Source organism: Euleptes europaea, chromosome 5, assembly GCF_029931775.1.
Source record: "Euleptes europaea isolate rEulEur1 chromosome 5, rEulEur1.hap1, whole genome shotgun sequence".
Lineage (NCBI taxonomy): Eukaryota > Metazoa > Chordata > Lepidosauria > Squamata > Sphaerodactylidae > Euleptes > Euleptes europaea.
In genome coordinates this window covers 8,795,439-8,866,875 of record NC_079316.1, presented here as the reverse complement: position 1 = coordinate 8,866,875, position 71,437 = coordinate 8,795,439, and the positions used below count along the sequence as shown (strand labels likewise).

Here is a 71,437-nt window from a genome sequence, read left to right as displayed (position 1 = left end):
ACAGTGGACACCCCTGTCTGATGGCGTATTGCCCATTCCAAAAAAGAGCTAAAGGCCTCAAATGCGGCGCATGCTACAGAGCAGCCCATTGGTATGGTCTTATCCATGTAAAAGGAACCCTCAAACTGAAAACCCAGTAAACAAAAATCTTCCGGGTGTACTGGAAGTAACCTAAAGGCTGACTGAATATCACATTTTGCTAACAAAGCTGACCACAGGACCTTACCAAACTCAGCGCATGGTCGAATGATGAATATTTTACTGTTGACAGTTGTTTACAGTTGGAATCCCATCATTGACAGAGAGCCCCTTCGGGTAAGAAAGGTGATGTATCAACTTGAACTCCTCAGGGGCTTTTTTAGGCACCACCCCTAACGGAGATACCCTCAGGTTGGGTATAGGTGGAGACGAAAAGGGGCCTGCAATTCTGCCCAGTTCTAGCTCTTTGTTAATTTTTTGAGCTACTACTTCGGGCATGTCTCTGGCTGATTTTAGGTTGCCAGCAGACATAGGTGGGCGAGCGTTGAAGAAAGGAATACAGAAACCCACCGAGAAGCCATCTAAAAGGTATCGCGCTTCAGCCCTATTTGGATAATGAGCCAAAAGTAATCTTAAGTTGTCCAATTTAATTGGTGTGCAGGACAGACCCTGTAGACGCCCGCGTCTACTTGGTAACGGAGCTGTTGGTATTAGCGGAACCACTGTCTTTCTTGCTACCTGAAGAGCCTGACCTGCCCCCTCGAAAGGGCTGATGACCAGAGGTGCCGCCCCGTGGGCAATTGGAACGAGGATGGGGGCCAAAACAAACTTCACAGCAGTGATCATATTTGCATGCTTTTCGTTGGCATTTTCCCACCCCATAATCCCAGCAGAAACACCTATTGGGGTCCCTACGGGGTTTGCTAGACCATGAAGCCCGGTTAATCTCAGTTCTGGGCTTCATCATATGAGGGCCGACCTTTAACAGCCATAAATTGCCATTAATGAGGTCCCAGCGGGTCCTCTCATTTTTAGAAGCACGCTTTTTGAAGGCTTCGTCATAGTCTATGGCGGCTGAATCGCCGGCCAAGGATCTAGCCCTAAGTACATTACCCTGGTGATTAAGGAGATGCCAGGCCCTCTCTGGGTATGCAGAGGCGACTACGCTGGCGAAGATGGTAAAACCAGCCATCCATTTATCGAATGACCTATCACCCACACCAGCTTTTTCTTTCCGCCTATCTTTGGAGGATGGCCTGGACTTACGGCCATGAAGTGGCGTAGGTTCCCAAGAGCATGCCTATTATTTTGGGTGCGGAGGAACACAGGCAGGATGGTGCTGCTGCAGTTGTCTTGCTTGTGGGCTTCCTGGAGGCACCTGGTTGGCCACTATGTGAACAGACCGATGGACTTGATGGGCCTTGGTCTGATCCAGCAGGGCCATTCTTATGTTCTTATGTTATGTTCTCTCCAGAGCCAGGGCTGCTGGAAGATGTAGTCTCTTTTAAATTTCATTACATAACCCTGTAGGCTTTCTGGGAGACCAATGTTTACATACTGCCCACACTGTAATCTCAATTCTTGAGCAGCAGGTAAATATCACTAAACAATTGGACTCCCTTATGGACTGAGAGAATCATAATAGAATTGGACACTAAACAATTGGACTCTCTTATGGACTCCTTTGGTATCTTTTTTCAGAAGTTTGCAAATAAGCTGGGTAGGCTCCCTGACTCTCAATGTCAGTGTTATCTTCAAGAGAAAGAGAACTCAAGGAGCCAGTTGACAAATTATGAGAAGAACAATGGGTATGATAACCGCAACATAAAAATGGTAACAAACAAACATCCAAATTAATAGGAAGAAATGGAAACTACACAAACTTTACAAGTTAATTAAGTTATGGTGTAAGTTACTCTTGTAAGGATAAATCAAGACTCCCATTGTCCTTGATTTATCCTTACAAGGGTAACTTACACAATAACTGGTTTCTAAGTTCTCAAGCTGCCAAGAGAGTGCCGTTGGCACTTAAACATGCTACAATTCCATCTATGCTGTTCAAAATGAAATATTTTCTCTCTACCTACCAAATTTTACCTGTACGGGTTTTTAAAGATACAGCTGCCCGGCCTCTGATGCTGGTCACTATCAGCTACTCAGAGGATCTCTTGGGCAAGGGCTCCTTCTACAACAACCTTTGCCAATTATGAATGCACAGTATCATCTGCTCAAATGATGGACACTCTGAGTGCAAGTTCTTCTGTGGACACGTTTCCTGATGTACAACAACCTTTGAGCAGTTGTAGGAGATCTTTGCATGTCCCAACAGACAGCCAATTAGATTATTTTTCTTGGGTTCTTCTTGATAAAAGCCGTGCAGATATTACCTCAAGGCTGACTGATCTTAAGAAATCACTGAACTATTGTGATGGAACCATTGATTGACCTATCATCTCCAAAGGAGGACAACCGGGCAGAGTCAGATTGTGGCGATCATATCTCTGGATTTTTAAAGAGACATTTAGCATCTAGTGCTCCGCTTCTCGGAGTTCAAAAATCTAAAAAGACTCTCTACAATTTAAATTTAAAAGATGATATAAATGAAGTGGAAATTGGCCTTCATGCACTTCCTTCCATAGATCAAACCGATATGATAAATCATTTTCACACCCTTCTGGCTTCCTTCGGATCTTCCTCCCAGTCAAGGGAAAATGGTTCTTTGGGTAGTTACGGACCTTTTCTCCAAACAAGTGTATTTCGTTCCTTGCACGGGACTGCCCTCAGCGCAAACGTTGGCAAAGATGTTTGTGTCACATGTCTTTAAATACCACTCGTTTCCACACAAGGTGATTTCCGACAGGGGTGCACAATACGTGGCTAAGTTTTGGAAAGCGTTTCTGAAATTGGTGGGGGTGGAACAAGGGTTGTCTAGTGCATACCACCCCCAGACCGATGGACAAACAGAATGTGTCAATTCAGTGTTAGAGTGTTATTTGCATTGCTATGCGAATTACCACCAAGACGATTGGGTAGATCTTCTACCCTTTGCAGAGTATGCTTACAATAATGCCTCCCATCAATCCACAGGTTACAGCCCGTTCCATGTAGTGTATGGTAAAGACTTCGGGCCATTTGGCAATGTGGATCTGACAGGGGAGGAGGAGGATGCTGAAATAGCTGATTGGGTAAACCTGGCCCTGGTTGCAAAAGAATCTGGAGCGGGCCAAAAAACAAGTACAAAGCACAAGCTGACAAACATCGTTCTCCGGGGTGGGACATCAAGGTGGGGGATCAGGTTTACCTGTCCACAAAAAAACCTGCGCTCCCTCCGCCCCAGCAAAAAACTGAGTGAAAAGTATGTAGGACCTTTTCCAGTCTCACGGATCATTAATGAAGTCACGATGGAACTAAGCCTTCCCAAGTCCCTGAGGGGACTCCACCGTTTGTTTCATGTCAGCCTTCTGAAGAAGTATGTACCCAACCCTGAGTGGCATCCTGAACCCCCGCCAGAGGTTCCAGTATTGGTGTGTGTGTGTGGGGGAAGAACACTTCGAAGTGTCTAAGATTCTAGATTCCCGCATACGCAGGGGGGTCCTCTGCTATCGGGTTCATTGGAAACACTTAGGTGCTGGTCATGATGAGTGGGTTGCCGAACATCACGTAGCAGCCCCCCGCCTGGTTCGTCAATTCCACGACACCTATCCCCACAAGCCTCGCCCAACTGCGGAACGGGAGGGGGGTCCCTAGCGGGGGCAGAATTGCAGGTTCTGACTAAAGTCACCTGAAGAAGAGCTCTTGGCAGGACCAGGCCAGACTCTGGCTTCAGGTCAAGATCTGGTTCACATGCTACAAACTTTGTGTATAGTTTCTCATCCTGTTAACTTGTTATTCACTCAGCCTGCAATCCACAGCTGTTGTGTTGTCTACCTTGCCCTGGGAATTGTTATCTTGGATTTGTTTCACTTTGCTTTCCTTTCTCTAGCTCAGTGGTTCCCAACCTTTTTTTGACCACTAGGACTTTTTTGTTCGGTGCAGGGACCCCAAGGTTCAAAATAAAAATTCTGAGAATTTGAAAGTAAACTTTAATCATAATTGTTAGTTAAACATTAAACTTAGAATAATATTTGAATATATATATATATATTATAATAGAGAACTTTTAATTGAAAATATTAATTTATTATGGGTTTATAACTTTGTTTCGCGGACCTTAATTTAGTTCTAGCGGACCCCTGGGGGTCCACGGACCCCTGGTTGGGAACCAGTGCTCTAGCTGGAGTGCTTTTAACCATGTATTCTACCCCTGTCTTGCCATTAGCAGCCTTCTTCATTCTGTAGACAGTAAGTTCTTTTTATTTACCTTATTGCTCCCAATAAAGTATTATTGCTTCAGAGCTACCTGCCTGGATGAATTTGCTTTTGAGGGATGCTAGGAGTAAATGCCTGATCCTGACATTTTGGAAAGTGTCAGAAGGGGTTTGGTCACTGATGTGGACACTGTCTCAATGATTTCTCCTCTGGCCTCAAATTAACACTCTTCATTTCCAGATCCTCTGATAGACAATCATGAGGAACACAAGGTGCCTGCGTCTATAAACATCTATCCAGATTATTCAACATCTTCAGAATCAGCAGAAGCTTCAAATTGTCTTTTTCTGGGATAAAAGCCCTTTCATGGAACATTACTTGTTGGAATAGTAGACTCAGGGATCCGGAGGTTGAAGAGGAAGGAGGAGGAGGAGAAAAGGACAAGGAGAAGAAGAGTTGGTTTTCATATGCCAACTTTCTTTACCACTTAAGGCAGAATCAAACCGGCTTACAATCACCTTCCCTTCCCCTCCCCACAACAGACACCTTGTGAGGTAGGTGAGGCTGAGAGCGCGTGACTGGCCCAAGGTCACCCAGCTGGCTTTGTGTGTAGGAGTGGGGAAACAAATCCAGTTCACCAGATTAGCCTTCGCTGCTCATGTGGAGGAGTGGGGAATCAAACCCGGTTCTCCAGATCAGACCCCACCGCTCCAAACCACCCCTCTTAAACACCACACCACGCTGGCTCTCTTAACCGTTAGTTATTATTAATAACCATTAGTTATTACTAATAACCGTTAGTTATTATTATATTATGTTTTATAGTGTGTTCTGAGAACATTGTGTATTTTATAATTAATCAATTTTAATCCTATTGTATGGTTCAAAATCTCCGGCCAAAGGAGCTTTGTTAATAAAGTAAATGGACTCAAGATCACAGTTACGAGGGAACAACATTGCGCAAGAGCAGAAACGCAAACGCTGAAATGTATCACTGGGCAAGTATTATCAAAAAGTCAAATTTTGTATGCATAATGATCTCTCTTATCTTGGGTATTATGCATCAGTGAGGCAAGGAAACAGAGCAGTTTATTTAGGAAATGCCATTACTGGATAGAACAAGAGAGAGGGGTAGGTAAGCATCTTAATTAAATGATGAAGTAGGGAGAGAGTTCAGAGAAGAAGCAGGGAACAGCCTGAGAATAGCATTCTGGGGACACATGAGGATATGGCATTTAGTAGAAGGGGGAGACCTACATCCATATTCGAGGAGCTTTCTGTATGTTGCCCCCTGGAGGAGTTTCTTATCTTCTTGTCCACCAGACATTGCTTATTCCAACATTATGTATGATGAATACAAGATTTTTGGAGAGAAGGCGGCATGGTATAGTCTGATCTAATCACGTCTTGGAAGCTAAGAAGGGTCGGGACTTGGAAGGGAGACAGTCAAGAAAGACTCTGCAGAGGAAGGCAATGGCAAGTCACCTCTGCTTCTCACTTGCCTTGAAATCCCTTTTCTGGGGTCGCCATAAGTTGGCTGGGACTTGGCACACACACAACACACAGTAGAAAAGAGCAAGAGTCCAGTATCACCTTAAAGACTAACGAAATTTCTGGCAGGGTATGAGCTTTTGTGAGCTATAGCCCACTTCTTTAGACCCAATGGCCATTTATGCAGGGTCAATTTTGATGCTTGCTCAAAGCTCTTTTTAAAAATGCGACCTTTAAAATGCCTATTCACAGTCCTGATGCAAAAGGAGATACCCCCCACTCGCCTGCTCCTTTGTTCCTTCCATTAGCAACCGCTGTTTGCCTAGCTAATGCTGGGCTATGATTTTGCATGCTTCCTTGAGGGGATTCTTCGATGTGGGGGTGGAGCAAACACAAAAGGGGCTCTTAAGAAATGTAAAGCAGGTATGGGCTGGCTTTCAGTAACTTCCTGAATGACAGTTCAGCGTGAAAAACTAAAAAAAAAAAATATGCAGGGAACTTCAGCTTGGAACGTGCTGCTAATTACCAAGAATAAATGGCCAATACAAAATTTACCAATGCAATGGATGGATTTTTCACTTAGAGCGTACACCGTTTTTACAATTAATATGACAGCTTTCCAGTAATATTTGGGTTTCAAGGCAGACTTTCTTCCCGAAATGTTTTGAGATGGTATCTTGAATACTTGTAAACCTTTTCCTATTTAATGACATGAAATTTCATCCGGCATAACCCCATCAAGAACATCTGGAAACAAGTGAGGTCCCCAAACTGCTCAGCTGCAATTTAAACTTAATGCAGAGATTTAGAAGTCTTCATGACCAGTGGCAGACTGGGTCTAAAAATATTGGTCACCAGGAGACAAAGGGGCCCACCCACAACTATAAGTCACAATAGTAAAGGTCCGAGTCTATACAACGTCTGCATCAGCCTCACGTAACCTGAATCAGAATTATTTCTTCAGAGTTATTTATTATATTCTTAAATATAAAGTATCCTCAAAAATGATTTTATTAAAAAAACATTAAAATAGTAATACAACGTACATTTTAGTTGCATACAGTAATAATATTGGAACTTCTATTTTCAAGCTACTAAAAGGTCATTAACATTTTTAACATATTGTCTAATGTTTGAGGGGGCCCACTTCATTAGGGGCCCACAGGGCCCACTTGCCATCGGGCAAGCCAACACAATGGCCAGTCTGCCACTGTTCATGACACCATCTCAAAACCATCTGAAGAAAAGGGTCTTCCAGATTACCAGACTCCCGTGCTATTAATTGGGAAAACATGAATATTATTTGTGTAGAACCCTTCCGTTGCATTTGTACGTCTTGGATTATTCTTACATAAAAGATGATTCTGCACATACGTTTGATTTAGATTTCAGCATCTGTGCATCTGGTTAAGATTTTAAATGACATACAAGTGAATTCCAAATCTGGTGGGATTTTTTTTTTTTTTTTGCAATCTCTATGTGAGTATTAAGTCCTACCATTAACAACCTTGCTCAGATCTCGCAAACGGAGGGCTGCGACTTCCTTGAGTGAGTCAATCCATCTCATGTTGGGTCTTCCTCTTTTCTTGCTGCCTTCAACTTTTCCTAGCATTATTGACTTTTCCAGTGACTCATGTCTTCTCATAATGTGATGATGTGACCCAAGTCCGACAGCCTCAGTTTAGCCTTTTTAGTTTCTAGGAAAAGTTCAGGCCTGATTTGATCTATAACCTTTCCAGTAGTCTAATCAGTTGTAATAGTAGGAGATCTCCAGCTAGTACCTGGAGGTTGGCAACCCTAGTTGGGCTATACCATGTAGCCTTCCCTCCTTTAAGGTCAATACTGTAATGTATTGCTACTGTTTTTTCAAATTGGCATTTCAGCAGATTAGTCAAAATAGCTCTCCTGGTAGCTAACAACCAGACTATGATTAACAAAAGTTATACCCACATAAGGTTTTGTGAGTCAGACCTCTGTTCTTATTCAGATGCATGTGAGGTCTGATTCCTGATAGCTTATGAGGGAATAAACATTGTTAGTCTTTGGTTGTTTCCGCACCAACTCTTTATAACATTAAATGAAATGTTATAATAATTCTTGTTTGCACCTTCCCCCATCTCGCGAACGTTGTATCGCCGTCTTATCCAAAACCACTTTTATGGTGATGTTTACCTTCCAACCATTTCTGGGGTGCTTTTTCTTGAAGTGCAGACATTTTTACAGGAAATTTGAATGCGTAGCCAAACCATGCAGTTTGAACACGATGATAATTTGTGGTAAGTTAATGGTGCGGTAACGGGCTTTGTTAATCTTCAGTAGTCTTAGAACCCCTTGATTTCTGTTCCACTTTGCTTCAACAGACTCCCATGGCAATTCTGCTCATGATAAAAATCAAGACAATGTGTTTTGTTTGCCTGAAATTTGGCAGAGAATCTATCTGCCAAATTGCACAATGTGGCTAATTGCTTGGGAAATCAATGGTAAACAAACGGTCATACGATTTTGGTAGAAGTTTTGAAGCTCAAATGGGCAAAATCAACAACTTCCCATACATGAACATTCTCTGTTGTGGCCCCCACCATATGGAATGGTCTGCCTGAGGAGGTCCGGAAGGTTTCCACCCTCCCAGTTTTTTGCAAACCATGCAAAACTCCATTATTCAAGAGGGCTTTTCTATGCAGGCAATAGGGTAGCACTGTAACAATATGGTTCAGAAGGAAGGTCTGAGAAAAGGAACTGTACAATATATAGGGTTGCCAGCTCTGGGTTGGGAAATACATGGATATTTGGGGGGAAAACCTGAGAAGGGCAGGGTTTGGAGAGGGGAGGGACTTCAATGCCATAGAGTCCAATTGCCACAGTGGCCATTTTCTCCAGGTGAACTGATCTCTGTGGCCTGGAGATCAATTGTAATAGTGGGAGATCTCCAGCTTTCACCTGGAGGTTGGCAACCCTAAGAGTATATCACTGTATTGTCCGCACTGCCCTAACATGGAGAGCCCAGGAAAACCCAGTCTCATCAGAAGCTAAGCAGGATTGGCCCTGGTTAGTAATTGGTTGGGAGACCACCAAGGAAGTGGCAGGCAATGGCAAGCCACCTCTGAATTTCTTTTGCACTGAAAACCTTACTGGGTCACCATAAGTCAGCTATGACTTGACAGCTGTGACTTGACACTATCTGTTGCTATAAGTGGGGACCTACAATGTGTCATATTAATACTGAGGTTCACCTCTGGTTGGATTCCAAGTCTCAACAAGTCAAACCTTACTGCATTGTCTTTCAGGGCTGCTGAGAGTCATCTTGCCCCCACCCCCCGGACAAAGATCAACAAACAAACAAAGGAGGGGGGGGAAGACCCAAGATCTGGCTGAGATGGTTACAGGTAGGGTTGTGCATATTGATATACCCGAAACAAAAATAAACCCGAAATTGGCCGCTTCTGCAATATTCGGGCTTCGATTTTACCAAACGCCAAAACCTGGGGATCTTCCTGAAGCCGAATAGGCAAATCACAAAAAAGCCGAATAATTATTCAGCTTATTTGGGTTCGGCTATTCACCTTTGCTCAGATAAACAGCTCTGTGCTTTCTCCCATTTTTCTATCTTTTATTTTACTTGTTTTGTTAGGGCCCCATAGTTGGGACCCTTTTGAGGTCAGGGTCACGTAATTGGAGCCAACTTGGTCTGACCAACCAGGCGGTGGGCTGATCTGCACTTTAAAAGATGGGGCTCACCCAGTCCCATCCAAAGGATATACCCTCCAAGTAAACAATGTCAGCTTCTTCAGCTGCTCTTTGGGCTTTTGAAGAAGACTGCTAACTTGAGTGGATGAGCAATCTCCTTCACAAGAGTTGCCTTGGTCATGACTTCAGCTGGCTCCGATATCCCCCCCCCCCCGAAAACCTGCTCTGAAACTGAAGGTCACCCTGAGCAGAGGCTTCATTTCCCCACACTATGACCATCTCTTGAAATCAGATTTTTGATGACAACAATAAAGAACTGTTCACAGGATGTCATTTGCCACAAAAAAATGTTTTCCTTGCCTTATTTTTCTGGGATTTAAGCCTTTTCCCTCAGTTTGGAAGCTAATTTGCATTGGGCCCCAGATATGAAGGGAGCCCCCAGACTTTGAGGCGCCAGCCTGCCAATCAGCCCTTCCCGCCAGCACTCGGCAATGCTGAACTTCTAAACCTGAAAACCGATGGACAGCTCAGCTCACAAATGCCTGGAAGATGGGGACAACCCCTTTGCGGGCCCATAAAATTGCCCCCCTGTCCCAAAGTTCACCAAACTTTGGTGACCGTCTAAGCAGAGTCTCTTGCATCCATGCTGCAAATTTGGGGACTCTACCCCCAAAATGTCCCCACAGGAACTTCAAAAAATCCCCATAGGCAATAATGGGCCCGAATTTTTCAGTAAACCCAGAAATAAGCTGAATACCGATATTTGTCGGTATGGGTATTCAGCTTATTCAAGATTTACCCCTAAAAATCGGGCCCAATAAACTCAAACCCAAAATTTACCGGAAAAATTTTTTTTTTTTGCACAAACCTAGTTGCAAGGAAAGGAAGAGAGAAAGGCTAGATTGTTGGAGAAAACGACCTTGTTAGCAGGCTGCCGGCTGCCAGTTACCATGGCATGCTGGCTTGTCTTGCTCCGACGCTGGCTTGGTTGATGGGCCATAGCAAGACCTGCTAGGCAAGTACGCTTCTGCATCTTACACAAGTGAGTCTAGCCCAGGGGTCGGCAAACTCATTAGTCAAAAGAGCCAAATATCAACAGTACAACGATTGAGATTTCTTTTGAGAGCCAAATTTCTTAAACTTAAACTATATAGGTAGGTACACTGTTTATTAACTTAATAAACTTTAATTAAAGTTTTAAGTCTTAATTAAACTATAGGTACACTGAATAAAACTTGATATCATACTTAATAGTGATCTTATTTATTGATAAAAATTAAATTGTAAGTCCCTGCCATTTCTCCCTCCCCATCCGGAGTCCTCGTCTGGAGGCCTGGTCTACCACCCTAAAAGCCTATTGGTAGACCTGGCCTCCGTCTGAGTCCCATTGGGAGGCCATGTCTACCCATTGGCTTTCTTGGCAGTAGACCTGGCCTCCGGAGGCCCATAGAAGCCAATTGGTAGACCTGGCCTCTGAAGGGAGACTTTCCCCCCTCCTTGGAGTCCAGGTCTACCGCCAAGAAAGCCAGTGGGTAGACATGGCCTCCCAATGGGACTCAGCCGGAGGCCAGGTCTACCAAATGAAGTCCGCCCAGTCCAACAGCTGATAGGCGGGGGGAGGGAACCTCCGAGCCGCCCACCCAGCAATCGTGCGGCTAGAGGGGAGGTTAGCCTCCCAACCATTGAGGGCAAGGGAAAGGGGGACCTGGCCATTCTCCACGGCAGGGGGGGGGGAGAGACAGCGCTCCCGCTCACCTGCTCTCTCTCTCTCTCTCTCTCTCTCTCTCTCTCTCTCTCTCTCTCAGGTGCACTGGCTCCGCAGCCTGGCTGCCGGCGCGAGCGGGCGTGAGAGCAGGGGCTCCGAACCAAGTTCTGAGAGCCGCACTCAACGGGCCAAAGAGCCGCATGCTCTAGCCCACAGTCAGAATGCCGTTTAAGGTGCTCAGACTTCCCTGCGTCCCTTGTGGCTACAACCAGAACTGCATTAAAAAGAAAACAGTCTGAAAGGCTCTTGTAGGTTATCCGGGCTGTGTAACCGTGGTCTTGGAATTTTCTTTCCTGACGTTTCGCCAGCAACTGTGGCAGGCATCTTCAGAGGAGTAACACTGAAGGACAGTGTCCTTCAGTGTTACTACTCTGAAGATGCCTGCCACAGTTGCTGGCGAAACGTCAGGAAAGAAAATTCCAAGACCACGGTTACACAGCCCGGATAACCTACAAGAACCAATGAACTCTGACCGTGAAAGCCTTCGACAATAGTCTGAAAGGCATTCAGTGGGATTTAAAGGCCCCCCGGCTGATGCCCTCCCGAATTTTCTCTCCCCAGTCCCCCCCATCTTGGAGGCCCTATGGTCTTTTGATGGAGCCCCTCTGTTGATTGGACTGATCTATTCAACGTGATCCCTCTTGAGTCCCGGTGGCGGCGAGAAAGGCAGACTACAAATAACGTCAAAGATAAAGTTGCAGAAGTTTTCACTTTTTTTGTCTGTGCAGTCAGGTCAGTTTCTCCTTCTCTCAGTTTAAACACAGTGAAAGAATTGGAAATATTGTAGGAGTCATTCCCCTACTTGGTCTAGTGAAAATCCTACTATGTATTAATAAACCCATTGTAATTCTCGTTGTAATGATAATTACAATTATTCGTTTCAGTAAGGGCAAGTTATGACCCTATGTGTGGTTGTTAAGAAAGCCTTGTCTACTGAAAAAAAAGCATGTGCTTATTAGCAGAATGCCAAGAATACAGCTTCCTTTGCAATAAGAGACCCAGTTACCTGGAGTAGGATCCCAGGAGAAACAGAGTCATAAGAACACAAAAATACCATTTTGGTTCACGTAACCAACTTGTGCACTCTGCTGCAGGGGAAATTCTTTGCCTCGCTGTGAATCTATAATTGCACCTATGAACAGAATGTGCTGTGTAGGTGCCTAGGTCCTAGACCTATGTGTGCATGCAAAGTGCAGTCAAGTCCAAACCGACTTATGGTGACCCCAGCAAGGGGCTTTCAAGGCAAGTGAGAAGCAGAGGTGGTTTGCCATTGCCTTCCTCTGCAGAGTCTTCCTTGGAGGGCAACCTTCCAAGTACTGTCCCTGCTTGTGTGTGTGTGTTAAGTGCCGTCAAGTCGCTTCCAATTCATGGTGACCCTATGAATCAACATCCTCCAAAACATCCTATCTTTAACACCCTTGCCCAGGTCTTGCAAACTGAGAGCCATGGCTTCCTTTACAGAGTCAATCCATCTCTTGTTGGGTCTTCCTCTTTTCCTGCTGCCTTCAAAATTTAGAACATAAGAACAAAGGAATTAAGAACATAAGAACATAAGAAAAGCCATGCTGGATCAGACCAAGACCCATCAAGTCCAGCAGTCAGTTCATACAGTGGCCAACCAGGTGCCTCTAGGAAGCCCACAAACAAGACAACTGCAGCACCACCATCCTGCCTGGGTTCCACAGCTCCTAATATATTCGGCATGCTCCTCTGATCCTCCTCTGATCATTTCCTAGCATAATTGTCTTCTCATCATGTGACCAAAGTATGACAGCCTCAGTTTAGTCAGCTTCTAAGGTCAGTTCAGGCTTGATTTGATCTAGAACCCACTGATTTGTTTTTTTGTTTTTTGGCAGTCCAGGGTATCCGTAACACTCTCCTCCAACACATTTCAAAGGAATCTACTTTCTTCCTAGCAGCTTTCTTCAATGTCCAGCTTTCACACCTCCAGCTTTCACAGCTTTTATTATACAGAGTAATAGGGGAAGCGATGGCATGAAATTAACTTTTTTTTAAAACAGTTTTTTATTTTTAATTGGAATATGGGATACAAAAAGGAAAAAAGGGAGGGGATAAGGGAAATCCATCTAATGTAGACAGGCATATTTTTGGTCTAATAAATTCAAAAGCATTTTACATTTTCAAACTATAATTATCAAACATTTTCATTGGTCTAATATGTTTACATTTATCTGATTATATTTTCTAGTTTCTTATAATATGTTTATCTATTAATTCACTAACATATAAGTATAAAATGGTTGCCATTTCTTGTTAAACTGTTCTATTGACTCATTGCAGGTAGGATTCATCATAAAAGTCTTTCTGGCCATGTTTGCATAGTTGAGCATTTTATCTTTCCATTCTTCTATGTGGTATAGACGTTTGCTTCCAAGTTCTTGCCAGTACAACTCTTGCAGCTGTTGTAGCATATTTGAACACATCTCTAAATCTCATGGGTATATCAGGTGGTGTTATACTTAATAGAAAGTATTTGGGGTCCAGTCTTATTTTTATTTTAGCTATGTTCTGTATTTCACATTGAATCTTCTTCCAATACATTTGTAGCCTCGGACAAGTCCACCGAACATGAAAGTAAGAACCATCTGTCTCTTGGCATTTCCAGCAAGCCCCTTTTTTCCCCTTCGAGGTGGCCATCTGAGAAATCATATTGGGCGTCATATACCACCTGTAGAACGTCTTGTACCAGTTTTCCTTCACGTCTCGACTTACGATGTATTTTAGTTCAAGAGTACAAAGTTTTTCCCATGTTTCCATCGGGACCATCTCACCAAAGTTTTGCATCCATTTAACCATGTTTATCTTAACTTGTTCTTCTTCTGAATCATACTTTAGAAGTAGTTTGTAGATTTTTCCTAACAAGTGGTCGTCACTCTTGGTTACAATTGACTCAAATTCTGTTAATTTTCGGAACGACCCAGATTGTAAACAGTCTCTTTTTAGGTTGGATCTCAGTTGGAGATTTGTCAGCCAGCTTAGCTTTTCGAATTTGTCTTGGAGCACTAGTAAACTTTTGATCTCTCCTGTAGAATCTACCATGTCACGGTATACTAATGGCAATTCGTTTTTCAGTACAATGTCTTCACGGTAGGCTTCAGTCGGAGACGTTATAGATGGCAGAGAGGGACTGATTCCCTTTTTATATCTTTTCCAGACTTTTGGGATCGCCGGCTAGATGTCGCAATCTTCGGAGATTTTAAGTAAAAGGTAAAGGTCCCCTGTGCAAGCACCGGGTCATTCCTGACCCATGGGGCGACGTCACATCCCGATGTTTTCTAGGCAGACTTTGTTTTGCGGGGTGGTTTGCCAGTGCCTTCCACAGCGAGCTGGGTACTCATTTTACCGACCTCAGAAGGATGGAAGGCTGAGTCAACCTTGAGCCGGCTACCTGAAACCAACTTCCGCTGGGATCGAACTCAGGTCGTGAGCAGAGCTTCGACTGCAGTACTGCAGCTTTACCACTCTGCGCCACGGGGATTTTACCTGATTGCAATAGTGTCGTAGGGTTCCATAAGGCTTTATGGAAGCCTTGCAAGAGGTCCGCTCTTTCCAATGTAATATTTCTATTCTTGGAATGTGTGATCCAGTCTGCAATCCAAGTCAAACAGGTTGAATGGTAGTATAGTTTAAAGTTCTGCAGCGCTAGCCCACCTCATCCTATAGTACTTTAAATCTGATTCTTGGCTTCTTGCCATTCCATACAAAATGATTTATTTGCCTCTGCCAATTGTCTATCATTCTGTCAGGTATACTTATTGGTAGAAACTGGAATAAAAAGTTTAATCTTGGAAGTACATTCATCTTTATGGTAGATATTCTTCTTAGCCAGGAAATGTTAATCTTTGACCATCAGCTCAGATCTTTTTCTATTTCTCCCCAAATTTTTACACAGTTCGTTTTAAAAAGTGTCTTGTTTTGTGACGATATATTGAAGCCTAGGTACTTGAGTGAATCTTTCGTTATTTGGCATCCAGTGGTTTCTTTGATATACATTTCATCAGTTTTTGTAGTATTAAATGTCAGTATCTTCGTCTTTGCTTTATTTAGTTTATAACCCGAGTACTTTGCGAATTCCATAATATGATGTTGCACATATGGAAGAGTGCCCTTTGGGTTTTGACAGATTAATACTACATCATCTGCATAGCTTTTAATTTTGTGTTCTTCTTTTCCAAATTTAAGTCCCTTGATGTTAAAATCATTTCTTATATAATTCGCTAAAATCTCCATTGATAAGTAGAATAGGAGCGATGAAAGTGGACAGCCTTGTCTGGTGCCTTTTGCAATACTGAATTCTGCTGATAGACAACCGTTAACTAAAAGTTGTGCCTTTTGGGCTGAATATATTGTATTAAATACTTTAAGGAAAGTGTCTCCACAGCCAATTTGTTCTAATGTCTTTGAGATAAAGTGCCAGGAAACGTTGTCAAACGCTTTTTCTGCATCAAGGAAGATCATAGCTGCCTTCAATGATTTTGACTTAATGTGTTTAATTGCACTGAGAACCAGTCTTACATTGTCTCTCATAAGTCTCTTGGGGATGAACCCAGTTTGGTCGGGATGCACCAACTTGGTGATGCACCTTTGAAGTCTTTTGGTTAGTATGGAGACAAATGATTTATAATCAGCGTTGAGAAAAGAGATTGGTCTATACGCCTAGGGGAGGTATGGATCAGTACCTTCCTTAGGTAATAGAGTTATATGTGCATCCTGCCAGGATGATGGGATTTTTCCATTTTCTATTACGTCATTGTACAATGATAGCAAAACAGGTGTGAGTTGCTGCTCATAGAGCTTATAAAACTTCAGAGTAATCCCATCCGGGCCTGGTGCTTTATCAGGTTTCAAGTTATTTATGGCATCTACGATTTCTTGTGTAGTCATCTTCTGGTTAAGGCTTTCTTGTTCCCCTTCTGATAGCTTAGGAAGTTTATTCCATTGCTTTTTGCTCCTAGAATCTTGATCTTGGTGGCCAGTGACACATCCAGACACTTCAGATTCTTTTCTAGCTCCTTCATGGCTGCCCTTCCCAGTCTCAATCTCCTTCTTGGCTGCCGTCTCCCTTTTGGTCGATGATGGAGCCAAGGAATAGAAAGTCTTCAACAATTTGAATTTCCTCATTGTCAACCTTAAAGTTGTGTAATTCTCCTGTGAGGTAGGTGGGGATGAGAGAGCTGTGACTAGCCCAAGGTCACCCAGCTGGCTTCATGTGTAGGAGTGGGGAAACAAATCCAGTTCACCTGGTTAGCCTCCGCCACTCATGTGGGGGAGTGGGGGAATCAAACCTGGCTCTCCAGATCAGACTCCACCGCTCAAAACCCCCGCTCTTAACCACTACACTGTGCTGGCCTCGGCCTCTATGACCTGTTGTTGGACCTCCAGAAGAACTGGTTGGCCATGGTGTGAGATGGGATGCTGGACTAGATGGGCCACCGGTTTTACCCAGCAGGGCTCTTCTTCCATTCAATAATCAGTGGCCTGATATCACTTCACCATAATCTTACATAACTTGTTTATCATCTAATTTATGCATAGCTGCACCCAGCCTGATCTCATCAGATCTCTGAAGCTAAGCAGGGCCTGCCCTGGTTAGCACTTATATGGGAGAATGCCAAGGAAGTCCAAGGTCACAATGCAGAGGCAGGCGATGGCCAACCACCTCTGGATGTCTCTTGCCTTGAAAACCCTATGGGGTCTCCATAAGTCGGCTGCAACTTGATGGCACTTTCCATCACCACACACAGTTATTCCTAAATTTGCATCTTTATCTATCCTGCTCAGGCCTACATACTGCATCTACTGGATCATCACCATAACATGTTAATTACAGAAACCTTCTGACAGATCTACGACAGAAATATCTTAGCAGTATGTCAACATGTACTGGTTTGTTCTGACATGATTAAAACACCATCTTTCAGGTTTAGGGTTGCCAGCTCTGGGTTGGTGGAGTCTGGGGACGGCAGGGTTTGGGGAGGGGAGGGACTTCAATGCCATAGAGTCCAATTACCAAACCGGCCATTTTCTCCAGGTGAACTGATCTCTGTCAGCTGGAGATCAGGGGTAATAGCAGGAGATCTCCAGCAAGTACCTGGAGGTTGGCAGCCCTATCCATGTTTCTCCACATTGGCGGAATCACACATTTTACATACGGTTGCAAGAACAGTTGCAGGGATCACCGAGACGACGCGAATGTTTTCATCCTGAAAGGAGTTTCCACCTATAACTTTCAAGAATACGAGCCGTTCAGCGTGCTTCAGCCGAGAAACAGCCTGAAGCAACCAACGTGGGATTGGAAGAGACACGGCTGAAAGGGAAGCGCTGATGGAAATCTGCAGATTGTAAAGGGAAACACACCCATAGGAGGGACATAGCAGGATATTTATCTATTTATCTATTTATTTGTTGAATTCTGGGATTCCGCTCCTATGCCACAACGCAGCTGCTATCCAGCGCCCTGAAAAGTCGGGGCAAAATGCTGTCATTAAGTATGGTCTTCAGCCTGTTCCTTCTGTGTTATCTGACGGTACAGTTTGTCAAGCTGCAAAGAGAGAAAAGAAAACTCCCGCCCGGACCAGCTCCGATCCCAATTATTGGATGTTTGTGGAACCTGAAATTCTTTCGGTTAGAGCGCGATATCGTGACAGAGGTATTTCTGTAACTGCCTTTCGGTGGATTGACTTGGTTGGCGAGTGACGTTTACTGGCAAGCGAAGCTTAGTGGCAAGTGAGGTTTCAAGGCTCTTACAGTTTAGAGCCGCGGTTGGTGTTCTTCATCGGGAGCTGCGGTGTGGTGGCCCCGGTGTGGTCAGAGCAAGTGCGGTTGTGGAAAGTCGTATATTAATCAAGGGAATTGTGGTGATGGGAACGCTAGCCTGGTTGGCCTCTCCTGTTTACACACTTGGGGCGATGGGGAAGGAAATGTCTCCTTCTGGCTTTGCTGACGATGCCATTTGATGCCAGTTCCTCCTTGGCCTCTGGGAGAGGATGGGGGGGGTAGGCTTGCCAGATCCAGGATGAGAAACTCCTGGAGGTTTGGGGATGGAAGCTGGGAAGGACAGGAACGTCCGTGGAGTACAGTACCACAGAGCCCACCCTCCAAAGAGGATCCCCCGGTCCCACCTGGATGCTGGCATCCCTACGATGCAGTCTCCTTCTCTTGTGCTATACACCAAATCAAGGGAGTAATATAGACACCTTTCCTTTGGTACTGATGGAACAACCAAAAATGTTTGCGAGCAGAAATACTTAGGGCAGCGGGGCTTCTTCTTTTTTTATATAATATTTTATTTGTTTTATAATATGGCTACAGAAGGAAAAAAGGGATGGGTAAAAATAAAGGGGTCTCCATCTGATAATAAAAAAAGAAAGATAACATAAACATCACGTCTTAAAAGATTAATCGAGCAGACTACATTATTACTCTTATTCTTAACTATCATCCAGGCAAAAATATAAGAGCATTAAAAAAAATAAACATCCTGCATATTTTATAACTAACCAAACAGCCGGGCTTCTGTAGTTCCCGAACCAAAGGTTTTCATGAGAGGATGGTTGGTGAACGACCCCCCCCCCCATGACTAAATCTTTTATTTTAGTGGGAAGCCATGATGGAGCTAGGAAAGATTCTTAAGTGTAAGGATGTGTCAATCAATCAATCAATCAATCAATCAATCAATCAATCAACCTTTATTGCTCATTGACGAAGTCTTAAGCATTTACATTGTACAAGGGAAATAGTTTTACAGAAACATCCTGATCCCTTAAAGTTTAGCACAGAATAGAGCCATTTTGTTGCGACAACTTTACAGCCATTACATGTGTTAGATATTTTGCAATCTGATAAATTTTCTCGGTATCAACATCAAGATCAGATAAGAGGAACGGTGTAATCCAAGGTTCCAAGGGAAGATCATATTTGGCTGGATGTGTCACTGGCAACCAAGATCAAGTTAAGTCATGCCATCGTATTCCCTGTTATTATGTATGGGTGTGAAAGCTGGACAATGAAGAAAGCTGATAGGAAGAAAGTACTAGATTCCTTTGAAATGTGGTGTTGGAGGAGAGTGTTACGGATACCGTGGACTGCCAAAAAAACAATTCAGTGGGTTATAGATCACATCAAGCCTGAACTGACCCTAGAAGCTGAAATGACTAAACTGAGGCTGTCGTACTTTGGTCACATTATGAGAAGATAAGAGTCACTGGAAAAGACAATCATGCTAGGAAAAGTTGAAGGCAGCAGGAAAAGAGGAAGACCGAACATGAGATGGATTGACTCGATAAAGGAAGCCATGGCCCTCAGTTTGCAAGACCTGAGCAATGTTTGCAGCTCTGTTGCAATTGCAGCCGCTCTGTGCATGTCCGTTCATGTAGAAATATATAAGCAGGCTAGAAGCAGAAGCTTTAAAGATGGAATCCTTCCGTTAAAACCCGGGGTTGAATGAAATATTTTGGTCTAGCACTGGAAGGACAGTAATGTAACTGCCAGCTGAACCTCAAGGGGAGTCGGTGTTTCAATGGTAAGATACCACCACTGAAAAGATCCTGTCTTGGCTTGATGCTTGCCTGACTTCTGTAGGTGTGTGTGTGTGTGGGCAGGGGGGCACAGACAGCAGCTCTCACAGAAAAGGTCTTAAATTATTTCTTACCTTTATATCTTTTATGTCTTGCTGGGTCACTGTGGGCCAGTCATACACTCTCAGCCTAAGGTATCTCGCAGGGCTGTTAGGAGGATAAAATAGAGGATAGGAGAATTGTGTAAGCCACCTTGGAATCTTATTGGGGAGAAGTGTAGGGTATAAATGAAATAAACAAAAATAAATATCTTGCTTTTGACCAAAATCCCTTAATCAGTCCAAACCTTATATACAGGCTTACCCCGATTTATTGCGTTTCGCTTTATTGTGCATTGCAGATATTGCGTTTTCGAGCAAGTCTGTCGGCACCATTTCACCAACTGCATGGGCTCACTTCGCGTCTCTGTGTCACGTTTTCGTCATTCTCACAACATTTCAAACTTTTTCATTAGTATTACAGTACATTGTTTCTTTAGATATAACGCTATTGCACACTTAATGGACTACAGTATAGTGTAAACATAACTTGTGCATGCACTGGGAAACCCAGAAATTCACGTGACACGCTTTATTGCGGTGGTCTGGAATCAAAACCGCAATATCTCCGAGATATGCTTGTACAAGTTCCCTCCCTGCTCCTAAATAAGGTCAGTCCATTACTTTCAGTAATAAATAGGGTTGCCAGGTCCCTCTTCACCACTGGTGGGAGGTTTTTGGAGCGGAGCCTAAGGGGGGCAGGGTTTGGGGAGGGGAGGGACTTCAATGCCATAGAGTCCAATTGCCGAGGTGGCCATTTTCTCCAGGTGAACTGAGCTCTATTGGCTCGAGAGCAGTTATAATAGCAGGAGATCTCCAGCGAGTACCTGGAGGTTGGCAACCCTAGCCTTCTCTCATGTAAGATTTGAGAAAGAACCCATTTTACACACTTGTCAGAATGGTGGGAGGTAGAAAGAAAGCCAAGCCTCCTGGGTTGGTTTTTATATGCTTATTTTCTCTACCTTTTAAGAAGAATCAAACCGGCTTACAATCGTCTTCCCTTCCTCCCCCCACATCAGACACCAGGTAAGGTAGGTGAGGTTGAGAGAGTTCCGAGATCTGTGACTAGCCCAAGGCCGACCAGCTGGCTGTGGAGGAGTGGGGAATCAAACCCGGTTCTCCAGACTAGAGTCCGCTGCTGGTGTAGAGCCACCATGGTGTAGTGTTTAAGAGGGGTGGTTTGGAGCGGTGGACTCTGTTCTGGAGAACCGAGTTCGATTCCCTACTCCTCCACATGAGCGGCGGAGGCTAATCTGGTGAACTGGATTTGTTTCCCCACTCCTACACACAAAGCCAGCTGGGTGACCTTGGGCTAGTCACAGCTCTCTCAGCCCCACCTACCTCACAGGGTGCCTGTTGTGGGGAGGGGAAGGGAAGGTGATTGTAAGCCGGTTTGATTCTTCCTTACATGGCAGAGAAAGTCGGCATATGAAAACCAACTCTTCTTCTGGCTCTAACCTCTGTAGGTGGGGGTGAAGAGAGAACAAAGTGTTGCTGGTCAAGAGACAGCAGAAGGTTATTGAGCAAGTGGAAAGAAGAAATAAATAGCGGCAAAGAAATATACAATTAATTGCTTAATAATTCATCCATCCATCCAATAAATAAATAAATAAATAAATAATGTGTAGTTCAGTCTCTTAAGCTTAGGCAAACCAGAGTGAAGAGATGGTGCAACGGATTCCCTTTCCCTGCCCGTCCTTGCGTCCTTATGATCAGGGGCCAGGAGAGCCAGCGCGGTGTAGTGGTTAAGAGCAGTGGTTTGGAGTGGTGGATCTGGGGAACCGGGTTTGATCCCCCACTCCTCCACATGAGCCGCGGAGGCTGATCTGGTGAACTGGATTTGTTTCCCCACTCCCACACACATGAAGCCAGCTGGGTGACCTTGGGCTAGTCACAGCTCTCTCTGCCCCACCTACCTCACTGGGTGTCTGTTGTGGGGAGGGGAAGGGAAGGTGATTGTAAGCCGGTTTGATTCTTCCTTACATGGCAGAGAAAGTCGGCATATGAAAACCAACTCTTCTTCTTCACGTGGAGGAGTGGGGAATCGAACCCGGCTCTCCAGATTAGAATCCATCGCTCCTAACCTCTACACCACGCTGGCTTGAACCTTACAGGGTGTCTGTTGTGGGGAGGGGAAGGGAAGGTGATTGTAAGCAGGTTTGATTCTTCCTTAAGGTAGGTTAGAGAAAGTCAGCATATAAAAACCTACTCTTCTTCTTATGAAATTTGACTTACCTTTTGCCAGTTTATAATCATAACCCTCCTTTGCCTCCTGGGCTGGGCGAGGTGGGCACAGTTTTCAAAGCATGGATTTTTAAAAAATAACCCTCCCACTGACTAGAAATCCTGGGCACCTGGCCCAGTGTAATACACATCTCCATGATAGGAAGAAAGTAGATTCCTTTGAAATGTGGCGTAGGAGGAGAGTGTTATGGATACCGAGGAGTGCCAAAAAACAAAACAAAAAAACAATGGGTTATAGATCAAATGAAGCTTGAACTGACCCTAGACCAGGGGTGGGGAACCTTTTTCCTGCCAAGGGCCATTCGCACATTTATAACATCTTTCGGGGGCCACACCAGGTGTAGATCTCCCGGTGGGGGGGAGAGGCTAGGGTTGCCAGGTCTCCAGCCACCACCTGGAGGTTGGCAACCCCAGGGGAGGCCAGCCAGAGAAGGCTTGCAGGGCACCCCCCTCCCCCCTTGCAGGTGGGAGGGCAGCCAGCGGTGGGCCCCAGAAAACGAGGCGCCAGGGGGGCGCAGCCCACAGTCGATTGGCAAGGGAGGAAGGAAAACAGAGAAAGAGGAAAAGGGAGGGAGGGAGAAAGAAATGGAGAGAGGGGGAGAAAGAAAGAAAAGGACGGAGGGAAAGAAAAAAAAAGGACGGAGGGAGACAAAGAAAGAGACAGAAAAAGAGGGAGGAAGAGAGGGAGAGAAAGGAGAAAGAGTGACAGAAAAAGAGGAAGAAAAGAGAGAAAAGCCTCCCCCCCCCCACACACACATCCGCGCATGCCGGCCTGCGCTACCGGGCCCCAGCCACCCCACCTTCCCCGCCCACACACACACACCTGGCGGCGCACAGAGCACCAAGCAACCGGGCCCCAGTCTCCATGCACTCCCCCACAGAGTCCATAAAAGCCCCCCCCCAGCCAAATCGGCTCCCGCATGCATGCTCTGCCGCTGGGAGCTGCCGGCCTCTTCCCCCCCCACTGCTCAACAGTCAACAGGCAGCAAGAGGGGCTTACAATGTGCCGCAGCGTTCCTGCACGCCACAGCTGTAGGGGGCAGCCTTGGGGGAAGCGTCCCTCCCCCTCCCCTCTCGCCGACCAACAACCGACAGTCGGTGAGAGGAGGTCCAAAGGGCGCTACAAGGGCGCTGTAAGCCGTGGCCCCAGGAACACCCTCGGGGAGGGCCACCCTGCGCCCCGCCTCCGCGGCAGGGTTCCCGGAGCTCCCGAGGGCCACAAAAAATGTCCTCGGGGGCCGCATACGGCCCCCGGGCCTGAGGTTCCCCACCCCTGCCCTAGAAGCTAAAATGACTAAACTGAGGCTATCGTATTTTGGTCACATTATGAGAAGACAAGAGTCACTGGAAAAGACAGTCATGCTAGGAAAAGTTGAAGGCAGCAGGAAAAGAGGAAGACCCAACAAGAGATGGATTGACTCAGTAAAGGAAGCCACGTCCCTCCGTTTGCAAGATCTGAGCAAGACAGGACATTTTGGAAGACATTGATTCACAGGGTCGCCATGAGTCGGAAGCGACTTGACGGCACTTAAGACACACGCATGTGTATTACGAAGCAGAGCGGGAGCATGTGATGCCTACTGTGCATGAGAATTTTTGAGACTTTGGGACAGATTAGGTCTGCCATCCCCTCAGTGGGGGGGGGTGTGCAGGGTATTCCCCACTGCCACCCAGGTGGCCAGCGAGGGGAAAAGGCAGGAAACACCCGGGGGATCAGCCATACGATCTGACCCACTGACCTCTCCCTGTGTGTCTGGAAGTGATGCCAGCGGGTCGCCAGGGGATGCTGGGGACACTCTATCATTAAGTCATAGAGTTTTGCCCAAAAATGTGAAACATCCATACTGGGTGGGGAATACACTTCTGGGAAGCAGTGTGTGAACAAGATCTTGGGGTACAAGTGGACCATAAGTTAAATAAGAGCAGCCAGTGTGATGCAGCGACTAAAAAAGCTAATGTGATCTTGAGGTGTATCAGCAGAGGCACAACGCCCAAATTGCAAGATGACATAGTCCCTCTGTACACTGCATTGGTCAGGTCGCACCTGGAGCACTGTGCTCTGTTCTGGAGGCCTCGCTTCAAAAAGGATGTGGACAGAATCGAGCGGGTGCAGAGGAGAGCGACGAGGATGGTCCGGGGCCTGGAGACCGAGCCCTAGGAGGAAAGGCTGAGGGAGTTGGGAATGTTTAGTCTGGAGAACAGGAGGATGAGGGGGGACACGATTGCTCTCTTGAAGTATTTGAAGGGCTGTCCCTTATAGGGGGGCAGGGAGGGCGGGGAGCTGTTTCTGTTGGCAGCAGAGGACAGGACTCGCAATAATGGGTTTAAATTTCAGGCGGAAATGTACCGGCTGGATATTAGAAAAAACATTTCACAGTGAGAGCAGTTCAATAGAGAGTAGGGAGGTGGTGGGCTCCCCCTCACTGGCAGTCTTCAAGCAGAGGCTGGACAAACACTTGTCAGGGGTGCTCTGGGCTGATCCTGAATTGCACAAGGGGATGGACTAGATGGCCTCTATCGCTCCTTCCAACTCTGAATCTATGATTTAGCCCCAGACTGCAGTAACAATGACAAGAGGTGTAGGCTAAAACAGCAATAGGGATTCGAATTTGGATCACCCAGATCCAAATCTGACGCTCTAACCACTACACCACACTGCAGTGTATCACAGGAGCCTAGCCTTGCTCCTGTGAGAGGGAAATGTCTAAAATGCCAAGCCAACGACAACTGACAATTTCAAAGTTTTTTATTTTTTTTATTTTTTGGAAACTAAAATGCCACAAAGGTGGGGGGGGGGATATTCAGGAATTCGACAGTTTGTCTCCACTTCAGCAAACCCAGGCTTTACGATGCAAAATCGATTCATGATGCTTTCTCCCGACGGATTATTTATTGGAGATAAAAGAATTAAAAGTAGACATCTCAGTGTACTATGTAGAAGAACTGGAAATGAACACACCTGATAATTAGGGCTGACAACTCGGCTGTTTTCTTTTGGTAGAAGCCGTTTTTCCTGTTTCTGTGGCGTTGTTAGTGTTGTGTTGGAATGTATAATTTCAAGATGTTCCCTTACGTTAGCCTAGTCGGTTAATTTGAAGACCTCCCCTAAGTCACATATTCACATAGGGCAAAAACGCATGGTCGCTTTAGCCTCCTTTATTCCCTGTTTCAGCCAGGATTCAGCCATCGGCTGGAGATCAGTTGTAATAGCAGGAGATCTCCAGCTAGTACCTGGAGGTTGGCAACCCTAACTGAGGATCGTACAACTGTTATCAACATTTCACCATATGGCATATCGACAATAATTGTGCATGGACATATTTTTCGATATTTGGAAACCTTTTACAGAAGCTTATCTGTAACCTGCCGCAATTGTTATTATATTTTATATCTTTCTGTTTGTGGAGTTTTTTTTTAATTTTTTTGCAATTTTAAACAGTTTTAAAAAAGAAAAGAGACCAGATCTTTTGTATGAGGGTTTTCAAACAATTCATCTATGCTTGTTGGTATTCCCCCACAGGTAGCTAAGTCCTACGGGAACATTTACACTTTGTGGTTTGGTCGGACCCCGGTGGTTTTATTAAATGGGTTCCAAGCGGTGAAGGATGGTCTCACCACGCACCCAGAAGACGTTGCGGGCCGCCCACTGGCCCCTTTCTTCCTAGCTATGGCCCATAACAAGGGTAAGATGATCCTTATTGGAACTGCATGATCATTTGGGACCTTTACAGTTCATTCCTAAGGAGAGTTACTTCAGTCTAAGCCCATTCATTTCAATGGGCTTAGACTGGAGTAACTCTCCTTAGGAATGCACAGTTATTCTTATAGTAGGGTTGCCAGGTCCCTCTCCGCGACTGGCAGGAGGTTTTTGGGGTGGAACCTGGGGAGGGCGGGTTTGAGGAGGGGAGAGACTTTGATGCCATAGAGTCCAATGGCCCAAGTGGCCATTTTCTCCAGCGGAATGGAACTCTGCTGGCTGGAGATCAGTTGTAATAGCGAGAGATCTCCAGCTACCACCCGGAGGTTAAAGAAAACTCATGCTGTACCTTTGAAGTAATACAGAAAAATACAGTAGCTATGGCCAATTATGTATGAGGCAAATTAAAATAAGCACAAAGTGTGTATGCAATTATGATCACCTTATAAATATATTCTTGAAAGTAACAAACAGATGTATTACAACTTCAAAAGCCATGGCTACAACAATGGTTCACATAGATGGCTCCACAACAACGACAACACAGTAACACATAATGACTCCACAGCAACAGTTGCACATAAATTGACTCTAGCGATGTTCCAAAATCATGCTGGCACCATAGTCCCAGGTCGAATATGCTTCCAAATCAATGCTCTATTCAAGAATCCGGAGATGCTCTCTAGCACTCTTCCATTGACTGGCAAATAATTCAGGTGTTTTTGCCTGAAGAAGACAGTACGAAATAGGAAGATACTGGATTCCTGTCTTGCTTGCTTTCCACTTTGACTTTGTTCTTTGTTTCCATTGATTTTCACACTTCAGAGACTATATCTTACATTGAGACGGTCCATGGGTGTACACACGTCTTGAATGCACCAGGGTATTATATTGTATTGTATTGTTGTTGTGGAGTCATAGAATCATAGAATCATAGAGTTGGAAGGGACCACCAGGGTCATCTAGTCCAACCCCCTGCGGTTGTAGTAATCATCTACGTGAACCATTGTTGTAGCCATAGCTTTTGATGTTGTAATACACATGCTTGTTACTTTCAAGAATATATTTATAAGGCGATCATAATTACATACACACTTTGTGCTTATTTTCATTTGCTTCATACATAATTGGCCATAGCTGCTGTATTTTTCTATATTACCACCTGGAGGTTGGCAGCCCTATCTTATAGGTAGGTAGCTTTTATTGTGTAGGGCCAAAGGCTACTGCAATTACCATGCACAAAGTGAAACATAGGCCAACTGCAGTAAAAACAATAACATTAGAAAGTTAAAAACACATACGTACACATTAAAAACACATAGGCATGATTCACAAAGTTGCTTGACAAATCAGTAGGCACTGTGTTCTGTATAATTTGCTGTAAATTGGATCCTACTGTGTCATTTTGCGCCCTGACCTGGATGGCCCAGGCTAGCCTGATCTCGTCAGATCTCAGAAGCTAAGCAGGGTCAGCCCTGGTTAGTATTTGGGTGGGAGATCACCGAGGAATACTAGGGTTGCTGTGCAGAGGAAGGCATTGGCAAACCATCTCTGTTAGTCTCTTGCCATGAAAACCCCAAAAGGGGTCGCCATAAGTCGGATGCGACTTGATGGCACTTTACACACACACACACACACACACACACACACATGTCATTTTGCATCATTTAATGTGTCATGTTAACACTTATGCCTTGCTTCAGTTCTCTTTTTTAGATTTCTGGTTGGTTCTACAACCCAAATTCTATTGCATTGTTTATTGTATGTCCTATCCTGCTGACTGTATTGACTCACTCTTGTGTAATCTGCCTCTGCGTAGCAACCCCTCTCTTCCTTGGGGGTCTCCCATCCAAGTACTAACCAGGGCTGACCCTGCTAACCTCCCAGGAACTTGGGCTAATCATGGCTAATCAGACTTCTAAAGATAGAAACAAGAAATAAAAAAGGGAACCTTAGCAGATACAGAATCAGAATGAATGCTTCAATACCGGTTATACCTCCTCATATGCTGAGAGTTCTCTATCTGTGTTAGCTTCTTTCTTCTTCTTCTTCTTCTTCTTCTTCTTCTTCTTCTTCTTCTTCTTCTTCTTCTTCTTCTTCTTCTTCTTCTTCTTCTTCTTCTGCTGCTGCTGCTGCTGCTGCTGCTTCTCCTTCTCCTCCTTTCTTCTTCTTCTTCTTTCTTCTCCTTCTTCTTCTGCAATCAATTTTAAGTATCTACAATATTTTTAAAAAATGTACTTTGCTTCAGGTATTTTGCTGGCAACCGGCAGCACATGGAGGCATCAGAGACGATTTTCCCTGATGACTCTGAAAAGTCTAGGCTTGGGGAAGACCAGCCTTGAGTACCAGATCCAAGAGGAAGCCGGTCACCTAGTGGAGAACTTTGCCAACACCAAAGGTATGGCTGGAGAAACGTATGCTTCTCTTTATTTTCCTATCCATAAATCTGTCTTCTCCAGGTTTCAAATAGAAAAAAAAAAAGACCCTCTGGCACCAAATTAGGGTATTGCTCAACTATGGTCATTTATGCATGGGTACTTTCATTCATGTTAACCCCCCGTCTGTCTCAGTTGTTTCTTGGAGTTATGCATGAGTTTCCCCCCATTAGAGATGACCTCGCTGCCAGCCCTCACAATGTCCGGGTCTTCCCATTCCTCTGTTAACCCGATTCTTCCCTCTCCCCTGAGCTCAGCCAGGGTGAAATCCCCGTGCATAAGGCAAAGTGTGGGACATGCAAGCTTGGTTTAGATCACAGGCAATTACAAAGCAGCATGTCCAGAGGCGGGGACTGAAATGCTTCCTGCTTCCTCTGAGCTCTCTCTGAGCAGAAGAAAGGCTTTTTAAAACTGAGGCTTGGATTTCTACCCCCCTCCTTTCTTTTCAGATTGCTCAGTTTTTTGTTTATGTTCTTAAAATGCTTTTTTATGCAGCAATTGGGTTTGGGGGGAGGGAACTTTTATCTCACTACAGCCGATTACAAAGCAGCATTTCAAGGGGTGGGGATTCAAATACTTCTTGATTTGAGCTTGGAGACTGATGGTGCATAGACTTTGAACAGGAAAGTGTGGGTCCAGCGAGCAACGAACTTCAAGTAAAACTCCCATGCATAAATGACTGATGGTGAGATTTAATACCGTGAAGAGGAATGTTACATTTGTGCTAACTAAGTGAAGTTGACAGAGGTGATTCCTCAGACTAAGAATTTTTTCTTTCCATTATTTAATGTTTTGTTATTAGTTTTCAACAAGGGTTTTTTGTGGGTTTTTTGGTGGTACTACTCACCTGTACGGAGTACAGGCATGTTCTCAGGAGCTCTCCTAAGTCCTGATGGGGGAATTGGTGGAAACGGACGCAACCTTATATATGAGTACTGGCGTCTTCCCCCCCTTTTTTCTTTCACAGAAAAGTTACAATCAATGCAAAGCCTGAAAAAAAGCCAAACTCAGCCCAACTGATTATTCTGAGCCTTAATCAAAGATCAATAGCAATTTAGGAGCCAGCGTGGTGTAGGGTTAGAGTGATGGACTAGGAACTAGGAGACCTAGATTCAAATCCCCAATCAACCGAGAAGTTGGAATCATAGAATCAGAGAGTTGGAAGGGACCACCAGGGTCATCTAGTCCAACCCCCTGCACAATGCAGGAAATTCACAACTACCTCCTGCCCCACACCCCCAATGACCCCTACTCGACGGATCCCTGGCCAATCTGGCCTGGAGGAAAGTTGCTTGCTTCCGGACCCCCAAGTGGCTATTGGTATTACCTTAGGCATGAAAGAAAGGGCCATGAAAGCCAATCACTGACGCAACCCTTCCTGCCCTCCCTCTCATGATCTGCCTCACTTCACAGAATCAGCATTGCTGTCAGATGGCCATCTAGCCTCTGCTTGAAAACGTCCAAAGAAGGAAAGCCCACCACCTCCTGAGGAAGCCTTATCCACTGAGGAACCACTTTAACTGTTAGAAAGTTCTTCCTAATGTCTAGACGGAAACTATTTTGATTTAATTTCAACCCGTTGGTTCTGGTCCGACCTTCTGGGGTTCTGGTCCTTCTCCTAGGGACACTCTCATCTCTATGTTTCACTTTATATCCTCTGCTTGCCATTGGTTCAGCTGTCTGGGATTCAGTGGTAGACCTACATTTTGGGGACCCTGAAGCTTGAACTGTTATGGCCAGAAGATGGCCAAGATTCCCTAAGGTCATAGGATCAGCATTGCTGACAGATGGCCATCTAACCTCTGCTTAAAAACCTCCAGGGAAGGAGAGCCCACCACCTCCCAAGGAAGCCTGTTCCACTGAGGAATCGCCCTAACTGTCAGGAAGTCCTTCCTAATGTTTAGCCGGAAACTCTTTTGATCTAATTTCAATCCGTCAGTTGTGGTCCGACCCTCTGGGGCAACAGAAAACAACTCCATGGGTGGCCAAGACTAGTGGAAAAGAGGGTTCCAGCTGGCGCCTGTCAGCCCTTGGCCCACAGAACCAGAAATCACCACAAAGTCATATAGAGTCCAAACAGATGGCTTTTACTGGTCAATTAGGCATACAGTGCAAACGAATAAAATGACAGCTATGAGAGGCTCACTAGCTGGGAGATATTATAAGGCAGGAAAAGCGGGTGATTACACGTACAGGCTGAATACAGTTTCCCAGGAGCTGGGTTCCCAGGCCTAGGTATGCGACCTTGGGGGGCAGACAATACAACGCAGAGACAGAGGCAATAACGAAACCGAGATAGCAGCCTGACATTCTGCTCCCCTCAAGGCCCCCTCCCAGTTCGCAAGGGGGCTGGCCGATCTGGGTAAGCAATGTGAAAGGCGTCGACGAGGTCGGGGGCGGAGACATCCCGTGCGCGTACCCATTCGTCATAGGCAGGGGGGAAATGTTTCCAACGGACCAAGTATTGCAGGTTGCCATGGTGAACACGGGAGTCAAGGATCTTGGAGACTTCGAAGTGTTCCTCCCCCCCCACCATGATGGGTTGCGCAGGAGGTGGGTCCGGATGCCACTGTGGAGAAGCAACATGGGGTTTGAGGAGGCTAATGTGGAAAACAGGATGCACACGCCTCAAGGATTTGGGGAGAGCCAGTTCCACCGTGACAGGGTTTATGACCCGGGTGATGGGGAAAGGGCCAATGTATTTAGCACTGAGCTTATGGCACGGTTGGGTGGAACGGAGATTTTTGGTGGAAAGGTAAACCAAAGTACCCACTTGCAGATCACCCCCGGGGGAGCGATGTTTGTCAGCTTGTGCTTTGTATTTACGTTTGGCTCGGTCGAGGTTGCTAACGAGCCAGGGCCAAGTGGTACGGAGGGCGTGTGCCCAGGAGGCAATGTCGGGGTTCCCCTCCCCCTCTATATCATCTGTAGGAGCGATGGGACTGAAATCTTGTCCATACACAGCAAAAAATGGGCTAAAACCTGTGGATTGATGCATGGCATTATTGTAGGCATATTCTGCTAAAGGTAACAGTTCTACCCAGTTATCCTGGTGGTAGTTAACATAACAGCGTAAATAACATTCAAGTACAGCATTGACACGTTCAGTTTGACCATCAGTTTGAGGATGGTATGCACTAGACAACCCTTGTTCCACTCCCACCAACTTGAGGAAAGCTTTCCAAAACTTAGAAACGAAACCACTGCCGCGGTCACAAATTATCTTACGCGGAAACGAATGTAAACGAAAGATATGCGTCACGAAGAGGCGGGCCAGTTTCTGAGCAGAGGGAATCCCTGCGCATGGAATTAAATGTATTTGCTTAGAAAACAAATCAGTAACAACCCACAACACAGTTTTACCCCCACTGAGAGGGAGATCAGTCATGAAGTCCATAGCAATCACTTCCCAAGGTTTGCTGGGCGTTTCAAGAGGTTGTAGCAGTCCCGGGGGTTTGCCCTGCGATCGTTTCGCAGCGGCACAAACGGGACAGCTGCGGATGAAGGAGTCAATGTCGGAACGCATTCCCCCCCACCAGAACTGTCTGCGCAATAAGTGAAGGGTTTTCAGAAACCCAAAGTGCCCAGCTGTTTTGGCTCCATGGGCTAAATGTAAAACGTCCTTTCGGAGAGCCTTGGGGACATACAATTTCGAGTCCTTGTACCAGGATCCTCCTTGTTCCAAAACACCAGGGGGTAGGGTATGAGCGGAACGTTCTAAAAGGCACTGGTCCCGAAGGACAGTTAAAAAGGACTCGGAGATGGGGATTTTGGAGGGGGCCCCCCCGTCGGCCATGGAGATCTTAGAAACAGTTATGGGGCTAGTGCTTACGTGCGGCGGCGCGCAGACTGCAGGCGGCTGGGCGGTCGGAGGGGTAGGAAGGGCGGGAACTCCGGTTTGTTGCGGTGGCGGCTGGGCAGCCGGTTGAGCTGGCGGAAGTTGTACGTTGGGTAAGGTGTGCTGATGCTGGGATCGAGTTTGTACAGCCAGCATAGGTAGAGCCCCACGTTGCATAGGGGTGAACAGAGAATTGGTGGGTCTTTCGAGTTTTACCGGATATTGTGGTAAACGGGAGAGGGCATCCGCAAGAACGTTCTGTTTCCCAGGGATGTGCTTCAGGGTGAAACGGAACTGCGCAAAGAACTCCGCCCACCGTTGTTGTTTCGCTGATAGCTTATGGGACCCCGTGAGGGCAGCTAGATTTTTGTGATCGGTCCAAACCTCAAAGGGGACTTTAGACCCTTCCAAGAATTGTCGCCATAGAGTCAGAGCATGATGAACTGCGGAGGCCTCTTTCTCCCAGATGGGCCAGTTTAATTGAGCGTGCGCAAATTTTTTTGAAAAGTAAGCGCAAGGGTGAAGAAGACCATCCGGTCCTTGCTGGAGGAGAGCCCCTCCCATGGCTACATCGGAAGCATCGACTTGCACAATGAACATTTGATTTGGGTCTGGGTGCTGTAGCACCGGCTCCGAAGTGAAGAGGCGTTTGAGGGCCAGAAAGGCGGCTTGGCATTGCTCAGTCCATAGGATTTTCGCGGAGGGCAAGGCAGCCGAGCTTACTTTTCCCTTAGTTTTCAGTAGGTCCGTAATGGGTAGAGCCACCTGGGCGAAGTTAGGGATGAATCCTCGATAGAAGTTTGCAAATCCCAGAAATTGCTGTACTTGCTTCCGGTTGGTGGGGGGAGTCCAATCGAGGACGGCTTGGACTTTGGCGGGGTCCATGCGAAGACCTTGGTGGGAGATGATGTATCCCAAAAACGTGAGTTTGCTTTGGTGAAATTCGCACTTAGCAAGTTTTGCGAAAAGTTGATGGTTGCGCAGGCGTTGCAGAAGTTCCCTGACCAGAGCCACATGCTCGTCCATAGTTTTCGAATAAATGAGAATGTCATCTAAGTAGACCACCACCCCACGATATAGAAGGTCATGTAGGATTTCATTGATGAGTTGCATGAAGACCCCCGGGGCCCCTTTTAATCCGAACGGCATCACAAGGAATTCATACATTCCGAAACAGCTAGAGAAGGCAGTGAGGTGCTCATCCCCTTCGCGGATACGGACTCGGTAGTAAGCTTCCACCAAGTCTAATTTAGAGAACACACGGCCTTCCTGTAATTGTCCCAAAATATCGGATATTAATGGGATAGGATAGGCATTGGTCTGGGTAACCGCATTGAGCTTTCTGAAGTCAATGCACAGGCGAAGGTCGCCCTCTTTTTTCCGGATGAAAAACGCGGGGGCCGAGTTTGGGGCATTCGAAGGGCGAATGAACCCTCTGGCGAGGTTTTTGTCCAAAAAGTCCCGGAGGACAGTGCGCTCGGAAGCGCTCATAGGGTAAATCTTACTCTTGGTTAATGTGCAGTCCTTTACCACTTCAATCGCACAGTCTGAGGCCCGGTGGGGGGGTAAGGCATCACATTCCTTAAGGTCGAAGACATCTTCAAAGTCCCGGTACACAGCGGGTAGAGCCGGTGGTGCTGGGGCAGTAGAGGTTAATGCTGGAACGGGCGGATATAGCAGAGCAAAGTTTTGCCGATGCTGGCCGCAGGTGGGACTAGCGAAGGAGATAGTGTTTGTTTCCCAATCAATACTGGGACTATGTCCTTTAATCCAGTTAATTCCCAAGACCACTTCAAATCGGATAGGGGCTATAGTGAAGTCTATTTGTTCCCAGTGGGAACCAATTCCCATTGCCACCCCTATGGTGCGGTGATCAACTGGACCCCCCTGGAAATGGCTTCCGTCCATTTGGGCAAATTGGACGGGGGCGGGTAAAGCCTCAGAGTCGGCTCTGAGTGCAGCAAAAGTGGTTTCGCTTATGAGAGTGCGACAGCAACCGGAGTCAATTAGTGCTTTGACGGGGATTTGTGGGCCACCGTTAAGTTGCTGTAAAACTGCATCCACGTAGACGGTGGAGTCCACGTCTTTAATTTTGGTAGGAGCATTCGGTTTGATAGGAAGATCCTGAGAGGTCGGTGGAGACGCTCCATTCACCACAGACCGGAGCCGTTTTTTGACAAGTCGAGGGGAGATTCCAGGTTTAAGGCTGGAGAAATCCAAGGATTTTCCTCATCCGAAGAGGGAAAATCGTCCCCCAATGGGGCACTTGTAATCCGAGACCCGGCGGGGTCGTTGGTAGTAGGCAGGGAGGCTGGGTCCCCGGCATGGAGTGCAGAGGGTGTGGGTCTTCCCGGAGCTGCGCTGCGGGTGGCCGCGGTGCCTCTGCGTGGTGGACGACCTCGGGCGCGGGTTGTCGTGCTGGGACGAAATATTTCCTGGCGGCGTGGGCAAACGGCTGCAAAGTGGCCCATTTCTCCGCAAGTAAGACAGGCACCCCTCTGAAATCGGGCTTCACGTTCCTGGGGCGGACGTGGGGGATTTCGTGGGACGAGCAGTGGTGCCTTGGGTTGAGGCTTTTGGGTGCCTTTTTCCTTGTGCTTTTGACGGACGAGAGAAATGAAGCGTCGGCGGCTTTCCACTTCCTCGGCTAATAGGATCCAGTCTTCGAGGGTATCGGGATCGCCTCGCATGTAAGACCAGTTCAGAATGTCAGGATGCAAGGCTTCCCTGAAATGATGGATCAGGGTGGTCTCGGGCCAACCTACAATTTTACTTGCCAGTCGTTGAAATTCATCGGCAAATTCTCGAACTGTAGCAGAGCCTTGTTTTAATTGTAAGAGTTCCGTTTTGGCTCTTTCCCCCAGGAAGGGGTCCTCAAACCTCCTTCTCAGGGCAGTCATGAAGTTGTTGAGGGAACGAATAGCACGAGAGCGGGTGTCAAACTGGAGGACCATCCAGTCAGCCGCTTTACCTGTCAGAAGGGAAGCTACGTAACGCACCCGGCTGTCTTCCGTGGGGAAAAGTTGTCCTTGTTCTCGCATATAACTGTCCACTTGATGCAAGAAACAAGGCAAAGTCTCGAGAGATCCGTCATACGTAGTCCTCAATTTGAGTTGCTTCCAAGGGCCGGGCGCAGGTTGACCCGGTTGCACGGGTGGTCCGGGCGGAGGGACAACAGGAGCTCCAGGAGGCAAGGGTGGAGCAGGCACATTAGCGGGTGGTTGCACGGGTGGTCCGGGCGGAGGAGCAACAGGAGCTCCAGGAGGCAAGGGTGGAGCAGGCACATTAGCGGGTGGCTGTACGGGTACCCCCTGACCCGGTATCGGAACGGGCTGTCTCAGAGCTATCAGGGTTTGTTGTAATTGCCTGTTCTCCTGAAGCATACGTTCCATTACGTCTTGGAGTTGATCAACACGGTCGGAGAGCTCCCGATTCTGGGCTCTTAAGAAATGAGCCTCCTCACTTGGGCCACCAGTAAGATGAGGCTTACTGGTCCGGAAGCTTGTGGCCCATTGAGAGCTATCCCCATATAAATCCTCGTCTTCTGACTCTTCTGAGTCTCGACGTCGGTCAGCCAAACGGCGTGCGCGTTGGGTCGCGCGCGACGGGACAAACGCCGGGGAAAAGGACAGACCTGATAGCCCTAGTACATTGCCCTTAGGGCGCGTGTCCACGTTCGCCTGATTCCTAATCCTTGCTGCAGCCGCCCTGGCTGCTTCCGCAGCCTCTCTCTCTCTTGCGACCTTAGCCGCTTCGGCGGCTTGCTGATCCGCAAGAACTTTGGCGTTCTCAAGTCTCAGGGCAGTCTCTGCCGTAATGCGCGGCAAAAGTTCTGTCTCCAGGAGTGAGAGTATGGGGTCGGGTTCCCCGCCCAGCAGAGGTTGTACTCGAACCGCCAGTGCGGGTGCCTCGGCTCCGAAGGTCGAGGTCAAAACTTGAGCCAAGGTGGCTACCGGGGTGTCCTTTGTACATTCCACAAGGAGAAGAGCGGTGCTAATAGCGACTCGCTTGGCCTCAGCCTGACAGCTGGCTGCATCCGGGATCAGGGAAAAACCCTCCGGTGGGGCTCCCGCCATGGTAGAAAGAGTTTCTCGAGAAATAAGATTATCCAAAAGTCCAGTTAATATTTGTAAATCCTCAGTCGCCAATCGGGCATCGTCCAGTAATTGATCCAAGTCCTGAAGATCTAGACGAGCATCAGTATCCTCCGACGTTAACATCCAGAGACGTCCTTTAAGAGATTGCCACTGTTTCTGTACCAGTCCCCTCAAGCGGCAAACCTCTCGGGTCGTCCGGAAAAGTTCAGCGATTAAGTCTTGTAACAGAGTAGGATCCTCAGAGAAGGGCTCCAGGGTGTAGATCACCTGGAGAGCTGCATAGCTCCCATCCAAGTGGCAGGCGAACCCCCCTGGGCTCCAGCCTGGCTAGTAGAATGGTGAAGAGATAGCTGTCATAATGTCAGCCCTTGGCCCACAGAACCAGAAATCACCACAAAGTCATATAGAGTCCAAACAGATGGCTTTTACTGGTCAATTAGGCATACAGTGCAAACGAATAAAATGACAGCTATGAGAGGCTCACTAGCTGGGAGATATTATAAGGCAGGAAAAGCGGGTGATTACACGTACAGGCTGAATACAGTTTCCCAGGAGCTGGGTTCCCAGGCCTAGGTATGCGACCTTGGGGGGCAGACAATACAACGCAGAGACAGAGGCAATAACGAAACCGAGATAGCAGCCTGACAGCGCCATTCCTTTGAAAATATGAACACATTAAGCTGCCTTATATTGAATCAGACCATTTGTCCATCAAGGTCGGTATTGTCTACTTAGACTGACAACGGCTCTCCAGGGTCTTAGAATGAGGTCTTTCAGATCTCCTACTACTGCAGAGCCAGCGTGGTGTAGTGGTTAAGAGCGGCGAACTCTACTCTGGAGAACCAGGTTTCTTTCCCCACTTCTCCACATGAGCGGCAGTCTCTAATCTGGAGAACCGGGTTTGGTTCCCCACTCCTCCACATGAAACCTGCTGGGTGACCTTGGGCCAGTCACAGTTCTCTCCGAATTCTCTCAGCCCATGTGGGAGTAGGCAATGGCAAGCCACCTCTGAATGTCTCTTGCCTAGAAAGCCCTACAGGGTTGCCACAAGTCAGCTGTGACTTGATGGCACTTTTCACCACCAACACGACCTGATCCTTCCAACTGGAGATGTTGGGGACTGAACCTGGGAGCTTCTGCATGCCAAGCAGATGCACCACTACTGAGCCACAGCGCACAGGATTTTGTTCCCATGTGAATTGTGCATCTGTATGTCAATTTCCTGAGCCCCGTGGCGCAGAGTGGTAAGCTGCAGTACTGCAATCCAAGCTCTGCTCATGACCTGAGTTCGATCCCAACGGAAGTTGGTTTCAGGTAGCCGGCTCAAGGTTGACTCAGCCTTCCATCCTTCCAAGGTTGGTAAAATGAGGACCCAGTTTGCTGGGGGTAAAGGAAAGATGACTGTGGAAGGCACTGGCAAACCACCCCGTAAAAAGAAAGTCTGCCTAGAAAATGTCGGGATGTGACGTCACCCCATGGGTCAGGAATGACCCCGTGCTTGCACAGGGGACCTTTACCTTTATGTCAGTTTCAGCATTCCTCCCAACTCATCAAGAGCAAATCCAGGGATTGGAGCAAGAGAAAATGTAGATATTTATGTGTCTTTGTAAAAGAGTTAATGGGTCTCAAATAAGATATTACATCTGAGTTCTTCTTATCACATTTACTTAGCAGGGAATTTTGCTGTCAAAATGTCACTCTGTGATCTTGGTTCTTGGAGGCAATTGAGGTGTCTCATGACTTGCACGGTAAGGGCCGTGCAGATGTGAGTGAAACTGATTTAATTGTTTCGATGCCCCAGGGAAACATGGAAGCATAGTTCTGCGAGGGAAGGCTAATTATCCCTTCCAACAAATTCTTGGCTCCCTTTTTGAACTATAACCCCCCTTTGGAGAGAGCCACGAAAAATGCAGTTCGTATAAAGAACTGATACCACCCCTGTACTAACCTTGTCAATTTTTTATTGCATTGACTGAACCCTAGATATTGTATTACTAGACTCGAGTCCAGTAGCCGCTTAGAGACGAACAACATTTCCAGGGTATGAGCTTTTGAGATTCAACACTCCTTTCATCAGATACCCGACGCCAGATACCTGGTGAAGGGGAGCTTTGACTCTCAAAATGTCATACCCCGAAAATCTGGTTTTCTGAGGTGCTAGTGGACTCGGATCTAGCTGTTCCACTGCAGACCAACATGGCGACCCTCTGATACTACCTTCAGGGATATTATACATCTGCTTGTCTGACCAGACGTGGTGGCACGCTCTAAAATCATATCCCTCAGAAACCGAGGGCTGAATTGGAGATGATCCAGTTCTTCCAAGGCGATACTGGATATAATTGCTCCCGTGCATATGTTTTCTCTCCCATGCCTCAGGTCAACCAGTCTCTGTCTCAGGTCTTCACCTTCAGGAGAAGCCTGTTCCTCTGCCTCTCCCTCCTGCCATTTTGGACCTTCTACTTGCTCAGCCCATCCCCACATAAGGCCTGCTTTGCCCCTGTTTTCACAGCGTGCGTTCTGCCAATATGCTTCATTCTCTAGGCCGGTGGTTCCCAAACCTTTTGAGTCATGGAGCACTTTTTAGGAGAGAAATTCATCACGGAGCACTAATTTTCACCTAGCACCTATATACTAAACCGAATGACAGTAGTATTGTCGATGGAAAGTAGCTTAAGCATTTGGGCATGTTAAACATCAAGTTTTATTTCGTTTAAAATTTATTTTCTCCACTAATTTCACTACACAACAACACATAAATAGGGAGGATATGGTGGGTGACAGACGGCAAACTTTGAGTTTGGCACAATGAATGCTGACTAGGTCTTTATAGTTACTGCTTCAAGAACACTGCAGGAACTAAATAATTTCTACTCAATACTTACTACACACAGTTCATGGCTGCAAAAATTCACAATTTTGAGATCTTGTCACATTTATTTTATTTATTTTTCTTTCCAATCTCTTCACGGAGCGCTAGGAGATGTTTCGCGGAGCACCAGGTGCTCCACGGAGAACAGTTTTGGAACCGCTGCTCTAGACCAATTCACAGTCATCCTCATTGACTTCCATTTCAGGAAAGCCCATGAATCCGTCGTTTGCCCTCACACTCGCCGTCTCGAACGTGATCTGCGCTGTTGTCTTTGGGCATCGCTTCTCCAATGATGACAAAACCTTCCACCACCTTCTGGAAGCCATGGAATGTATATTCAAGTTTGGAGGCAGCCTCTGTCATCATGTAAGCATTTCATCTATTTTTCTTTTCTTCTTCCCGTAAAAAATGCAAAACATTTCTAGAATATTTCTTCTATTTCTAGAAGGAGGGTGGTCTCTGTCGAAGGAAGACAGCAACAGCAGGGCCATGTTGGGAATGTTGAGGCATACTGGCATGTATCCAACCTCGCAGTTCCAAAGACTTAACAGCACATAAGTCTTTGGAAGAAGGGACCAGCAATTTCTGTCCATTCCACCCTTCACTGCAGACCGATTTGTCTCAGAAGCAATGTCTGAGCGCCCTCTGATCCCCAGGAACAATGTTTTGGAGGGCTCAGTGGACTGCAGCAGAAAGAAGAACTCAGTTGCTTAGCTTCTCTCTTTGACGTATCCCTTTTGCAGGTCTACGATGTCTTTCCTTGGCTGATGCGCCATTTGCCAGGACCTCACAAGAAGGCTTTGTCCTGCTGTGAGGAGGTGTCTTCCTTCATACGGAAGGAGATCAGCAGCCATCAGGACAGAGGAGCTTTGGACGAGCCGCAAGACTTCATTAATTGTTACCTGGCTCAAATCGAGAAGGTTAGTGCTTTGTGCTGGAGACCAGCCTTCTTTGGGAGACTTACAGTGCTTATTGATTTCCATTATGAAGATGACAGAGATAGAGTGCTCCTGTAGTGGAGCTCTGAGCCTGAAGTCCTTTTGGCTACGGCCCAAACGCAGACGGTATCGAAAGTAGGGTTGCCAAACCTCCAGGTGGTAGCTGGAGATCTCCCGCTATTACAACTGATCTCCAGGTGATAGAAATAAGTTCCCCTGGAGAAATTGGCCGCTTTGGCAATTGGATTTTATGGCGTAGAAGTCCCTTCCCTCTCTAAACCCTGCTCTCCTCAGACTCCACCTGCAAAATCTCCAGGTATTTCCCAACCCAGAGTACCAACCCTAATAATAAGGCAAACCATGAGCCCAGCCCCCTACTGTGTAATTTGTGAATAATAATTAGGGTTGCCAACCTCCAGGTACTAGCTGGACATCTCCTTCTATTACAACTGATCTCCAGCCAATAGAGATCAGCTCACCTGGAGAAAATGGCCACTTTGGCAATTGGAATCTATGGCATTGAAGTCCCTCCCCTCCCCAAACCCCACCCTCCTCAGGCTCCACCCCAAAAACTTCCCACCGGTGGTGAAGAAGGACATGGTAACCCTAATAATAATACTAATCTGGCTGCCTGCACAGCCCAGTTTAGATGTGTTTGTCAAAACTTGGATGCTAAGTAGGGTTGCCATGGTTAATACTTCAATGGGCGACCATCAAAGAAGGCTGGGGCTGCAAGGAAGGCAATGGCAAACCACCTCTGCTCGTCTCTTGCCTGGAATGCTCCTTGGATGGGGTTGCCATGAGTTGGTTGTGGCTCGACTCAGTATTGTTCTACCTTTGAAGGCATCTGACGAAGGCAGTTTTGGCTCTCAAAAGCTTATACCCTGCAAAGCTTGTGGGTCTCTAAGGTGCTGCTGGACTCGAGTCTTGGTCTTCTACCTTATATGGTTGTTCCAAAAACTGCTACAATGGTGACTATGCAACACTTTAGACAGGGTGAAGAGCTGTAACAACACTAAAGGAGAAGAGGGCTATTAATGGCTACAATTAAAAGTGGATGCTAGTCATGATGCACACCTATTCTCTCCAGCATCAGAGGAGCATGCCTATTGTATTAGGAGCCATGGAACACAGGCAGGAGAATGCTGCTGCAGCTGTCTTGTTTGTGGGCTTCCTAGAGGCACCTGGTTGGCCACTGTGTGAACAGACCGCTGGACTTGATGGGCCTGGGTCTGATCTAGCAGGGCTTTTCTTATGTCCTTAAGATCGTTGTTAATACCACATTTCCTGCTTAGTATTTTTGGTCATCTTACAGCAGGGGTGTCGAACTAATTTGTTAGGAGGGCCGGATTTGACTTAACTGTCACTTGGTCGGGCAGGGCCATGTGCACACAAACAAACGAACGAACAAGCAAACACGAAAGAAAGAAAGAAAGAAAGAAAGAAAGAAAGAAAGAAAGAAAGAAAGAAAGAAAGAAAGAAAGAAAGAGGGAGGGAGGGAGGGAGGGAGGGGGGAAAGAAAGGGAGGGAGGGAAGGAGGGAGGGAGGGGGGGAAAGAAAAAGGGAGAGAAAGAAAAGGAGAGCTGAAACGTATGCTTCGCACCTGTCCTGCTATTCAGTCTGGTGTAGTGGTTAAGCACAGTGGTTTGGAGCGGTGGACTTTAATCTGGTAAACCGGGTTGGTTTCTCCACTCCTACACATGAACCCAGTTGGGTGACCTGGGGCTAGTCACAGTTCTATGAATTCTCTCAGCCCCACCTACCTCACAGGGTGTCTGTTGTGGGGAGGGGAAGGGAAGGTGATTGTAAGCTGGTTTGATTTGTCTTTAAGTGGTAGAGAAAGTCAGCATATAAAAACCAACTCTCCTCCTCCTCCTCCTCCTCCTCCTCCTCCTCCTCCTCCTTCTTCTTCTTGTCATCCTGCAGAGCAAGGGCCAGCCAAAACCAGCCTATGATGAAAGCAACATGATCCAGTGCATCTTTGACCTGTTCTTGGGTGGTACCGAGACATCCAGCACCACGCTCTACTGGGCACTTCTCTATATGGTGGCTTATCCTGATGTCCAAGGTGAGTCAAGAAATGTGATTCATTACTAATCCTTTACCATTTTGGAACCTTACAAATGGTGAAGCAATGAGAAGCAGTTGGACAGAAGAAATACCACAGAAATATTGGGAGCCCGTGGTTGTGTAGTGGTTAGAGTCATAGAATCATAGAGTTGGAAGGGAAAACCAGGGTCATCTAGTCCAACCCACTGCACAATGCAGGAAATTCACAACTACCTCCCCCCCCATACCCCCAGTGACCCCCACTCCATGCCCAGAAGATGGCCAAGATGCCCTCCTTCTCATCATCTGCCTAAGGTCATAGAATCAGCATTGCTGACACGTGGTCATCTAGCCTCTGCTTAAAAACCTCCAGGGAAAGAGAACTCACCACATTCCAAGGACGCCTGTTCCACTGAGGAACGACGCTGTTAGAAAATTCTTCCTGATGTCTAGACGGAAACTCTTTTGATTTAATTTCAACCCATTGGTTCTGGTCCGACCTTCTGGGGCAACAGAAAACAACTCAGCACCAGCCCTTCAAGTGCCGTCAAGTCACTTTTACCTTATGGCAACCCTATGAACCAATGTCCTCCAAAATGTCCTATCCTTAACAGCCTTGCAAACTGAGGCCCGTGGCTTCCTTTATAAAGTCAATCCATCTCATGTTGGGCCTTCCTCTTTTCCTGCTGACTTCAACTTTTCCTAGCATGACTGTCTTCTCCAATGACTCTTGTCTTCTCAGAATATGACCAAAGTATGACAGCCTCAGTTTAGTCATTTTAGCTTCTAGGGTCAGTTCAGGCTTGATTTGATCTAGAACTCGCTGATTTTTTGGGGTGGTCCATGATATCCGTAACACTTTCCTCCAACACCACATTTCACATGAACACATGAAGCTGCCTTATACTGAATCAGACCCTCGGTCATCAAAGTCAGTATTGTCTACTCAGACCGGCAGCGGCTCTCCAGGGCCTCAGGCAGAGGTCTTTCACATCACCTACTTGCCTAGTCTCTTTAACTGGAGATGCCAGGGGTTGAACCTGGGACCTTCTGCATGCCAAGCAGATGCTCTACCACTGAGCCACAGCTCCTCCCAATCTACTTCTTCCAAGGTGCTACTGGACTCCATTGTAGCTCCTGTTCTCTAAAAATGTGGTGGTGGTGGGAAAGTGCCGTCCAGTTGCAGCCAACTTATGGCAACCCTGTAGGGTTTTCAAGGCAAGTGATGTTCAGAGGTGGTTTGCCCTTGCCAGCCTCTGCATAGTGACTCCGGGCTTCCTTGGTGGTCTCCTGTCCAACTACTAACCAGGGCTGACCCTGCTCAGCTCCTGAGATCTGATGAGATTGGACTAGCCTCGGCTGTCCAGGTCAGGGCCTCCGAAAAGGGGTGTGTGTCAAGTCACATCTGACTTATGTCAGTCTGTCAAGTCACATCTGACATATGATGACCTCTTATGGGGTTTTCATGGCAAGAGAGGTTCAGAGGTGGTTTGCCATTGCCAGCCTCTGCATAGCAACCCTGGCATTCCATGTTGGTTTCCCAACCAAATACTTACCAGGGTCGACCTTGCTTAGCTTCTGAGATCTGATGGGATCAAGCTAACCTTGGCCATCCAGGTCAGGGATCTGGTAAGTTACAGTAATTTTAAAAACCCTTCTGCGAATACCAGTTTTTTTTAAAAAGGGAGATAATCTTACCTTCAGGGTCAGCTTCCTTTGGGGTAAATATGGTATACTTTGTAATTCTTTCTATGGATAACCTGTTTGTCCTCAGCCAAAGTCCAGAAGGAGATAGATGCCACAGTGGCTCCCTGCCAAAGGATCTGCTATGAGGATCGCAAGAACTTGCCCTACACGAATGCTGTGATTCACGAGGCCCAGCGCTTCAGCAACATTATCTCAATCGGGGTACCCCGGTTATGCGTGAAAGACACAATGATTCGACAGTTTCCCATCAAAAGGGTAAACAAATAACCTTTCTACACAGCCCTCTTTCCTATCAATATTGGAGGATAAAGCTTGGATTTCTTTCTCTTTTTTCATGGCGTTGTCACCCCCTTCCTGTTATGCCAGGATGGTGTAGTGGTTAAGAGTGGTGGTTTGGAGTGGTGGACTCTGTACTGGAGAACCAGGTTTGATTCCCCACTCCTCCACATGAGCGGCGGAGGCTAATCTGGTGAACAGGGTTGGTTTCCCCACTCCTACTCATGAAGCCAGCTGGGTGACCTTGGGGTAGTCACAGCTCTCTTAGAGCTCTCTCAGCCCCACCTACCTCATAGGGTATCTGTTGTGGGGAGGGGAAGGGGAGGTGATTTTAAGCCGGTTTTACCAGTTTTTTAAATGTAACGTTTGAGATTTTGGATTTGTAGCATAGCAATGCAAAATTATATTTACTGGTCTATGACCGCAATAAATTATTATTATTATTATTATGTAAGCCAGTTTGATTCTTCCTTAAGTGGTAGAGAAAGTTGGCATATAAAAACCAGCTCTTCTTCTTCTTCCTCTACCACTGAGGGAGGAAACGTAATGATGCTTTCCCCTGGTTTATGTGGGAAATCAAGCTGCTGAGACTATATTTCAGTCCTCTCAACAACCTCTCTCCCTACTCCCCTTGGTCTTGACCTGAGGTGGTTCCAGGTGCCTTTTTGCAGGAGGTTCCACACCTTTAGAATGGCTTCTGGGAAATCAGATCACCAACTTTGGCAGTTTTCAAGGAACACTGCCTCGTATGATTAATCAGAAGAGCATTTGAATGAGGTTGCTCCAAGCATTTGATGGCAGCCATGATGAGCTGGTTCATAGCTACAATATGTTCTTTTAGGGTGGTTTTAAATATTGGCCGTACCCAGATTTGTCTCATTTGGTGTTTGTAAACCCCTGAGGTGATGTGAAAGACCTCTGCCTGAGACCCTGGAGAGCCGCTGCCGGTCTGAGTAGACAATACTGACTTTGATGGACCAAAGGTCTGATTCAGTATAAGGCAGTTTCATGTGTTCATGTGTACCCTCTGGAGAGAAGGGCAGGAGATAAACATTTGAACCAGTAATGTCATAGATGCATTTCCCTGAGGTCTTTGCTGGTGGAGATCTTATTGATGATTTCCCCTCAGTTTCTTTGAGGGAGCAAACTGAATTTCTTGGCTTTCCCCCCTCCAGGGCACCATCATTTTTCCAAGCATTGCTTCTGCCTTGAAAGATCCTAATGAATGGGAGACACCCGGAGAGTTCAACCCCAGCCACTTCCTTGACAAAGATGGGAACTTCACATGCCCAGAAGCCTTCATTCCATTTTCTATAGGTGATTGTTAACAGCTGTTTTTATGAACCGGAGCTTGGAGCTCAAATTTAAAGGAATGTCTTCAGTTCTTCTTCAGTTTTGGGCACCTCAATTTAAGAAGGATGTAGACAAGCTGGAACTTGTCCAGAGGAGGGCAACAAAGATGGTGAGGGGTCTGGAGACCAAGTTCTATGAGGAAAGGTTGAAGGAGCTGGGTATGGTGAGCCTGGAGAGGAGAAGACTGAGAGGTGATATGATAACCATGTTCAAGTACTTGAAGGGCTGTCATATAGAGGATGGTGCAGAGTTGTTTTCCGTTGCCCCAGAAGGTCAGACCAGAACCAACGTGTTGAAATTAAACCAGAAGAGTTTCCGTCTAGACATTAGGAAGAATCTTCTAACAGTTAGAGCGGTTCCTCGGTGGAACAGGCTTCCTTGGGAGGTGGTAAGTTCTCCTTCCCTGGAAGTTTTTAAGCAGAGGCTAGATGGGTATCTGTCAGCAATGCTGATTCTATGACCTTTGGCAGATCATGGGAGGGAGGGCATCTTGGCCATCTTCTGGGCATGGAGTGGGGGTCACTGTGTGTGTGTGTGTGTTGGGGGGAGGTAGTTGTGAATTTCTTGCCTTGTGCAGTGGGTTGGACTAGATGACCCTGGTTTTCCCTTCCAATTCTATGATTCTTCTGTGACTATCCAGAACTGCTTAAACTTAATCATGTACTGAGGAGCTAATTTTGGCATAATGATATCCAATGTGTGTATTACTAGCAGTTTGCACATACCATAGTTGCATATACATGGTAGAAAGCCAGCGTGGTGTAGCGGTTAAGAATATCGGACTCTAATGTGGAGAGCCGGGTTCGATCCCCCACTCCTCCACATGAAGCCTGCTGGGTGACCTTGGGCCAGTCACAGTTCTCTCCGAACTCTCTCAGCCCACGCAGAGGCAGGCAATGGCAAACCACCTCCAAATGTCCCTTCCCTTGAAAACACGATGGGGTTGCCACAAGTCAACTGTGACCTTGATGGCACTTTCCACAACGCACATGGCAACGGTCCTCCGTTTTGCATTCAGTACAATTTTCGGATGTCTGGATCTGTAGGCAGTGGCAGACCGACATTTTTGGGACCCTGAAGCTTGATCTGTTATGGGGCCCCCTTCGCAACCAGAAACAATAGGGCAACATCCAACAAGGTCCAAAGGGCCTTGCTGCCCTTGCAAGGACCTCGAGGCCCAAATGGCGGAGGACAGGTGGTGGGGTGGAGTCCTTGAAAATGGGTGATACAGTGAGCCCCTTCCCACTCAATGAGGTCTGGGTAACCACCATTATCTTCTTCAGTGGGGTTGTTCTATGGCAGATGTACTGGTTCATTCTCTCATAGAGAGGTAGAATGTCATCCGAGGGGGCTTGTTAGGGTAAAGAGGTGAAAATCTGATTTTGGATGTTAAAATGCACAAGCGAGACGAATGCAGCCTGAATTGAGAATTCAGCTGTCTTTTTATGGTTTCGATTGGCTCTAGCCTAAGGGCTGAGCTATAGAACTATTAAGCCATGCAACAATGAAGGATATAAGGATCCAGCTGCCAAAATGTAGGCTATGAATAGATTCTGGTGAGCTCAGTGAGCCCTTACAGCTGGGGGCTCGGGCACTACAAGCCCCTCAGAAAATTTTGAAATGTGACCAATTACAGGGACATTTTGAGGCCATATGAAATGGGTACTAGAGCAAATTCTAAGGTCAGTATTAAGTACTTCATCCCATTGGCTTATGATTCTAACACTAAAATATCCTTATTTTAATAACAATCATTTAAAAAACTATCAATTTTGTTGAAAAATCCACTAAAAAAAAATTGCTTCAGGGCCCTCCGGGATTAGGGGCCCTGAAACGTAAGTTTCATTAGTTTCATAGTAGATCCGCCAGTGTCTGTAGGAGCTTTATGAATAGGGTTGTCAAGAGACATTCTAATTCCTCTTTACCGAGTTTCTCCCTGAAACCCAACAATTCATTTATTTTCCTCTTTTTAGGAATTTGGAGTCAGTTTCAAATTAATTCCGTTTTTGGTTAGAGAGAAATTCATAAAGAGGGGCAGGAAAGAAGGTGCTGAAAAATTTCATTTTGCAGGTGGCTCAGAGACCGGCCACGTCTTCCTTCTTCAGCTAGTGCCCCACCTTGAGGTTGGTAACATAAGACAACAGCAAGGGCTGAAGTTCTTCAAAGAGAAATCAAAGAGGAATGAAAGAGAAATTTCTCTTTTAAAAGAGGGGGAAAGAGAATAAGGTGAATCAGTGGCTATATCTAAAAAAGTATTTTTTTGGACATTTTCTTCCTCATAACAACACTATTTTTGTATTTCTGCTGTGAGAACAGGAAGAGATATTACATTTAGGGCTGTTGAAAAAGAAATCGGTAAAATTCGGATCCGGCAAAATTCAGCCCGTTTTGATCCGGGAAATGCCGAAGTCCGAACTCCCCCGCTTCGGTTCTGTGGAATCCGGCGCGAGATTTGAGTTCGGGGAAAAATTCGGCCGAATAAAGCCATTAAAAACACATTTGAGCCTTTCCGCGGCTCTGGGGGGGGCATCTTTGGAGGTAGACATTCCAAACTTTCAGCGTAGCTTCAGGGGCCTCGTCTTGCAAGACCCCCCAGGTTTTGTGAAGATTGGATCAGGGAGGGGGCAAGATATGGGGGCGGAAGGGCCCCCTCCTTAATGTGCATCTTTATTACATTTTACAGCACACTCGTGCCTTTCCACGGCTCGGGGGGGGGCATTTTTTGAGTTAGACATTCCAAACTTTCAGCATAGCTTCAGGGGGCCCTTCTTGCAAGACCCCCCAAGTTTTGTGAAGATTGGATCGGGGGCGAGATATGCCCCCCCCCATCCATCTACTGGAATGATTGCGAGCAGGCACAGGGAGACTCACACAAGGAGCACCGCCCCCTCCCCTATCCAACCAGGCTCGGCTGCACCCCAAGCGGGGGAAGAAAACAAGGTGCGCAAGGCGCACTTGCAAAGCCGATGGAAAGTCTCAAGCAAGTCTCACCAACCCTCCCCCAACTCTCCAACCATTACGGCACTGTGCTGCACCCCAAACGGGGGATAAAAATCCAACACACGTGAGACGCACTTGCAAATCCGAAGGAGAGTTTCAAGCAAGTCTGTCTCACCACCCCACCTCTCCAACCAATACGGCGCCGCGCTGCACCCCAAACAGGGAGAAAAAATCCAATGCGCGCTAGGCACACTTGCAAAGCTGACGGAGAGTCTCAAGCAAGTCTGTCTCACCCCCACACAGACACCTCTCCAACCGATACGGCGCCGTGCTGCACACCAAACGGGGAGAAAAAATCCAATGCGCGCTAGGCACACTTGCAAAGCCGACTGAGAGTCTCAAGCAAGTCTGTCTCACCCCCCACCTCTCCAATCAATCGGGCTCAGCTGCTGCTGCAACCTCCAAACGGAGAGACTCGTGGCGCTAGCGGCCGCACAGACTCAACTTTAAACTTTAAAAGCAGAACACACACTCCCGCAGAGGAGAGCAAGCACCCCCCCTCGGCAGAACGGGCAAAAGCCCTCTTTGGCTCCCCCCCACCCATAGAAACTGCTTCCCCCCCACACACAGACTCTGCTCCCCCCCCACAAAAATATATAGATAAAAGCCCCAAAATGGGTCTTACTGTGGATGTCTTCTCAGGAGTAATCCAATACGATTCCATTTATGCATGGGAGGTTTTGCCTTGGATTTGCCGCTCTCTAGATGCACAGGAAGGAACATGCCTGCTCGCAATCATTCCAGTGGATGGATTGGGGGGGACCGCATATCTCGCCCCCCCGATCGAATCTTAACAAAACTTGGGGGGTCTTGCAAGAAGGGCCCCCTGAAGCTACACTGAAAGTTTGGAACGTCTAGCTCAAAAAATGCCCCCCCCAGAACCGTGGAAAGGCACGAGTGTGCTGTAAAATGTAATAAAGATGCACATTGAGGGGGGCCCTACCGAGCCCCATATCTCGCCCCTGATCCAATCTTTACAAAACTTGGGGGGTCTTGCAAGAAGGGCCCCCTGAAGCTACGCTGAAAGTTTGGAATGTCTAGCTCAAAAAATGCCCCCCCCCCAGAGCCTTGGAAAGGCACTAGTGTGCTGTAAAATGTAATAAAGATGCACATTAAGGAGGGGGGTCCTACCGAGCCCCATATCTCGGCCCCCCCTGATCCAATCTTCACAAAACTTGGGGGGTCTTGCAAGAAGGGCCCCCTGAAGCTATACTGAAAGTTTGGAACATCTAGCTCAAAAAATGCCCCCCTCCCAGAGCTGTGGAAAAGAGAGAATGTGCACACGCACCCCCCCACACACGGGGATCTCTCACACAGATTCTTTCTCTCCCCGGGCCGCGCAGCAGCTGGGCTCACCCACTCAACTGTGACTGATTGGCCAGAAGAAGACCCAGCTTGGCCACCGATTGGCCAGGGAAGAATGCTGCTTACTAACTGACGGTTATGCTGCTGATTCTGAGCCCCCGAATTTGCCGGATTTATCCGGCGTCTGCTTGAACTCGCCAAATTCGGCTCGTCGTTTTCCCGCCTTTTTTGAATTCGGTTCCATCCGAAGTAGAAACCGCCAAATCGGGGGAAATTCGGCTGTTTTTTTGGTTCGGACGAACCGAATCGACAGCCCTAATTACATTGCCCGAGGCAGCCTGCCAGTAAGAATGCTGAGGAGGCAAAAATCTTATTTTTACTGGGGGGGGGTTATTTCCCCCCCTCTCCTCCGCTAATGTAGGGATACAAGGCAGGATGGACTAGATTTCCCCGAAGAAGCTAGGAGTGAACATGTATCCAAGTGGGAAAACACTTTAATGAGCCCTCTGATTATTTTTCTGCCTTGCCTTCTAACCATGAAATCTTCAAAGGGATATAAAAATCCACCCCACCCTCTCTGATAATAATGCAAAACATGACAGCAGCACACAATTAATAAACTTGTTCAACAAGAATCCCCAACGGGTAGCCAGAATTAAAAATGCCTGGGAAAAAAGAGAAAGTTTTAACTTGGTTTCTAAATGATAGGTTGCCCAGACCTGAATGGCCCGGGCTCCCAGGAGCTCATCTGATTTTGCAAGCTAAGCATATTCCCTTTATAATTGGGGGATGATGGTGCTTAATTATGTTTTGGTGTCTGCCTCTCAGTCACTTTCTTGAAAGAAAGAAAGAAAGAAAGAAAGAAAGAAAGAAAGAAAGAAAGAAAGAAAGAAAGACAGACAGACAGACAGACAGACAGACAGACACTCCGACTGGAAGGAAAGGTGAAGAAGAAGAAGAAGAAGAAGAAGAAGAAGAAGAAGAAGAAGAAGAAGAAGAAGAAGAGTGGTTTTTATATGCCGACTTTCTCTTCCACTTAAGGAAGAATCAAACCGGCTGACAATCACCTTCCCTTCCCCTCCCCACTAGAGACACTCTGTGAGGTAGGTGGGGCTGAGAGAGCTCAAAGAGAGCTGTGATTAGCCCAAGGTCACCCAGCTGGCTTCATGTGGAGGAGTGGGGGAAGCCAACCTGGCTCACCAGATCAGCATCCGCCGCTCATGTGGAGGAGTAGGGAATCAAACCTGGTTCTCCAGATCAGAGTCCACCGCTCCATATTCCCTTGATAATTGGGGTGCAGGGGTGGGGTGCTTAATGATGTTTTGGTGTCTGCCTCTCAGTCACTTTCTTGAAAGAAAGAAAGAAAGAAAGAAAGAAAGAAAGAAAGAAAGAAAGAAAGAAAGAAAGACAGACAGACAGACACTCCGACTGGAAGGAAAGGTGAAGAAGAAGAAGAAGAAGAAGAAGAAGAAGAAGAAGAAGAAGAAGAGTGGTTTTTATATGCCGACTTTCTCTTCCACTTAAGGAAGAATCAAACCGGCTGACAATCACCTTCCCTTCCCCTCCCCACTAGAGACACTCTGTGAGGTAGGTGGGGCTGAGAGAGCTCAAAGAGAGCTGTGATTAGCCCAAGGTCACCCAGCTGGCTTCATGTGGAGGAGTGGGGGAAGCCAACCTGGCTCACCAGATCAGCATCCGCCGCTCATGTGGAGGAGTAGGGAATCAAACCTGGTTCTCCAGATCAGAGTCCACCGCTCCATATTCCCTTGATAATTGGGGTGCAGGGGTGGGGTGCTTAATGATGTTTTGGTGTCTGCCTCTCAGTCACTTTCTAGAAAGAAAGAAAGAAAGAAAGAAAGAAAGAAAGAAAGAAAGAAAGAAAGAAAGAAAGAAAGAAAGAAAGAAAGACAGACAGACACTCCGACTGGAAGGAAAGGTGAAGAAGAAGAAGAAGAAGAAGAAGAAGAAGAAGAAGAAGAAGAAGAAGAAGAAGAAGAAGAAGAAGAAGAAGAAGAAGAAGAAGAGTGGTTTTTATATGCCGACTTTCTCTTCCACTTAAGGAAGAATCAAACCGGCTGACAATCACCTTCCCTTCCCCTCCCCACTAGAGACACTCTGTGAGGTAGGTGGGGCTGAGAGAGCTCAAAGAGAGCTGTGATTAGCCCAAGGTCACCCAGCTGGCTTCATGTGGAGGAGTGGGGGAAGCCAACCTGGCTCACCAGATCAGCATCCGCCGCTCATGTGGAGGAGTAGGGAATCAAACCTGGTTCTCCAGATCAGAGTCCACCGCTCCATATTCCCTTGATAATTGGGGTGCAGGGGTGGGGTGCTTAATGATGTTTTGGTGTCTGCCTCTCAGTCACTTTCTTCCCTGGAAAGAGAAAGAAAGAAAGAAAGAAAGAAAGAAAGAAAGAAAGAAAGAAAGAAAGAAAGAAAGAAAGAAAGAAAGAAAGAAAGAAAGAAAGAAAGAAAGAAAGAAAGAAAGAATGACACTCAGACTGGAAGGAAAAGTTTAAGAAAGGGATAGTCACACCTTTAGAAAACACCCTGCCTATGAGTTTCTGACCCTTTTTCTTGAAAGTCTAAGAGGAAAGATAACTTTGGCCACCCTAGGGTTCTAACTAGGGTTGCCAACCTCCAGGTACTAGCTGGAGATCTCCTGCTATTACAAGTGATCTCCAGCCGATAGAGATCAGTTCACCTGGAGAAAATGGCTGCTTTGGTAACTGAACTCTATGGCATTGACGTCCCTCCTCTCCCCAAACTCCACCCTTCTCAGGCTCCGCCCCAAAAATCTCCAGGGATTTCCCAATCCGGAGCTGGCAATAGGGTTGCCAGGAGGATTTGGGGCTGAGCCTGAAGAGGGTGAGGTTTTTTTGGGGGGGACTTCAATGCCATAGAGTCCAATTGCCAAAGAGGCCATTTTCTCCAGGTGAAGTGATCTCTATTGTCTGGTGATCAGTTGTAATAGCAGGAGATCTCCAGTCAGTACCTGGAGGTTGGCAACCCTAGTTCTAATTTATAGATTCTAACTTATTTACCCCCTTTCTTTTGTGGCCAGATTTAAGAAAATATATTCAATAACCTTGATGCTTGGACTACATAAAAGGGGTATATTTGAGAATGCCTAACCTGGAAATGCACTGACCTGGATGGCCCAGGCTAGCCTGATCTCATCAGATCTCACAAGCCAGGCAGGGTGAGCCCTGGTTACTGCTTGGATGGGAGACCTGGAAGTCCAGGTTTGTTACACAGAGGAAACCAATGGCAAACCACCGCTGTTCACCTCTTGCATGAAAAACCCGACAGGGTCACATAAATAGGCAGGGACTTGACAGCCCTTTCTGCCACCACCTAAATGACAAAATTAACCCTTTTTATCCTGGTGATATGAACCCTTCTGAGACGCAACCGGGTAGGGTTGCCAACCTCCAGGTACTAGCTCGAGATCTCACATGAAGCTGCCTTATACTGAATCAGACCCTTGGTCCATCAAAGTCAGTCTTTTCTACTCAGACCCGCAGCAGCTCTCCAGGGACTCAGGCAGAGGTCTTTCACATCACCTACTTGCCTAGTCCCTTTAACTGGAGATGCTGGGGATTGAACCTGGGACCCTGTCAGGCTGCTATCTCGGTTTCGTTATTGCCTCTGTCTCTGCGCTGTACTGTCTGGCCCTCAAGGTCGCATACCTAGGCCTGGGAACTCAGCTCCTGGGAAACTGTATTCAGCCTATGCTTGTAATCTCCCGCCTTTTCTGCTTTATATTATCTCCCAGCTAGTGAGTCTCTCATAGCTGTCATTTTATTCGTTTGCACTGTATGCCTAATTGACCAGTAAAAGCCATTTGCTTGGACTCTATATGACTTTGTGGTGATTTCTGGTTCTGTGGGCCAAGGGCTGACATTATGACAGCTAACCCAACTTCACCATTCTACTAGCCGGGCTGGAGCCCAGGAGGGTTCGCCTGCCACTTGGATGGGAGCTGTGGAGCTCTCCAGGTGATCTACTACCCTGGAGCCCTTCTCTGAGGATCCTACTCTGTCACAAGACATAATCGCTGAACTTTTTCGGACTACCCTAGAGGTCTGCCGCTTGCGGGGACTAGTGCAGACACAGTGGCAATTTCTAAAAGGGGCTCTCTGGATGCTAGCCCCGGAAGGTACTAATACTCGTTTAGACCTGCAGGATTTTGATCAATTACTGGACGATGCCCGGTTGGCAGCCGAGGATTTACAAATACTGACCGGACTTTTGGACAATCTTATCTCTCGGGAGTCTCTCCCACCTAGAACTCTGTCGAGCGCTGTTACCCGGGAAAGAGCCACGATGGCAGGAGCTGCACCGGAAGGTTTTTCCCTGGTACCTAATGCAGCCGATTGTCAGGCTGAAGCCAAACGGCTCGCCGTTCACACAGCTCTCCTCCTTGTGGATTGTACAAAGGACACCCCGGTGTCCACCCTGGCTCAACTTTTGACCTCAACATTTGAGGCCGACGCGCCCGCAATTGCAGTTCGGCTACAGCCTCTACTGGGCGGGGAACCCGATCCCATACTGGCACTCCTGGAAACGGAGCTGTTACCGCGCGTTACGGCAGTTATAGCCCAGAAACTTGAGGACGCCAAGGTTCTTGCGGATAGGAAAGCTGCAGCAGCTAAGGCGGAGGCCGAGGCTCACGCTGCCAAAGTTAAAGAGCGGGCACCAATGGACACCCGTCCTAAAGACAGAACAGGGGGCCCGTTAGGTCTCTCTTTTTCCCCGATTTTTGCTCCATCGCGCGCAACCCAACGCGCACGCCGTCTTGCTGACCGCCGTCAGGACCCAGAGGAGTCTGAGAAAGAGAACCTTTATGAAGACACCTCTCAATGGGCCACGAGTTTTCGGACAAGTAAACCTCAGCGCACTGGTGGTCCGGGTGAGGACGTTTACCTCTTACGTGCCCAGAATCGGGAACTCTCCGACCGTGTCGATCAGCTCCAAGAACTAATGGAGCGAATGCTTCAGGACAATCGACAGTTACAACAAGCTCTCTTGGCTCAGGTACAGCCCGTCCCACCCCCGGGTCCAGGAGTTCCCGGTCAGCCACCCGCTAACGTGCCTGTGCTGCCTCTGCCTCCCGGAGCTCCCGTTGTACCGCCGCCCGGTCCGCCTGTTCAACCAGTTCAGCCTGTACCCGGACCTTGGATGCAACTCAAATTGAGAACTACTTACGATGGGTCCCTCAAGACTCTACCTTGTTTTTTGCATCAAGTGGACAGCTATATGCGGGAACAGGGGCAATTGTTCCCCACGGAGGATAGCAGGGTGCGCTATGTGGCTTCCCTTCTAACGGGTAAAGCAGCGGAATGGATGGTCCTCCAGTTCGACACCCGTTCCCGCTCTATCCGTACCCTCAACAACTTTATGACTGCTTTGCGGAGGAGGTTTGAAGACCCCTTCCTGGGGGAACGAGCCAAATCAGAACTGTTACAACTCAGGCAAGGCTCCACTCCGGTTCGAGAGTTTGCCGACGAATTTCAGAGACTGGCGAGTAAAATTGTGGGATGGCCCGAGGCCACCTTAATTCATCATTTCAGGGAATCCCTACACCCTGATATTCTGAACTGGTCATACATGCGAGGGGATCCTGATACTCTTGAGGGATGGATCCTGTTAGCCGAGGAAGTGGAAAGCCGCCGACGCTATGTTTCCCATGTCCGCCAAAAGCACAGGGAAAAAGGCACCCAAAAGCCTCAGCCCAAGGCGCCACTGCCCACTCCACGGAATCCCGCACGCCCGCCCCAGGAACGGGAAGACCGGTTTCAGAGGGGGGCCTGTCTTATTTGCGGAGGAATGGGTCACTTTGCAGCTGTCTGCCCGTACCGCCCGGAAGCATCTCGCCCCAGCACGACAACCCGAGCCAGAGGTCGTCCACCACGCAGAGGCACCGCGGCCACCCGCAGCGCAGCGCCGGGAAGACCCACACCCTCTGCACTTCACGTTGGAGACCCGACCTCCCTGCCTACTACTGATGACCCTGCCGGGTCTCGGATTACAAGTGCCCCATTGGGGGACAACTCTCCATCCTCGGATGAAGGAGACCCATGGAATTCTCCAGCCTTAAACCTAGAATCTCCCCTCGACTTGTCAAAAAACGGCTTCGGTCTGTGGTGAATGGAGCGTCTCCACAGACCTCTGCAGATTCCCCTGCTAAACCGAATGCTCCCACTAAAATCAAGGAAGTGGACACCACTGTCTACGTGGACGCAGTCCTACAACACCATAAAGGTGGCCCCCAATTGCCCGTCAAAGCACTCATTGACTCCGGTTGCTGTCGCACTCTCATAAGTGAGGCCACTTTTGCTGCTCTCAAAGCCGAATCTGAGGCTTTGCCAAACCCTGTCCAATTTGCCCAAATGGACGGGAGCGATTTCCAGGGGGGTCCAGTTGATCACCGAACCGTAGGGGTAGCGATGGGAATTGGTTCCCACTGGGAACAAATAGACTTCACTATAGCCCCTATCCGATTCGAAGTGGTCTTGGGAATTAACTGGATTAAAGGACATAGCCCAGTATTGATTGGGAAACAAACACTATCTCCTTCGCTAGTCCCACCTGCGACCAGCATCGGCAGAACTTTGCTCTGCTATATCCGCCCGTTCCGGCATTAATCTCCACTGCCCCAGCACCTCCGGTCCTACCTGCTGTATACCGGGACTTTGAAGATGTCTTCGACCTTAGGGAATGTGATGCCTTGCCCCCCCACCGAGCCTCAGACTGTGCGATTGAGGTGGTAAAGGACTGCACATTAACCAAAAGTAAGATTTACCCTATGAGCGCTTCCGAGCGCACTGTCCTCCGGGACTTTTTGGACAAAAACCTCGCCAGAGGGTTCATTCGCCCTTCGAATGCCCCAAACTCGGCCCCCGCGTTTTTCGTCCGGAAAAAAGAGGGCGACCTTCGCCTGTGCATTGACTTCAGAAAGCTCAATGCGGTTACCCAGACCAACGCCTATCCTATCCCATTAATATCGGATATTTTGGGACAATTACAGGAAGGCCGTGTGTTCTCTAAGTTAGACTTGGTGGAAGCCTACTACCGAGTCCGTATCCGCGAAGGGGATGAGCACCTCACTGCCTTCTCTAGCTGTTTCGGAATGTATGAATTCCTTGTGATGCCGTTCGGATTAAAAGGGGCCCCGGGGGTCTTCATGCAACTCATCAATGAAATCCTACATGACCTTCTATATCGTGGGGTGGTGGTCTATTTAGATGACATTCTCATTTATTCGAAAACTATGAACGAGCATGTGGCTCTGGTCCGGGAAGTTCTGCAACGCCTGCGTGACCATCAACTTTTCGCAAAACTAGCTAAATGCGAATTTCATCAAAGCAAACTCACGTTTTTGGGATACATCATCTCCCACCAAGGTCTTCGCATGGACCCCGCCAAAGTCCAAGCCGTCCTTGATTGGACTCCCCCCACCAACCGTAAGCAAGTACAGCAATTTCTGGGATTTGCAAACTTCTACCGGGGATTCATCCCTAACTTCGCCCAGGTGGCTCTACCCATTACAGACCTACTGAAAACTAAGGGAAAAGTAAGCTCGGCTGCCTTGCCCTCCGCAAAAATCCTATGGACTGAGCAATGCCAAACCGCTTTTCTGGCCCTCAAACGCCTCTTCACTTCGGAGCCGGTGCTACGGCACCCAGACCCAAATCAAATGTTCATTGTGCAAGTCGATGCTTCCGATGTAGCCATGGGAGGGGCTCTCCTCCAGCAAGGACCGGATGGTCTTCTTCACCCTTGCGCTTACTTTTCAAAAAAATTTGCGCACGCTCAATTAAACTGGCCCATCTGGGAGAAAGAGGCCTCAGCAGTTCATCATGCACTGACTCTATGGCGGCAATTCTTGGAAGGATCTAAAGTCCCCTTTGAGGTTTGGACCGATCACAAAAATCTAGCTGCCCTCACGGGGTCCCATAAGCTGTCGGCGAAACAACAACGGTGGGCGGAGTTCTTTGCTCAGTTCCGTTTCACCCTGAAGCACGTCCCTGGGAAGCAGAACGTTCTCACGGATGCCCTCTCCCGTTTACCACAATATCCGGTAAAACTCGAGAGACCCACCAACTCTCTGTTCACCCCTATGCAACGTGGAACCCTACCTGTGCTGGCTGTGCAAACTCGATCCCAGCACCAGCACGCCGTACCCAACTTACAGGCTCCGCCAGCCCAACCGGCTGCCCAGCCGCCACCGCAACAGACCGGCGTTCCCGCCCTTCCTACCCCTCCGGCCGCCCAGCCGCCTGCAGTCTGCGCGCCGCCGCACGTAAGCACTAACCCCATCACTGTTTCTAAGATCACCATGACCGACGGGGGGCCCCCCTCCAAAATCCCCATCTCCAAGTCCTTTTTAAATGTCCTTCGGGACCAGTGCCTTTTAGAACGCTCCGCTCATACCCTACCTCCTGGTATTTTGGAACAGGGAGGGTCCTGGTACAAGGACTCGAAATTGTATGTACCCAAAGCTCTCCGGAAGGACGTTTTACATTTAGCTCATGGAGCCAAAACAGCTGGGCACTTTGGGTTTCTGAAAACCCTTCACTTATTGCGCAGACAGTTCTGGTGGGGGGGAATGCGTTCCGACATTGACTCTTTCATCCGCAGCTGTCCCGTTTGTGCCGCCGCGAAACGATCGCAGGGAAAACCCCCGGGACTGCTTCAACCTCTTGAAACGCCCAGCAAACCTTGGGAAGTGATTGCTATGGACTTTATGACTGATCTCCCTCTCAGTGGGGGAAAAACTGTGTTGTGGGTTGTTACTGATTTGTTTTCTAAACAAATACATTTGATTCCATGCGCAGGGATTCCCTCTGCTCAGAAACTAGCCCGCCTCTTCGTAACGCATATCTTTCGTTTACATTCGTTTCCGCGTAAGATAATTTGTGACCGCGGAAGTGGTTTCGTTTCTAAGTTTTGGAAAGCTTTCCTCAAGTTGGTGGGAGTGGAACAAGGGTTGTCTAGTGCATACCATCCCCAAACTGATGGTCAAACTGAACGTGTTAATGCTGTACTTGAATGCTATTTACGCTGTTATGTCAACTACCACCAGGATGACTGGGTGGAACTGTTACCTTTAGCAGAATATGCCTACAATAATGCCATGCATCAATCCACAGGTTTTAGCCCATTTTATGCCGTTTATGGACAAGATTTCAGTCCTATTGCTCCTGCAGATGATGTAGAGGGGGAGGGGAACCCCGACATTGCCTCCTGGGCACACGCCCTCCGTACCACTTGGCCCTGGCTCGTTAGCAACCTCGACCGAGCCAAGCGTAAATACAAAGCACAAGCTGACAAACATCGCTCCCCCGGGGGTGATCTGCAAGTGGGTGCTTTGGTTTACCTTTCCACCAAAAATCTCCGTTCCACCCGTCCGTGCCATAAGCTCAGTGCTAAATTCATTGGCCCTTTCCCCATCACCCGGGTCATAAACCCTGTCACGGTGGAACTGGCTCTCCCCAAATCCTTGAGGCGTGTGCATCCTGTCTTCCACATTAGCCTCCTCAAACCCCATGTTGCTTCTCCACAGTGGCATCCGGATCCACCTCCTGCGCAACCCATCATGGTGGGGGGGGAGGAACACTTCGAAGTCTCCAAGATCCTTGACTCCCGTGTTCACCATGGCAACCTGCAGTATTTAGTCCGTTGGAAACATTTCCCCCCTGCCTATGACGAATGGGTGCGCGCACGGGATGTCTCCGCCCCCGACCTCGTCAACGCCTTTCACATTGCTTACCCAGATAAGCCAGCCCCCTTGCGAACTGGGAGGGGGCCTTGAGGGGAGCAGAATGTCAGGCTGCTATCTCGGTTTCGTTATTGCCTCTGTCTCTGCGCTGTACTGTCTGGCCCTCAAGGTCGCATACCTAGGCCTGGGAACTCAGCTCCTGGGAAACTGTATTCAGCCTATGCTTGTAATCTCCCGCCTTTTCTGCTTTATATTATCTCCCAGCTAGTGAGTCTCTCATAGCTGTCATTTTATTCGTTTGCACTGTATGCCTAATTGACCAGTAAAAGCCATTTGCTTGGACTCTATATGACTTTGTGGTGATTTCTGGTTCTGTGGGCCAAGGGCTGACAGACCCTCTGCATGCCAAGCAGATGCTCTGCCACTGAGCCATGCCCCCTCCCCAATCTCCTGCTATTACAACTGATCTCCAGCCAATAGAGATCAGTTCACCTGGAGAAAATGGCAGCTTTGGCAATTGGACTCTATGGTATTGAAGTCTTTCCCCAAACCCCGCCCTCCTTAGACTCCACCCCAAAAACCTCCCGGTGTTTGCGAAGAGGGACCTGGCAACCCTACTCTTACCTTCTTTTCCTGCCTGCAGTATGGAGTCTCCCAGGAGGTTCATTTCCCTGTCCCAACACTGAAGAATAAAGATCGTATCACGTCTGGCTTCTTGTCCAGGATTATTTCTTTTGCCTTCGGAAGTGGAGCTGCAGTCCCTTGGGACAAGTCTGGTTTTATATTCCTCAAATGTATTGTGGTCCACATCTGGATCCCCCTGCAGGCAGTAATTATTACACCAGCCCAAAACAGAAATGCTTCGCTGTTCATGTTTGCTGCCTGCTATCCAATAAACCCCAGAGTGGGTATCTGTTAGTCTTTTGCAACCGAAACAAACAAGTCACCTTGCGGCACCTCAAAGATTAAGAGATTTGATGAAACATAATCTTGCTGCGTTACACAAATGTAGCCAGATTGGCATTTTTTCATTTGCACCAGGCTAAGCAGCTGGTTCTCTACCTGTCCTGCCCTGACCTAGCTTCAGTGATCCACGCAACATAGGGTTGCCAACCTCCAGGTAGTAGCTGGAGATCTCCTGCTATTACAATCGATCTCCAGGTGACAGAGATCAGCTCCCCTGGAGAAAATGGCCACTTTGGCCATTGGACTCTATGGCATTGAAGTCCTTCCCCTCCCCAAACCCTGCCCTCTGCAGGCTCTGCCCCAAAAACCTCCCGCTGGTGGCTAAGAGGGACCTGGCATCCCAAACGCAATGGTCACCTCCAGGATGGACTACTGTAACACGCTCTAAGCAGGGCTACCCTTAAGGCTGCTGTGGAAACTTCAGCTGGTCCAGAATGCAGCGGAGAGGGTCCTTACGGGGACCCCGCGGAGAGCACATACCCAATCGGTGCTCCACCAGCTGCCCTGGCTCCAGGTTGAGTACCAGGATCACATGCCTGTTATGTCAGGTGCTGTGGAACACGGGCAGGATAGATGCTGCTGCAGCCGTCTTGCTTGTGGGCTTCCTAGAGGCACCTGGTTGGACACTGTGGGAACAGACTGCTGGACTTGATGGGCCTTGGTCTGATCCAGCATGGCTTCTCTTATGTTCTTATGGAGGATGGGCCATCCATGGCTACTAGTCCAAATGGATTCTAGCCATAATGCATACCTATTCTCTCCAGGATCAGAGGAGCATGCCTGTTCTATGAGGTGCTGTGAAACACAGGCAGGATGCTGCTGCAGTCACCTTGTTTGTGGACTTCCTGGAGGCACCTGTTGGCCACTGTGTGAACAGACTGCTGGACTTGATGGGCCTTGGTCTGATCCAGCAGGGCTTTTCTTTTGATCTTATGCCTATTATATTAGGTGGTGAGGAACGCAGGCAGGATGGTGCTGCTGCAGTCATCTTGCTTGAGGGCTTCCTGGAGGCACCTGGTTGGCCACTGTGGGAACAGACTGCTGTACCTGATGGACCTTGGTCTGATCCAGCAGGGCCTTTCTTATGTTCTTATGCCTTTTATATTAGGTACTGTGGAACACAGGCAGGATAATGCTGCTGCAGCCGACTTCTTTGTGGGCTTCCTGGAGGCACCGGGGTGGCCACTGTGCGAACACACTGCTGGACCTAATGGGCCTTGGTCTGATCCAGCAGGGCCTTTCTTATGTTCTTATGTTAGAGTTGCCAGGCCCCTCTTCACTACCGGAGGGAGGTTTTTGGAGCAGAGACTGAGGAGAGTGGGGTTTGGGGAAGGGAGGGACTTCGATGCCATAGAATCCAATGGCCAAAAAATTGGCTAAAGAGAGGCGAAGCCCAGACAGCGTAGTCTGCAAATTCAAACAGAATAATCTGCTTAGAAACAGGATTTGAATCAGAGAGACTCAATGGAGACTCAATGGGCAAGATGTAGAGCGACAGGCTTCTGATGAAGCTGATATGCGAAACAAGGATAAATTGCAAAACCTTGTACAGTTTGTTTTGTGTTGACAGAAGTGCTTTGGAAATTATAAGTTGATATCTAAAATTATAAATCACCTTTTTGGAAAATTATATAATTCATTACATTCAGGTGTATAGTGGTATTTTTTGCCTCTTTATATATAAGTACCTGGAGGTTGGCAACCCTGTCTTATGTTCTTATGTTTGAGGTTCTGGTATTGACCTTTGAAACCCTAAACGTTCTGGGATCATCACATCTACGGGATTGCCTTGCCCAATACACCCCTTAGAGAACATTACGCTCATCCAGTAACAATTTATTATTGGTCCCCGGCCCGAGAAGTAGTGCCTGTCCTCGACCAGGACCAGAGTTTTTTTTGGCTCTGTTCTGGTGGAACTCACTGCGGGAGAGCCAGCATGGTGTAGTAGTTAAGAGCAGTGGTTTGGAGCGGTGGACTCTAATCTGGAGAACTGGGTTGGATTCCCCACTCCTCCACATGAGCGGCAGATGCCAATCTGGTGAACCGGGTGGATCTCCTCACTCTTCCACACAAAGCCTGCTGGGTGACCTTGGGTTAGTCACAGCTCTGTTAGAGCTCTCTCAGCCCTACCTACCTCCTAGGGTGTCTGTTGTGGGGAGGGGAAGGGAAGGTGATTGTCAGCCGGTTTGATTCTTCCTTAAGTGGCAGAGAAAGTCGGCATATACAAGCCAACTCTTCTTCTTCTTCTTGCAGTGCATTCCTGAGCTTTCGACGTGGGGGACGGCAGGGAGGAGGCTCTGCTGCGGCGCCTCCTAACCCATTTCCCTGGTGCCAAAAACTCAAAAAAAGCCTTTTAAAGGATTTTAAAATTTTAAATGAGGCTTTTCGCCCCATAGAGAAAAGCCTGCTAAAAAGCAGGCGCAGCCTTGCTCTTCTCGCCCCCGGCATACCCGGGGCAAAAGGGGACAGGAGCTGCCATTAGGCAACCTCCTCCCCGCCCCGGGAACACCAGGGCGGGCCTCCCTGCTGGCGTAGCCCGGACACCGGTATGGGGGGCCCTAACGTTGGCTGTTAGCTCAGTTCCTCAGGGCCTACAAGATGGAGCTGTTCCGCCAGGCCTACGGTTGAGGGTAGCAATCATAGCTGGCTTACCTGTCCCATGTTCCATCTGTGCTCCATCTTCTCACCTGACTGTGTGGGTACTAGTGCTATTATGAAAGACGCCATCTGGATCTTTGGTTTTAATCTGTGATTTTTAAAGGTTTCATTACAGGTTTTAATCATAGTTTATTGTGTATGCTGATGTACTGTGATTTTAATTGAAATGCGGCTTGATGTTGTGTTTTAGAGCCGCCCTGAGCCCAATCATAGTCGGGAAAGGACAGGGTAAAAATCTAATAAACAATTAAATAAATTACAGTAGACACACGTACAATCCACGCACAGTGTACACGCGATCTTTCTCTGTACATGTGTTGAATAATTCTCATGTTACATTCAATCCACGGACAGCTGAATGTGTGATTGAAAACCCACATTTATCCAGATATGGATCCCTGGTGTTCATTGTAAAGTGAATGCGTTTGCGCTCTTTCTGACCAACAGATGTCCCCACGGTATTGGTTGTAACATGCTTGTTGGGGAAAGGTGACCATGGAATAGGGTTGCCAACCTCCAGGTAGTGGCTGGAGATCTCCCGCTATTACTGATTCCAACAGTGATCAGTTCGCCCAAAGAAAATGGCTGCTTTGTCAATTGGACTCTATGGCACTGAAGTCCCTCCCCTCTCCAAACCCTGCCTTCCTCAGGCTCCACCCCAAAAATCTCCAGGTATTTCCCAACCCAGAGTTGGCAACCCTATTTACCATGCATGTGTGATTTTTGGCATTCATCTCTCTCCTCCTCTTCCTTCCCTCCCCCCCCCCCCAGGACATCGGATGTGTCTGGGAGATCATTTGGCCAGGACGGAGCTCTTTATTTTCTTCTCCAACCTCCTGAAGGCCTTCACCTTCCATTTACCAGAAGGAGTGAAAGACGTAAACCTGGAACCCATCTTGGGGGGTACGATGCAGCCTCACTATTTTGAGATCTGCGCTGTACCTCGCTAAACTTTGCGTGGAGGTTTCTGAGCGCACTGAGGAAGCTACATGACAGTCAGGCATTACACGGACTTCGAGAATCTTGTTTTCTGTCGGAAGAGTCTTTGGAATCATGAGAATCTCAGGTTTCCGTAGAGGGTTTTTTCAGTGCCCTCACGACTACCGAGGGCACACCTTAATTCTTCTTTACTATTTATTTCCCAGGTTCATTGCAGATGGGAAGTCTTGGGGTATGGGCCACATCAACCAAAGACTGGAAGATACAAGATGGCACCCCCAAAGAATTCTGCTGTCATCTTAGGCAGCCAAAGTGCCTGTGTTGACCTGCCAGCCTTGTATGAGGTCAAGGGTCATGACTTCCAGTTAGGGTTGCCAACTTCCAGGTACTAGATGGAGATCTCCTGCTATTACAACTGATCTCCAGCCAATAGAGATCAGTTCCCCTGGAGAAAATGGCCGCTTTGGCCATTGGACTCTATGGCATTGATGTCCTCCTCTTCGCCCTCCTCAGGCTCTGCCCTGAACCCCGCCCTCCTCAGGCTCCACCCCAAAAACCTCCCACTGGTGGCGAAGAGGGACCTGGCAACCCTAGAGAAGGTTAGGAGGGCTTGCTATTGTTTCTTTGGTCAGAGTAAGCTGGTTTCTGGATTTCCTGTTGATCTTTGCAGTTTTGTTGTAATTTTTATTTATGTCTTAGTCGCTTTCAACCAGTTTGGAATGGCAGAATACAAGCATCTCTGGGAGATACTGCGGGTTCGGTTCCAGACCACCGTAATAAAGCAAGACACACTAATGTTTGGGTTTCCTAGTGTATATAAAACTTATGTTTACACTACACTGTAGTCTATTAAGTGTGCAATAGCATTATGTCTAAAAAACCAACGTACTGTAATAATAATAATAATAATAATAAATAAATAAATACAAGTTTGAAATCTTGTGAGAATCACCAAATGTGACACAGAGACACGAAGTTAGCACATGCTGTTGGGAAAATGGCGCTGATAGACTCACTCCAAAATACAGTGTATGCAAAGCGCAATAAAGTGAAGCACAGTAGAACAAGGTATATCTGTATAGCTTTTTCAAATAAATAACTAAACATTTCAAAGGGGAGGGTCCTTTAAGACGATCACAGAACTTCCACCTGGAGACCATGATCATTTATGCATAGGAGTTTTTACCTGAGGTTCGTTGCTGGCTGGACCCGCGCTTTCCTGTTGGGAATCTCTGCACCAGCAGTCTCCAAGCTCAAATCAAGTCCCCGCCCCTTGAAAGGCTGCTTTGTAATTGGTTTACTTGCAGTACTTACTGTGAGAGAAAATAAAAAAGCATTTTAAGAACGACAACAACAAAAACAGAGCAATCTGAAAGGAGGAGGGGAGAAATCCAAGCCTCGGGTTTAAATAGGGCTGCCAGGTGCCCCCTCTCCTCCGGCGGGAGCTTTTGGGGGGAGAAGAGTGGCGCCCGCGCATGTGTGCGTGCTTGCGCCGACGCACCCATGAGGCACTTCCAGTTTGCAACCGGAAGTGCCGCTTCGCGAGGAGCCGTATGCCACTCAAACTAAGAGGTAAAAGGCCCCTTGCAATGCGTTTACACCCGGAAGTGCCGCATCGCAAGCGGCCCTTTACCACTCAAACTCTTAGTTTGAGTGGCATAAGGCTCCTCGCGAGGCGGGCAGAGGGGCAAATAACCGGGGGTTTGCCCGCTACCAGCGGGCACCTGGCAACCCTAGTTTTAAAAGCCTTTCTTGTGCTCAGAAAGAGCTCTGAGGAAGCACATGTATTTCAATCCCTGCCTCTGGACATGCTGCTTTGTAATTGGCTGTGAGTTAAACCAAGCTTGCGTGCCCCTCCCTCCCTTTGCTTTCTGTATGGAGATTTCAGCCGGGCTGAGTTCAGGGGAGAGGGAAGAGTCGGGTTAACATAGGAATGGGAAGACCCGAACGTTGTGAGGGCTGGCAGGGAGGTCATATCTAATGGACAGAAAACTCATGCATAACTCGAAGGAACAACAGAGACAGACTGGGGGGCGAATGCGAGTGAAAGTACCCATGCATAAACGACCAAAGTTACCTTCATCAGATACCTTTCAAAAGCTCATGCCCTGGAAATCTTGCAGGTCTGTAAGATGCTCCTCGACTGGAATCTCGCTCTTCTACTGCAGACCAACACGGCTACCCACCTGAAAGCTATCTTTGTGAGGGTAGTATGGATCTACAGTGTTCATCCCCCAGTGTTTTGAAAAGAAGCAATGAATCCCTGTCAAAGATAACAGTTTTCTGCATACGTGGAAAGTCTTCCTGATGTGGAGACCGGGGCCCTGCAGGATATGGCCCAGATCCACAGGGCTTGCAAGATGGAGATGTTCCGCCAGGCACATGGTTAAGGACTTTCAGCTACTCTTATTACATCCACCAGTCACCGGGCAGAGCCCCCCCTTCTATATGCTCCCCTCAGTCCCCCTCCCCACTTATTTGCATATGGTCTTTTAGTCTTGGGAGTCAACTCTTCCGCAAGCTTAAAAGGTAAAGGTCCCCTGTGCAAGCACCAGATCATTCCTGACCCATGGGGTGACATCACATCCCGATGTTTACTAGGCAGACTTTGTTTAAGGGGTGGCTTGCCAATGCCTTCCCCAGTCATCTTCCCTTTACCCCCAGCAACCTGGGTACTCGTTTTACTGACCTCGGAAGGATGGGAGGCTGAGTCGACCTCGAGCCGGCTCCCTGAAACCGACTTCCGTCGGGATTTAACTCAGGTCGTGAGCAGAGCTTGGACTGCAGTGCTGCGGCTTACCACTCTGCGCCACGGGGCTCTTCTGCGAGATCAGGGCACCGTTTTTATTATTTCAGGGAATTTAATATGTTTCACGTGTTCCTGATTTTAACCTAGTACCTGGAGGCTGGCCATCCTATGAACGGGCCTGCCTGCTGTCCCTCAGCTGGCCGGTGGGCGAACGCAGGCCAGCTGAAGGGGGGATCTGCGCTCGCTGTGATAACGTCGCTTCCAGATTTACCCTGAAGCGTAGGGTTGCCAGGTCCTCCTTCGCCACCAGCGGGAGGTTTTTGGGGCGGAGCCCGAGGAGGGCGGGGTTTGGGGAGGGGAGGGACTTCCATGCCATAGAGTCCAATTGCCAAAGCAGCCATTTTCTCCAGGGGAACTGATCTCTATCGGCTGGAGGGCAGCCGTAATAGCAGAGATCTCCAGCTAGTACCTGGAGATTGTAGTGTAGTGTCAAAGATTAGTACAGGGCAAACAAATATATTCAAAACATGAGTTCATTTATCAAGTCGAGCAGGTGCTTAAACACATATAAGTGGATAGAAGAACAAGAAAAACAAACACTGTACAAACTCTAATCATACAAACAGAACAAGGAGAGTAGCTACAACAAACGCTACAAAAATGTCGGATTTTGTTGAGTACCTGGAGATTGGCAACCCTACTGAAGCGACAGGGACACTCTGGCATGTTTCTCAAAACGTCCCAGTCGCTTCCGGTGTTTTTTAAAAAAAGCTTTTGTGAATCAAATATCACTTAGTCAGAAAGAACATCTGAGGCAATGAGATTTTGCTCACGAAAGCTTATAATCTGGAAAGTTTTGTTGGTCTTTGAGCTGCTACCGAACTCAAATTTTGTTCCTTATTTGAGAATGCCTCTGATTCGATGGGACTGGAGGTTACAGAAAGATCAAGAGGCAGAGCACGGGTCCCTGCTGAAGGAGATCGGATCAAATCACCGTTGTCTGGAGATCAGCTGTAGTGCCAGGAGATCTCCAGGCCCCAACTGGAGGTTGGCAACCCTAGTTGGGAAATACCTGGAGATTCTGGGGTGTGTGTGTGTGTGTGGAGCCTGGGGAGGACAGGGTTTGGGGCCGGAAGGGTCCTCAGTGGGTTGAATGTCATGGGCCCCACCCTCCAAAGCAGCCCTTTTATCCAAGGGAAATGATCTCTGTAATCTGGCGATCTGTTGTAACAGCGGGAGGTCTCCGGGCCTCCCCTGGAAGTTGGCAACCCTATCTCCCAGGCATTCTTCCTGTGCTGCTTTTTGAATCCCGAGGCAGGATGTGGGTATTTTAAATAAGTCATCGTTCAAGGAAGAATCTGGCGAGGAAGAGCGCAGATTGTATACGGATGGGGCTGCACGGCGAACCCTCCGATCACCGGCCTCGTATCAACGTCCTTCACTGTTTCTGGGAGCTGGAATCGGAACGCTTGCAGCAGGTTGGTGATGAAGAGGAAAAGCTCTGTTTTAGCCAGGTTCTCTCCGATACACAGCCGCTGACCTGCAGAAGGAGAGAGCAGCCATCGTCATAGATAGGCATAGAATCATAGAATCACAGAATCATAGAGTTGGAAGGGACCACCAGGGTCATCTAGTCCAACCCCCTGCACGATGCAGGAAATTCACAACTACCTCCCCCCCAAACCCCCAGTGACCCCTACTCCATGCCCTGAAGATGGCCAAGATGCCCTCCCTCTCACGATCTGCCTAAGGTCATACAACCAGCATTGCTGACAGATGGCCATCTAGCCTCTGCTTCGAAACCACCTCCCGAGGAAGCCTGATCCACTGAGGAATTGCTGTAACCGTTAGAAAATTCTTCCTGATGTCTAGATGGAAACTCTTTAGATTTAATTTCAACCCGTTGGTTCTGGTCCGACCTTCTGGAGCAACAGAAAACAACTCGGCACCAGCCTCTATATGACAGTCCTTCAAGTACTTGAAGATGGTTATCCTATCACCTCTCAGTCTTCTCCTCTGGGCAGGAAGAGATTATTTTCTGAATATTCCTGCCATACTTCTTTTCTGACTGCAGCCCCAATCCATGCAGAAGGTTGCATAACCCAATCAGAAAGATTTGTCTGTCTCCCTGCATTTGGTTCAGGTACCTCTACAGGATGCTGGGGCCAGGATGTTGACTAGGGTTGCCAACCTCCAGGTACTAGCTGGAAATCTCCTGCTATTAAAACTGATCTCCAGCTGACAGAGATCAGTTTTCCTGGAGAAAATGGCCAGTTTGGCAATTGGACTCTATGACATTGAAGTCCCTCTCCTCCCCAAACCCCACCCTCCTCAGGCTCCGCCCCAAAAACCTCCTGCTGGTTGTGAAGAGGGACCTGGCAACTCTAATGTTGATGGGAGTGGGTCATAGTTAAGGTTGCCAGCTCCAGGTTGGGAAATATCTGGAGATTTGGGGGTGGAGACTGAGGAAGGCAGGGTTTGGGGAGAGGAGGGACTTCAATGGGGTATAATGCCATAGAGACTAGCCTCAAAAAACAGTCAGTTTCCCCTGGGGAACTGATCTCTGTCACCTGGAGATTAGTTGTAATCGCGGGAGATCTCCAGCCACCAGCTGGAGGTTGGCAATGCTAGTCATAGGAGTCATATCACTCCAGTCTTGGCCCATCTACACTGGCCACCAATTTGTTTCCAGGCATTTCAAGATGTTGGTTTTGACCTTCAACCCCTACATGGTTTGGGACCAATATACCTGAAGGACCACCTAATCCATTATGAACAAGCCCAACCACCATAATCATCTCCGGATGCCCTGTTTCAGGTGCTTTGTCCTTCTGAGATTAGCTGGGTGGCAATTAGGGTTGCCAGGTCCCTCTTTGCCACCAGCAGGAGGGTTTTGGGGACAGAGCCTGAAGAGGGCAGGGTTTGGAAGGAGAGGGACTTCAATGCCATAGAGTCCAATTGCCAAACCAGCCATTTTCTCCAGGGGAACTGCTCTCTATTGGCTGGAGATCAGTTTTAATAGTGGGAGATCTTCAGCTAGTACCTGGAGACTGGCAACCCAATGGCAACCTGGGAGAGGGCCTTCTCAGTTGTGGCACCACTCCTCCACATGAGTGGTAGAGGGAGGCTAATCTGGTGAACCGGCTTGGTTCCCCCACTCCTCCACACTAAGCCAGATGGGTGACCTTGGGCTAGTTGCAGCTCTCTTAGAGCTCTTTCAGCCTCACCTACCTCACAGGGTGTCTCTTGTGGGGAGGGGAAGGTTGAAGTGATTGTTTGATTCTTCCTTAAGTGGTAGAGAAAGCCAGCATATAAAAACCCAACTCTTCTCCTCTCTCTTCTCTTCATGTTTGCTCCTTTAAATGATTTTAAACACCAGATGATTCTAGTTCTAGAAGACAGGGGATGCACTGTTCTCGGGGTGGGGGTGCGTAAAACAAATAGTTTTAAATGGCAGGGCTAAATGCTTGATAAAGAAGGAAAATCACACATTTTTCTTTGTTTTAAAACGGGGCTGCGTAAGGGCAGGGCCAACTCAAAAGGAAGGAGTCAATTTTGGATCTGGGAGATCATAATCTGGGCATGCTCTTCTGCGCATGCGCAGAATCTCATTTTGCAGAGCCCATTTAGAATTCTCTCTGTTTGTGTGTGGGGGGAAGCAACCTTTCCCCCAAGTATTTGATGGTGCTCATAAGTGGCAACTCAGTTAGGAAAGAAACCCCAGCTACCATTCTCTGTTTATAGTATCGCTCTGCGCTAAATTATGAGTTACCTTTACCTGCTGAAAATGGAATGAAGGCCTCTCTTGTAAAAAAATTTCCATCTTTATCCAGAAAGTGATTGGGGTTGAATTGATGAGGGGTCTCCCATTCTTCTGGGTCATACAGAGCAGAGGCTATGTCAGGAATAATTATAGTACCCTGCAAAGAAAGAAGAAGAAGAGTAGGTTTTATACCCCACTTTTCTCTACTTTTTAATGAGAATCAAACTGGCTTACAATCTCCTTCCCTTCTTCTCCCCACAACAGGAACCTTGTGAGATAGGTGAGGCTGAGATAGTTCTGAGGGAACTGTGACTGGCCCAAGGGCTACCAGCTGGCTTCATGTGGAGGAGCAGGAAATAGGGTTGCCAGCTCAGGGTTGGGAAATACCTGGAGATTTTGGGGGTGGGCCTTAAGGAGGGCAGGGTTTGGGGGACAGGAGGGGCTTCAATGGGGTATAATGCCATATAGTCCACCTTCCAAAGCCGCCATTTTCTCCAGGGGAACTGATCTATGCTGCCTGGAGATCAGTTGTAATAGCAGGAGATCTCTAGCCACAACTGGGAGGTTGACAACTTTAGCAGGAAATCAAACCCGGTTCTCCAGATTAGAGTCCGCCACTCTTAACCACGCCTCCACCGTACATCTGACCCAGCTCTGCATTTCAAATCTTGTATTTGCAACAGGGGGGGAAATGATGAAGAAGAAGAGTTGGTTTTTATATGCCGACTTTCTCTACCACTTAAGGGAGAATCAAACCGGCTTACAATCACCTTCCCTTCCCCTCCCCACAAGAGACACCCTGTGAGGATGGTGAGGCGGAGAGAGCTCTAAGAGAGCGGTGACTAGCCTAAGGTCACCCAGCTGGCTTCATGTGGAGGAGTGGGGAAACAAATCCAGTTTACCAGATTAGCATCCACGGACAGCTGCTTATTTGGAGGAGTGGGAAATCAAACCCAGTTCTCCAG

General features: G+C 47.6%; 2 protein-coding genes across 2 annotated transcripts in view; one reads left to right on the top strand and one right to left on the bottom strand.

Annotated features, from left to right (window-relative positions):
- Nucleotides 1–17,723: 17,723 nt before the first annotated feature.
- Nucleotides 17,724–63,971, top strand: LOC130477395 (cytochrome P450 2J6-like). Its single transcript, XM_056849332.1, has 9 exons — nucleotides 17,724–17,897; nucleotides 25,627–25,789; nucleotides 28,052–28,201; nucleotides 39,251–39,411; nucleotides 39,789–39,965; nucleotides 41,910–42,051; nucleotides 43,807–43,994; nucleotides 45,191–45,332; nucleotides 63,793–63,971. The coding sequence occupies exons 1-9, from the start codon at nucleotides 17,724–17,726 to the stop codon at nucleotides 63,969–63,971; spliced, it is 1,476 nt and encodes a 491-aa protein (XP_056705310.1).
- Nucleotides 63,972–68,055: 4,084 nt separating this feature from the next.
- The window catches only part of LOC130477879 (cytochrome P450 2C26-like), a 20,164-nt gene continuing 16,782 nt past the window's right edge, over nucleotides 68,056–71,437 (bottom strand). The window contains exons 8-9 of the mRNA XM_056849962.1: nucleotides 70,488–70,629; nucleotides 68,056–68,249 (exon numbers count right to left, since the gene is read on the bottom strand). Coding sequence (XP_056705940.1) covers nucleotides 68,056–68,249; nucleotides 70,488–70,629 — 336 coding nt within the window. The remainder of the gene's footprint in view (nucleotides 68,250–70,487; nucleotides 70,630–71,437) is intronic.

Bases quoted from the DNA above. Each gene is read 5' to 3' on its own strand.
- LOC130477395 (XM_056849332.1), top strand. From the start codon at position 17,724: ATGCTGTCATTAAGTATGGTCTTCAGCCTGTTCCTTCTGTGTTATCTG. The intron at 25,790-28,051 runs GTAAGATGATCC...ACTTTGCTTCAG, and splicing joins AGCTATGGCCCATAACAAGG to GTATTTTGCTGGCAACCGGC. The intron at 39,966-41,909 runs GTTAGTGCTTTG...GTCATCCTGCAG, and splicing joins ACCTGGCTCAAATCGAGAAG to AGCAAGGGCCAGCCAAAACC.